A 71,322-nucleotide genomic window follows, 5' to 3' on the forward strand; every position below is an offset into this window, starting at 1 on the left:
ACTTGGTTGATTTAGCGAGTTCACATGTATTGCTTGTTTCCATGTGACCAGATGTGTGGAGAGATTTGGGGTCGGCGACCATGGTGCGAAGCCGTGAGAGCGAGGAAGCGGGGAGATGTCCGAGCCGTTGGTGCCAGTCATAGAAGCTGGTGGCGGCAGAGAGGTGTGCGCAGGGTTCCTTGGTTTCAAAAATGTAGAGTCCAGTACTATTTGCGTTAGCGATCCCGATAATTTCCTTGCTGTTCGGTTTGTAGATGGTTAAACCGTCTTCCGTCCCAATTGTTGTGAATCCCTTTTTAGCGATGCAAGACCAAGACATTAGGTTGGTGTTGCCTAATTCGGGGATCAAAAATACATTCTGCAGAGTGATCAGGCCATGTGATCCGTTGATGGTGACGTTGCCAATTCCGGTTATCTGGAGTTTGCGACCTCCTCCAACAGTGACTGTTCCAGTGTGGGGAGTGGGGTCGGTAACCAGCGTTCCGGTCATGTGGTTGGTTGCACCAGGGTCGAAGATCCATGCCTTGTTGTCGGTGGTGGAAGGTCCTGCTATGAAGCCAAAGTAGTCTTCCATGGTAATATCCGAGGTGTCATCTGAGAAGTTGGTGAGGTCGAAGTCAACCGGCATTGTGAATACGTCGGTTTCTTCGAGTGCGGGACGGCCAGAAAGATCGGGGATCCAAGAGAGGTCAAGTTTTGTGTGAAATGCAGTACCGGACGCGACGTTGAGGTTGCCAGATGCAGCGGACTTCTCCTTGTCTCTGAAAGCTTTGAGTTTCCGGCAGTTCTTGTGCGTGTGGCCTTTTGCATATTCTCCATTCTTGGTGCACCAGGGGCATGTGACTTCCCGATTTCCTGTTTCATTGTTACGTGGCCTCCTGACTCTGTTGTTGTTTCCGTGTCCTGGGTTTCCTCGCCTGATTGCATAGCCTTCTCCAGCCGCCTGTCCATCGTTGTTGCGCCGTGAGTCCAGATCCAACAGCTTTACATAAACGTCATCAAAGGTGACATTGGGCTTGGTTTGCAGGTTGTCAACGACTGATTCGAGGGATTCGTGCCGGAGTGAGAGGAGTAGGAAGGATGCTTTTGCTTCCGAGACAGATGCAAGTTGGTGAAGGTGGTAACCGAGTGGGTCTTTGGTCTTGTCCGTAGAGTTACTAGTTCTAGTGAGGAGAGATGACCAAAGAGTGTTGAACTGGGTTAGATGTTCCTTGATACCCTTGTCGGGTGGGTACTGTAGTGTGACGACATTAGCGAGGAGCGAATGGAGGGAGGCGACGGTTTTCCGATCGAATCTGTCCTCGAGTTTAGTCCAGAGGTGATGAGCAGTGTCGGCCGGTGTCAGTGTGAGAATAACTTCGAATTCGATGTTAGATTGAAGGAATACAACCGCAAGGTTGTCCTTTTTGTCCCAGTCGCTGATTTCTTCGGCGTTGTCGGAGGTTTCTTCTTCGTCTTCTTCAGCCTCAGCTACGCTTCCTGATGCTTGTGGTGCCGTGGTGGGTACAGTAGTGGTGGTTGTCAACACGGGACGCTTGCTCGAACCATTGACCAAGTTCCACAGATCGTGAACTTTCAACATGCGGGTAGCAAGGTCCCTCCATACAGTGTAATGGCCTTGACCATCCAGCTTGCATGGGAGTGCGGGAATTTTGATGCTCCTCTCAGACATGATTGAAAGTGAAACGAGAAAGTGTACTTTGTGGTAAAAATGGTGAAGAGTGTATGAGCGTGAGTGGTCTCCGGGCTCATAACCTAGAGAAAGTATGTAGGAGAAGTAAAGTGATTGATCGTATTATTGTTCTAGCTAAGGGGGAATGCCCCGTATTTATACTAATGAAAGGTAGTACAAAAGAAATACAATGAGTCATGGACGTGTGAGTAATAGAATGACTAATAGGAAAGTGAGTCATACGCCGATGACAAATACTATAATGAAATGATGAGAATCTTCCAGAACTATGAAACGTGCCGAGCGCCCTATTTCAAGAGAGGCGTATCCTTTGGGGGGGATCCTGCAGCTTTTCCGTTCCTTTTCCCGCGTTTTCTTTGCGGTCTGGTTTGTTGTCCAGGTGGGGTTACCGCCGATCTGGCGGCGTTGGCGTAGGAGAGGGGCATGGGGTTAGGGGGGGCAGGGTGGGGGGTGGCAGTGGTTGTTCTTAGGATTGGGGGGGGAGCGGGGGGGGCGGGGCAATGCGGAGTTGGGAGTTGATGCTGTCGAGATGGTTGAGGATGCGGGGGTCAGGAGAGCGTTGGTGGCGGCGGACCTCTTCTTGGAGGTCTTCGTGGTCCTGCTGGAGGGAGGCGATATCGCCTATCATGGTCGCGTTTTGTTTGGCGATGCTGCACAGGAGGGTGATGACGAGTCTGGTTTCGTCTGAGGTGTTTGAGTTGGCCAGGATGGCGATGGTGAGGGCGGAGAGGGCAGTATTGTTGGCTACGCCTACAAGATCTTGGTCGAGGTTGCCAATACCAAGGGCGTCCAGGGCCTTGGTCATGTCAGGGGTGGGGCTTGGCATTTTGAAGCCTGAGTTTTTACAGAGTTTTGGTGGGGAATGTTGGTTGCCACGCAAGGTTTTGGGGGTTATTTTCGAAAAATGAGCGTGTCTACAACCTAGCGTGGGCTTGAATTATACGTATGCGCTATATATAGTTGAGGAGGCTGCTTTCATTCTGTAGGAAGAATCTTGTGGCTCAACTTATTGCAGCTTGGGCTCCTCGGAATTTGAGCGCTTAATTCTGGCATACGTGAATACACTCCGGGTGGAAAGTTGACGCCTGCGCGCGGTGTTATCCCTTCGTTCGTGCCCGGTTCCCACACCGTTGATTTCCAAATATTAACTGCTACACGGCCGGAGTAGATCGATATCCCCTAGGAGTGGAAATATCTATCGAAAAGAGTTCACCAACTGTGGCTTCGAGCTCAAAGAGGTTCGCATAGCACGGGCTAGATAGAACAAGTCAAACACCCCCTAATAGCGCTAGCGTTTATGGCCAAAACGAGCGAAGGGATGTGGGGTGGCTTAGATGCTCGTGGACTTGACTTACAATTCGCGGAACCAGTTTTTAGGTACTCGAGGTAGCTAGTGGACGGGGGAACAGCGGCGGGCAGCGCAGAAGTCTATCAATCCGGTAATAAGGGACTTTGGAATATCGACTCCTCATATTAATAATACTATGGTTTTGAATTCATTACCCACCTGCTCCCGCTAACTACTATTGTGTAAGGAAACAAGCACTTGCCAACCTGCCAATACCCCCTGCGCTGTTTTTATGCCAACCTCACTCTATCGGTCTTTCAACATGCAAGATTCAGAAGCTAACTAGAGCCATCGACATGCGGTGCAGGATTGATCCACTTAATTGTCTTATCAATGAAATTGATCCAAGCTGAAGTGCTAGCTCCCTGGAGATCATACCGCAGCGCCATCATGGGAACTGGTTATCGTGACTACCAGTGACACGATCGTGGGCTGGATACAAAAGGGATCAGTTCTGCCTCGGCCGCGCGGAATTCATACCGTAACCTTTGGTTATAATTCAACAGCCAGCGCCATATCGCCCGAGGATAGTATACAAGTACTCGTACCCATAAAACGGTGGAATCCAAACATGTTAATCGCCACCACCACGTGTCGGATATCTACATTTCAATACTACCATTATATCCCGTAACAAGGGATTAAGGGATAATATTCCTCGGTTGTGACTAAAGATGGAGACCAGCGACTAATTTTCTTCCTCGATCACAGGATATCACCCGGAATTCGGAAATGGTCCTGCTCATTTTGGGCTTCCGAGCATCGGAACAAAACAGTCCTAATTTATCTCTAGCTTGTAGTAGGGGCTCTACTACCGCTGATACCAACACCCCTACGCGCATATAAGGCCTATCCACTCAGTCATCATGAAAGAAACCAAGTCTCGGCCCCAATTGAGTCCCAACACTAACCCTACTTGGACTTTTATCGCCTTCGATCCCCCACACACGTTCCTCCCCTCCCCCATATCAGCTGTCCCAAGCTGTAGCGACAACTCCGCAGGCACTTTTCACACACCTCTGTGCCAATATTGAGGAAGACGACCAAGAGACCAGGGTTTCTCAATATACGAATGCACGAAACGAGAGTTGAGGATTAAGATAAAGGCTCTCTAGCCTCGAGTCTGTGGTGCGCCGCGTTTATCAACCTAGCAGAGAACAAACACTAAGCGATGAAAGTCGCCGGTTGTATTCTATCTGGGGGGCAGTCTCAAAAGACTACAAACTCGGTATCCTATTCGCGTATGTGCCTGCATCGTGTGGCAGGAAAGGGTGCCGGTGAAGGGGCAGGGACAAGACAGCGACAGGTCCACAGGGACAGCCAGTCCGATAACCATGCCAAGGTACCGTGTGGGACAGCTGCGCATCGTGAGAAGCACACGACACAACCTACATGTATAGTCTAGAGTATACCGAATGCCAATAAAGCCACAAACCTACTATTACGAACTGGTTTTGGTGATCCGAATTTCAATTTCACAAGAAAATGACGGGACGTTATCTGCTATATATACCGAAGAATCTACTTTATCGAACGAGAAATTTTGGGATATGCAGCCTCGGTATAGCGGAGGGAGACTGTACATAGAGTGCGAACATGCACCGCTCAACTGGCAGGACGCACCTCTCCAACTTTCTTATATGGCCATAGTCTATTGCCCACTTGAGTCAGCTTCATGCTAGTGCGCGCAGGGGGCGTTAGACCTGCATCTCGGCAAAGCTTGGGTCGGGATAGATTTCAGCCCCTCCTCGCTCGTCCATGTCCGGACCGAAAGGCGAAAGAAAAACCCCGGCATACATCGACTTTGGCGCCGCATTCCTCTGGGTGTATGCCGCGGTGACAACAATCTATTGGGCAGACGGCCCTAACTACTTCTGGCAAATACCAATCACGATGACGCTGGTAGAAAGGTGGGTGTTCCCTCGTTATGTTTTAAACGAGTGTTTATTGGGGAGAGGCGTGACGACTAAGAGTTCCGGTCTAGCTTTCTGTTTGTGGCGACAACAAGCATTGCAGTGGCGGCGGTACAGAGAGAGGGGAGGATGGAGAGGAAAATGGAGAAGAGGAGGGCAAAGAGGGCGGCGGGGGGGAGGTGAGCGCCGGACGTTATTGTGCCTGGCATGGCGGAGGCGCCGGTCTAGGTGCGGTGCGGTGTGGTGTGGCTTGGTGAGCCTTGCGTGGGTTGGCTTGTTGTAATGGGAAATACAATGTATCTGTGTCTATTCTAACTGCCTCTACCTATACATACATGTATGGTCTTTGTGGTGCCCTGAAACATGTACATCGATATCTGGCTTGATCGCCTTTCATAAACCAGGTTTCTTAGGAGTGGCCTTGTAATATCGTCCTTTCCGCATGAAGAGAACGATTACGGACGGCGTAAAGACCCTCTACACCTGAAGCACCTACCCCAAGGAAACCACGAAGCTCACCAGGTGAAGGGCGTTTACAGCATAGATATTCAGTAACCCTCCCTAGTAGAGTTCGCCTGAGCTAGGGCTAGGGTTACCTTCAATATGTTGAACCCCTTCTAAGCCAGACCTCAATGTGCGAAGGTAATTATATGGGAAATGTAACTGCAAATACTTGTGATATATAGGTAACGCCATGATTCAGTAGCAGCTCGAGACATCACGCGAATGCAGAATTAATTCCCAAATATGGTTTTTTCATTTGCGTTCTTGACTAGTACTACCAATTAACCCGCGGTACAAAATGTGGCGGTGATCACTTAGTACCTCCGGTGTCAAGCCGGAGAGGACACAGACAAAAAAAAGAACAGGAAACGTCAAAGTCACTCCAACTTGTAGTAGTTCTAGTGCCACCGGGCTGGCGGAAATGTTTTCTCAGTGCTGATTTTCCCCTGGGTCAGCAGTATTTCGTGTATAGATACTCAGGAGGACAACTTGCGTTCTTGGGGTACTCGACGCAAATACCACTTGACCACATCATGCAGAACAAGCCATCGCAGCAGGGCCCGCCCCAGAGGCCGCAAGACTGTCCAATACGTCTGCAGACCATCGACTCAGTTTCTGCGTGGGGGGCGGTTAGAGCTGCTTAACTACCAACTAAGCGGAACGAGGAGAATATATAGGGCTAACCAATCTGTTGCTCGTCCATGAACACATTGACTCTAGTGGTTTGGATAGCATTGATGCTGCTAGCGGCGGCGATGGTTGAAACGATGTAGAGGAATTTCATTTTGAGATGCAGTGGTGAGATCTAGGCCTATGAGGTATGCGCTCAAATGTAGTTGTTTGGGGAAAATTTTGATAAGAGCTGGCTCTATATATCAACGCTAGGATAACACAAAACCACAAATAGCTCAACCAAGATCTATCTCCACGATATCACTACTACCTTTTAGAATGGCCACAGGGCGAATACTCTGCATCACCCCCAGAGATACCACTGACTAGAAACATCATCGATATGTCACGAAATGGATATGATACATAAAAGAATGGAGCATTCGGGACCCCATCCCTTCTCTCCTCTGTAAGAGCCACATTCAATGCTCGCTATATTTGATACTTGCCAGACGTATTCATTCTCCTCCGCAATTTAAGCTTCCGGCCATAGCAAGGTACCTGACGCGACTCCAATCAGATAGAAATTTGAGGTGCCGGATCAAACTCCCTAGTAAGTAGATTAGCACAAGCACAAGTGCTGCTTAATTTCAGCTTAGCGGCATAATATATATATGCAGAGCTTCTATTTACACTTTCATCTTTCATTCAATTTCGTTATCGAAGCTCTATTGATTATCGATCCCGAATCCGCGATCTTATCCCTACCCTTTCGAGACGATCTCGGGACTATTATTAATTGTCTCGTCGTGTCAGATGAGAGCGGCGGTCTCGACCTGTCTTGCCCACCACAAAACCAACTTTAGAAGACCGAATGAATTCCATAGTTGTGAGCTCTAATAAGGAGCTTGTATGATAATACTCTATTGAGATCTTAAGTACCTATTCCTGGTATTGTTACTCAGATTTTAGTTTAGTTGTTGCCTGGCAGCTAGTGGGTACAGAATCAAGGGAGAACTATAGTATATGTATGGCTTTGTCCCTACAGGTAATACATTTATCTATGCCATTAGCTCGCAGATCTTGGTAGATCCCAAGCCAGTCTCAAGATCATGGATGCAAAGATATATAATTAATGTTATTGAACTACGTGTCTCGAGATGAGAGTTCAAGACAGCCCGTATGGTTGAGAACGCTATTTCAATCCAACTGATATGATATAAACAGGTGAGACTAGTATTCATAATTAATTTGTGGGTAGAGATTGTGGTGCCTCACAAAGTCTCTGGGGCCCGGGGGCCTGTGCAGGTTTTATTACGAATATTCTCTAATAATTTAAACGTTGGTACTGCTAACTATACTTATGCATGTCTCAGCTCGGTACTATATAACAATTCAGATCGCGGTAGCCACAGCGTACGGCATACGATCGATCCTAGAGCGATCTAGCTAATGCTTCACTGGGAACCAGCAACCTGAGTTCCGGATGAAGATCCGGATAAACTGGCACTTTACAATATTCAATTGATGAAGTGGGACGGATGGGGTGGGATAGAGACTAAACCGGGGGTGTTCTATTTGCCTCAGCTGACCAGATATGGAACCGTGTTCGGAGATCTATAGGAGAAATACACGTACCCATAAGCCATATTCCAGAGATGCATGCAACGGTAGATTTACTTGCAGAATCCGACCTAAGGAGAGAACGTTCAAAGATTGGCACAAACCATACCGCCAATTCAATTAAGCTTTAGGCATTGAGAAACGAATAGCGGAAAACCACATCGCGTGGTGTACAACTCATATGTATTATGCTCCCATGTAGCACTGATCGAGGGAATCGCGGATAGATCAGTATTGATGGTAATAAGTTAGATCTGTCGCACGAACCCCTTTTCTGCCGCTTCCCGCGTATCGCAGAGCTTAATTGTTTTATCCCAATTTATCAACTATTCTCGGTCTTTGCTTCCATCCGGTGCTTTTTTAAATAAATTGCGCACGATATTCAAGCTCACTGAATTTCGTTCTCAATATCCCAGGCCCAGGTCCTTTTCCTAGAAGCTCTTTTGATTTGTAGCCTTTGTATCCTACCTATTCATGATTAAAACGGCTCAGTTCCACGGAACGCCACAAAGTACAATCCTCCAGTTACTACACAAACTTGAAGAGCATTTGTCACATTCAGACCTTCCGATCCTACCATCACTAGTATCTCGTGCCTTGATCTAGAGCGAGTTATAACTGGAAAACATCGACAGGCAGACCCTCCAAAAACCACGTTTAATTATGATAATGGAGAGTCTCTGTATACTTGGCTGAAGATTTAGTAGCGAGAGGAACACCGTACCTGGATAAGTAGGTACAAGTACTATTCCGGCTAGATATTGTATCTCAACTTCATGGAACATCACTCACCTTTACCATGCCAAGCCGCAGTTTATATACAACCGTACCGCTTTCACCCATAAGAATGACCGACCCACCAAGCACATACACGCAGCGCTTGGGCTAGCCAACGTACATGGCTCGCACAATGCAAGGGTACCGGTATATACTGCGCCTATGTGTAGTTATACGGCAATGCCGTACGTGCACCACCCGGCCTTGTAGGTCGTCGTAGTAAATTTAAAGGTGACTCGGAAGGACAGGAGTATCAAGGTACCGGATACCTAATTACAGTACGGTGGCCAGTCGGTCAGATCACCTGAAAGCGTCGTAGAGACCTTAGCGTTATTTGTAAACCGACGTCACACATCAATATAGGGCTTTTACGGCATATTAAATAACCCCCACATACCTCGTAGAGTTTGCCTGGATATATGGTACATAGGGTTACTTTGAGGACTTGATACAAGCCTGAAATTTAACTGAGACATGGCATAAGCGGTAAACTTCATCTTAAGGCGCTCGCTGGGAATTTTTCGTTAGCTTCTCCAAGTATTTTTGTCCCTTTATCTTGCTGGTATGTCTCTTGAACTTACTCGATGCCCGTGAAACTGTTTTCTGAGACGAATTTCTGGGATCGCAATATCATTACCATAATCATTAATTCAGGTCAAACAGTTTATAATTGATTACCCCAATACAATACACCATCACCTACAGGCAACCACGGGCGCAATACCATCAGGTTTCAGATCTATAACTAAATGCTTAATTAATTATCATAATAAACATGAACGTTATCTAGCTTTGCGACCTCTTTGTTGAATCACACAACGAATTGTAACCATTTGAACCGGACTCGATTTTGGTGTGCGAGAGTGATAATATGGCACGATATATGCAACTACGACTACTTGTAACAGGCAACGCAATGCTCCAGGAGCAGTAGCTCGAGATCTCAAGCAAGTTAAATGCACAATCAACTCTCAAATATGATTTTCCATTCTTGACTAGTAGTAACTCCGCGGCATAGAAAGTGATAAGTAATCACTAACTCCGGTATCAAACCAGAGGGGACACGTATGGAAGAAAAAAAGAAACTTAGAGTGACTTCGACTTAATGGTCACCGAGCCCGAGGGGTTCGACCACAGATCACCACTCCTCGTGTCAGCATTCCATATACAAATACTCGGGCGGGCAACATACGTTTTTGGCGCAATTCCCGGCAATACCGGCGCCCCAAACAAAACAGAACAAGCCGTCGCAGCAGAATTCGTTGAAGACGTTGCAGGACTTTCCAACCGTCTTGCATGCCGCCTTACTTTCTACGTTGGAGAGACCTGCATTATGTTACTATCTATACCCACTCAAGAGAGGACAGGATGGAGGACAAACCTATTTGGTCGTCGTCAATGATAAGAACTCTAGTGGTTGGAATTGCGCTAATGCTGCTAGCTGCGGCCAGGGCAGAAAGGATGTAGAATAGCTTCATTTTGAGATGCGATATTAAGGGTAAAAAGGTGTTGTGAGCTTAAGAAAGTGTTTGGGTGTAGTTGTCTGAGCAAAAGCGACGGGAAACAGCCGGATTCAAGTTTATATATCAATGCCAGTATAACAGAGCTTCATATATAAACTCTATTGACATCTTAATATTTCTTCAATACTCCCATCTTTAGAGGTGGTCACGGGGTGCATCTATTTGCTACGTGACCCTTCGGAGTTTTACTGACTCTTGCGAAGCTATCTGATCATGGGATAGATACTATGCACAAAGAAATCGAGGGTTTAGGAGCAGATATGAACTCTAAAACAGTTTTTAAAAAAAAGGCTCTTTCCCTCATGTGATTATTCAGATGACAGAGAAGCAAGGGAGTATGTATATCGCGAGGTCGAGATCGAGCACAGACTTCATCTACGTTTCAGCCCAGTAGAGCTATATTAATCCAAAGTTCTCTCCAGCCCAGATCCCAGAAGAGCTCAATTGACTTGGAATTAGTTATGCTCCAGGATTTCTTGCACTTGGCAGATATATATCGTATCATTTCGAATGTACAGCCACTCAGCAAAAGTGTTCATGGTATAGTTTTAATGTCAGTGCGCAGTGTGACGCACCCGTAATACTGATGTTATTAAAGTTGAGATTCAAAACATCTTATTCTTCATTAATTTGGGCGCCATTGGTCACTGGGGAAGTCTTCTCTTAGGGGTTCTTAATGGTCCGCCACAGTTACATATGGAGGAATGTCTCACTCCGAAACCGGAATCACCAACACTTTTGCAGAGTGGCTGTATGTTACCTGGGGAGAGATTCACTACAGGTTGAGTCTCAAATGCTATTAGCAAGCATTTAGCCCTCCAGAAATAAAATACCATGCGGCATCTAAGCATGACGTGATCGTACATACAACCCCGTTGTGTGTAGAACATATACTTATATCGCTCGGATAGAAAGTCGCTTACTCAAAATAACGCCTTAGAACTAGTGGATTTGATCCATGAGGCGAATTTCTGTCGGCCTGCCGTCTCCCGCGCGTCTAAAGTTTATCCGTCAGGTATACTGTGTCATGATGCCGTTGTACGAACATACTTGACAGCTTTCCTTATTTTCCTGTCCCGTTCCTCTTTCGGAAATCGTGTATATAGAGCTTTATATCTACTTATGTATTAATTGTCCCCAAGATTATCACAGCATTTGTTACACAAACTGACACGGAACATTGTGATGTTACAGATAGCGATGCACACAAGGCAAAGGAAGACAAGACTTCTGTTGATCTCATCTCATAATGCCCTGGAATTAAGAGAGCCTTCTAGTTAAAGGGATACAGGCCAGTAGGTATTGCACAAAGTCTCGAGACCTCAGCTGTAGAGATTAAGGGTTTTAACTACACACCAAGAGCTATTTGATTCTATAATATTAATTGCATATGAAGTAATACTCAAGGCCCCATCACTACAACCTTATATTATTCCAGCACACACAAAAGAGCTGTTAAGATGCACGGTTATAACAACTAGGCCATTGTAGGAAGTTTATTGTACTCTTTGCTATAACACATCCCTGCAGTAATATATATACAAGCCTCGTATACTGAAACTTACCTTCACCCAGCTACAGTAATCAAACAGTCAATGAATTAAACAAAAACAAAGTAATCAAACAGCCCCTCCCAGATGACCGAGTGATATATCATGATGAAACCTGGCCCACTGATTACAGGAAGTGATACTAGTAAAGACTTGCTAAGTAAGGATAAATATCCATATCCCTAGCAGCTTGGGCAAGATGATGAGCCGTTCTCAGTTAGTTGAACTACTGCATACCTGTGGCTGCCCAGCCACTGCATGTCTTTCATCCATGGTGGCGTAAAAATGTCTGCGCGTGTTTAATAATCAGTTGGCGGCGACATCCAGTTGGTCGATGTGAGTGCGCGGGGTTCGAAGTACATCTCTCCAACTTCAATAAAGTGTCCTTTTCTTGAATAATAATCTATGAATTAAGTCACTTTTCCTACACGTACCAGTAATTACACGCAAACTAACGTCATTTAAATCATGATCTTGGTCTTCTGGAATACCTCCCTACTCGTATGCTCCACCGGGCTCTTACTGCTCACCAACCCTCCCCCGCGGGGGGGGGGGGGGGGGGGGTGGGAACCGTTGCGAGAAGATCCTGGAGTCTAGGCAATGTAAAAAGCATGCGCACCGTCTAATCAGTCAGCACCCTAAAATACTCACGCACTCTCACCACCCTCGCCCTCACTATCGCACGACACAAGAATCACAAGTCGCAACATTGTCAGTTTCGCGGGCTCAAATAGCTGCTCGAACGAGCGCGTACTTGTTACGGGAACTACGGAGCACTGTTCTAGAGGCGTAGGACAATGAGGAATACGAGTGACGGGTTGTGATGCAAGGACGGTCGGGTAACGAAAGGACAAGCATAGAAAGGTATCGGGTAGTGTGGGAGCACGCGGTGTTACCACACTAGTGTTATACTATTATGACGGCACGCTTACTATTGGGTGTCTCACCCGGAATAGAATAGGAAGCGGGGCTTACGGCTGTAGGCTGTTCTACTTAGGGAAGTAGGTCTAGGATAATAGTATGGTACAGCCCGATGACTGGCAATTGCAAGGTTCATGGTTACGTGTCGGAATTAGAGTGGAGGACAGAACTATGCGGGGGCGCTTTTCTATCTGGGTTATCTTCGGGAGCATTGTCTTATTCTATTATCGTTGTATCAGTTAGTATTAGAAAGCGGGCCTTGGCATAGGTTCCAACATGTATAAATAGGGCTTGATTCTGCGAAGACTTGAGGGTATCATCAACCATCAAGTCAAGGGAATCCGGTTTACAATATCATCAGTTTAAACGCTACAGAATTATCGCTTAGCACTAGCCATTTTCCTTAACACTATATTGTACCTTATCCCTAACTTTACTCTTTACCTATCGCATACACTACCAAAGTCTCGATAAGACAACTACTCGCTTAAACCAATACTCTGAGTATTTTGCTTAGTGGCGGATAGTCACCGTGCTCTCAGTAGAAGAATAAGCGCTTAGTCTATTAGAAAAGACCAAGGTACTATATGCACCCCGAGTGGCAACAGCAGCCATCGATAACTACCTTTGCGCTACATCCTTCATCGTTCAAAGAGGAAGCGCCGAACATCTATACTGCGGATATCTTCACTACACAGGTTTTTTCGCAGAAGCAGGAACTACCGCTACTTTCGAGGAACACGACCCCGAAATCCTCAACTACCCAGAACTCTTCCCAATCAAGATCACTCTCTCCCAACGATCTTTCGGACTTGCTCATCCAGCCCCCTGGTTCATTGCCCAACCCTGGTGCAGAAGGCATCCACAGCTCAAACTCGAGCAACTTAGCAATGTCAAGGGCTCATCATCAACGGTCGGAGGAAGACTACAACATGGAGAGTTCAATCGCCTTGAGAGATCGAGGTATATTAGAAACCCAGGCGAAGAGGCGCCACAGGAAAGAGAGAGATGTGCCGATAGGCTCCCTCTTCGCATCGACGAGGCAGGAAGAATCCTATGGGCAGGCGAGGAGGCGGCAGGTAGACCACCGGGAATTCTCCCCATACGTCACCCCAATCAGAGAGAGATCCTCTACTCAGAGGCCCTCGGTGCCTCGGGTAATGGACGACGACGAGGATACCAACATGGACGTAGAGGAACGGCGGGTGGAGAACCCTTTCGGCGATCTTATTGGGCAAGAAGTCCAGCGACAAGGGGCCCCCGTGGTACAACAGCTCAGCCGCGGGATCGAGGAACTCAGCATGCACGTGCGGGATATCCCCATACTCAGGGAACTCACCCGGCAACAGCAGGAGTATACCAACAAGATCGTCGAGGACCTCCACGCCAAGTTCGCTGGGGACAGAGCCGAGCGCGACAATCAGCTCAACCAGGTCATGGCTCAGCTACGAGCGGAATCCACCGCCGCTACCAGCAACCTCGGTCAAGTCCTTGGGCAGATCGTGGAAGCTACTAGGGCGCATCAAGAAAGGCAGGAGCGACAGGACCAGCACATAAATGCGCTGACCAACTTCGTTCAACAACTCCCGAAAGATGGCCCTGTGCAGATACCCGCGGAGGTTATGGCTGCCCTCGAAAGGATGGAACGGGACAGACAAGCTGCGATGGAAGACCAATTCGCAGGTACAAAGAAGAACCTGGAGGAGATTATTGAGCAGATGCGGGTAGCAGCCAATAGAACGGCAGCAGCCCCCGAAGGCTCAGGAGGCGAAGGCATAGTACCCCCGCCACCTCCACCGAACCCCCCTAGCAATTCCGGAGAGAGACCGGAAGGATCAGGGAGCCAGCCCCCCATACCCCCTCGCTCTGAGGCAAGAGAAAGCCAACGGAGTGAACAGGGAGGCAGGGGAGGCAATGGCAATAACGGCAACGGCGGAAACCGCGCAAGACCTCGAGACCCATCCCCCTCCGACTCATCCAGCTCCTCAGATTCAGAGGACGATCGCCGAGCACGCGAGCGAAAGCAGAGAAGACGGGAAGAGCGAAGGCGCCGTAATAGGCAGCAAGAGGTAGACCTCATGCACCCCCCTCGCGCCACCCTAGGAGATACGCCAAAACAGGCAAAAATCCCCTTCTCCGGAAAAGCCGACGAAGACGTGCGACACTGGATCGACCAAATGGAAGTCTTAATTGAGCTTCAGAGGAAAGTCCGGTGGGACGACCAAACCAAGATCCTGTGGGCATCTTTGGAACTTACCGGAAGTGCGGCAAAATTCTGGCGAAACTTCGTGGAACGACTATCGGTGGACCCCAGCATCGGGACATGGGAAAATTTCAAAAACGAACTACGGATTCAATATGGCAATCGGACCAGTCAAGAACAAGCCAAGCAGAAGATGGATAAGCTCCGTCAAACTGGCATGATCGATGACTACATCAACGAGATGCAGAATCTGGAATGGGACGCGAAGGTCGGGCCCATCGTAATGAAATCCATGATCCTGACAGGAATAAACTCCTCGCTGGAACAACGCCTCTCGAACGCGATCGAGGAACCAGAAGATTTCGCGGAATGGCTAGCATGGGTTAGGAAGGTTGGACGAAAGGATCACGAGGTAAAAGCCCGGAAAGAAATCTTACGTGGCAAGGATATCGTGAAACCTCGGGAGGAAAAATCGGAACGGCGAAAATCGCGCAACCCCGCACCTCGAAAGACTTTCCCCGCGCCAGCACACAACTCCAAGCCCTCGGATGACTTAGGTGTCACCAAGGACGAAAAGGAGAAGTGGCAAAAGGAAGGAAAGTGTTTCCGTTGTGGTAGAGATAACCACTTCGCGAAAGATTGCGTGGCGACGAGTAAGGTCAGGTTAACCGACCTGAAGAGGAAACGGTATCCTTCCGGAGGAAAGGACCACGGAAGGGAGGGTGAAAAGAAGCGGAAATTGGGCCCCCAGAATGAGGCGTTTAGGGCAAGGATTACAACTTTGGAGGATCAAAATTGATTGGGTATTTCTATTTTTCGGTATCTCATGTTACGTTACGGGTTTCTTTCTACTTTGGGTTATGGAAACAAGGGTTTTTATGTATTATGGTTATTTTTATAGGTTGGCCACGAGATTTTCTATATTTGTTTTGTTATACGCGCGGAATTTCAATTCTCTTTACACACACTCTGAGGATGGGGTTACACCCCGAAACGCCTGGTGCGTAAGTGTCGTACCATGATCTTCATCAAACACTCAAACTCTCTATATAAACCCCCTCACCCCGCGCTCAACGAAGAAAAATCATCGAAACCCACACCCAAAACCAATACAAACCTTTTACCAAACCAACATACAAACATGTCTTCCAACACACAAGAAACTCGTCTCGAGATCGAGATCTCTTGGGACCACCCCGCAACTAGCACCAAACATGTCGCAACAGTCAACGCACTCTTGGACAGTGGCACGGAGGACTGGATCATGTCCTGGGACTGCATCCACCGTGCGAAAATACCTACTCAACCTCGACCAAAGCCTCTCATCATCAGACAGGCCGATGGCACCCCTATGCCCAATTCCGGCACCCACATCACTCAACCCCTTACCCTCCGCATCGGCAACCATCTAGACAGGGCTATCACCTGTGAGGTTGGCTCATTTGCAGGAGAAGACCTCGTCATACCACATCGATGGCTCAAGGAGCATCAACCGACCATCCATTGGGGACGCAACAGTGTCAGCTTCCATAGCAACAACTGTATAGTCAATGGATGTTTCGTATCAATCGAGGACATATACGATCAAGACCCAGAAGAGCTGGTCATCAGGCTGTTGAGGGCGTCACCCAAGAAGCAGACGACGATCGAGCAACACCCCTTTTGGGCAAGAGCATCGGTAAACGAGGCTCTCGTTAGTGCTATACCGGTGGAGTTTCAGGAATACGCCGACGTGTTCTCCAAGGAAGGAGCCGCTCGACTACCTGACCACTCTGAATGGGATCATACCATTCCTCTTATGGAAGGAAAGCAGCCTCCGTGGGGACCGATCTACTCGCTCTCCCCACCTGAAGACAAGGCACTCCGAGAATATTTGGACGAAAACTTGCCCTCCGGCAAAGTAGTCCCCTCCACTAGCCCAGCAGCGGCACCCGTCCTGTTCGTTCCGAAAGCTAATGGTAAGCTTCGGTTATGTGTCGACTTTCGTGGTTTGAATGGGATCACAATTAAGAACCGTTATCCACTGCCGCTCATGAACGAGCTGGCCGACGCAACGAAAGGAGCACTCTACTTCACGAAGATAGACCTGAAAAATGGCTATAATCTGATTAGGATTGCTAAGGGCGAAGAATGGAAAACCGCTTTCCGAACGAAATACGGCCTTTTCGAATATAGGGTAATGCCTTTCGGCTTGACCAATGCTCCTGCGTCGTTTCAGGTCATGGTCAATACCATATTCAAGGATCTTCTAGATCAAGGCGTAGTAGTCTACCTGGATGACATCTTAATGTATTCAAAGACTAGAGAAGAGCATACGACTCTTGTACGAGAAGTTTTGGAGCGACTGCGACGACACCATCTATACGGAAACCTCGAGAAAACGGAATGGTATCAACAGGAGGTAGAATTCCTGGGATTCATACTATCAGGAAAAGGGAACCGAGTATCACCCAAGAAGGTTCAGGCGATCGAAGGCTGGTTAGCCCCAACCAAAGTCAAGGAACTTCAGTGCTTCCTCGGATTCGCCAATTTCCTAAGACGGTTCATCCACCGATACTCTAAGGTTTGCAGACCCATGACCGATCTCCTGAAGAAAGGTTCCGTATGGAAATGGGGCAGGGAACAGCAAGATGCGTTCGACGAGCTCAAGAGGAGATTTACGTCTGCTCCAATACTCCGACACTATGACGAACACCGCGAAGCAATCGTGGAAACTGATGCGAGTGACTGGGCTGAGGCCGCAGTACTCTCTCAGGTGTTCGAGGACGGTATTCTATATCCGGTAGCTTACCACTCTCGCAAGTTCAATGAGGCAGAGGTTAACTATGAGATCTACGACAAGGAGATGCTCGCAATAGTTTCTGCCCTCTTGACTTGGAGACATTGGCTGGAAGGGACGGACATCCCTATCCAGATACATTCGGATCACCAAAACCTGCAGTATTTCACAACGACCAAGAAGTTGTCGAGAAGACAAGCCAGATGGGCCGAGAAGATAGCACCTTTTCGCTTCAAGATCCATTACCGACCAGGCGAAAAGAACGGCAAGCCAGATGCACTTACAAGGCGTCCGGAGTTCGCAATGGAAGGGGGAGTAATGCGTGAGCAGCCCGTAAAACAGCTACTCAGCGCAGAACAGTTTGTCAGAAAATCACGGACCAGCGTAGAAACTGGGTCCGAAGTGGTTGGCAACCCCGAAGAGGAATGGAATCAGTTGGATCAGTGGTACGACATACCGAGCGTAGAACTGCCTCAGCCACTACAGGGTTGGTATGAACAGGAAAGACGCTGGGTTCGGAGGACGGTTCCGGATGAACACCTCCCTGACTCAAACCTGGAGATCTTTGGACCACCGGAGGCTGCTATCGTAAAGTTAGAGCCTGCCGCTGAATGGAGTCCCGATTCGAATGACCCCACCCACGATGGTCGATGGGTAGTACCGGGCTACGCGGTCAAGCAGGTCATTGAGGAACATCATGATCGACCCGTAGCGGGGCATCTAGGAAGGGATAAAACCCTCGAGTTGATTGATAGGAACTACTGGTGGCCAGGAATGTCCACGGATGTAGCCAACTTCGTCAAGACTTGCGATGTATGCCAGAGAGCCAAGCAACGTCGGAGACACTTGTCACTCCCTCAACCCCTAGAGTTAGCCACCACACCTTGGACTGATATCTCGATGGATTTCGTAGTAGAAATGCCTAAGGAGAAATCAGGATTCCGCAACGTATTGGTAGTCGTGGACCGTTTTACGAAGATGGCTCACTTCATTCCAATGACGGGAATCAACGCGGAACAAACCGCCAACGCATTCGTCAAAGACATCTGGCGTTTCCACGGACTTCCTAGGAGCATCGTCTCAGACAGAGGAACGCAGTTCGTGTCAGCATTCTGGGCGGCAATTACGGACAGACTGGGGATTCGTAGAAGACTCTCCACCTCATTCCACCCCCAAACCGACGGCCAAACAGAGCGGACCAACCAACACATGGAAGGTTATATTCGGGCATATACGGCAGGAACAGGCAAGAAATGGAAGGACCTGTTACCCATCTGTGAATACGCCTACAACAATGCGAAGCATACGTCGACGGGGCAATCGCCGTTCTACTGCAATTATGGCTTCCACCCTCGAACGGATTGGCCTACGGATGCAGAGATCGAACGATTGGACGCCAACGGGAACAACTACTTGGATGAGATCATCACGGCTCATGAGTTAGCGAGAGACACGCTACAGAAGATCTTCGACAGGATGGCGTCAAAGCCAGGACCGGCAGTACAGCGGTTCACTATCGGTCAGAAAGTCTTGCTGGACACTCGGAACCTAGGAGGATACTCCAAGTGGTCAGACAAGTTCACAGGGCCATTTACAGTTTCAGCAGTGGTGGGCAATCGGGCTTACCGTCTCGAACTTCCGGTAGAATGGAAGGTTCACGACGTCTTTCACGAGATGCTGCTGCGACCCTATCGCGAGGACCCGGATCCCACCAGAAAACAAAATACACGAAAGCGACTGGCAACACCCGAGCCACAGGAGGCATTGGCAGACGAGAATTTCCAGCCAACCTCGAACATACGACCCCATACGCGAAGTCGAGGCCCAGCGATCGATAATGACCGGGCTCATAAACGACAACGGAACAGGCGAGACTAAGCTCGATACCTTTCCCTACTCTAGGACTTTTCCCACAGGGTTTTTTTATCATAGAAGGGTTTTAACGGTCGAGGGCGACGTCTAGGAAGGGGGAGTAGTGTTACGGGAACTACGGAGCACTGTTCTAGAGGCGTAGGACAATGAGGAATACGAGTGACGGGTTGTGATGCAAGGACGGTCGGGTAACGAAAGGACAAGCATAGAAAGGTATCGGGTAGTGTGGGAGCACGCGGTGTTACCACACTAGTGTTATACTATTATGACGGCACGCTTACTATTGGGTGTCTCACCCGGAATAGAATAGGAAGCGGGGCTTACGGCTGTAGGCTGTTCTACTTAGGGAAGTAGGTCTAGGATAATAGTATGGTACAGCCCGATGACTGGCAATTGCAAGGTTCATGGTTACGTGTCGGAATTAGAGTGGAGGACAGAACTATGCGGGGGCGCTTTTCTATCTGGGTTATCTTCGGGAGCATTGTCTTATTCTATTATCGTTGTATCAGTTAGTATTAGAAAGCGGGCCTTGGCATAGGTTCCAACATGTATAAATAGGGCTTGATTCTGCGAAGACTTGAGGGTATCATCAACCATCAAGTCAAGGGAATCCGGTTTACAATATCATCAGTTTAAACGCTACAGAATTATCGCTTAGCACTAGCCATTTTCCTTAACAGTACTCGGGTAATTATCGATCAGTGCTTTAGACTCCGTCACAATCGTCTTGACTAACAGTAATAAATCCTTGGTCAGCAAGAATCCCCTTCCGCTTCCCTGGTAATGGGGCGGTCCAAACCTTCATCCTCAAAACACTGCTCAGTAGCTAGAACAGCAACGGAAATTCACTCACGGTCAGAGGCACCTGGCACAGCGTGTCGCAGCTGAGCAGGCAGACATAACCCTTCGCATCTCTCATCCGTAGTATCTGGTAGTGTAGTCCTGACATTACACTCGTTCAACTAAGGAGACTAGTATGTATATTTGTGAGGAGAGAGTATCCAAAATATGGTGGGAAGAAAAACAGCAATATATTACGGACAGAAATATTGTTTTCATTACGGGCATCTTTGATTAATCTTTTGAATGTGCCACATTATGACAATATGAGAAATCTGACAGATAGACAAACTCTTATACTAGTGACACCAATGGGAGATTACAGTGATAGAAACCTTTAATTGCATGGGGGAGATGATGAGCCTGTGTGTTTTCCAGCTAGGTGGTGTCATGATGATACTTCGAAGCAAGTTGAAACATTTCACAACCAATTTGAAGGGGCACAAGTGTGTCTGGTTTCTACTACGCATGAAAATGTCAAACGCGGGCACGTCAAGCGATCTGGCATCCCAAAATGAGTCGATCATACCGGCTGGTATACTAATACTGCGCACCTGGCCTCTGAAATATGATGTAACAAATAACAAACACACCTGGCCTCGGCAAGTACGAATATGTGCCCCGCATATTCTTCATGCATCATCACTCGTTCACAACTCGTCATTCTGATCACCGAATGTCACTCGGGATCGTGGGTCATTACCTTTCTTAATTCTGAGCTTCCGAGGCCGGAAAACTTGCCGCATGTGCTAGCGCGTGTCTTCTCTACCCAGAATACACATCTCCACCGCCAACGTGACTGCCGCGCTCAAACCCCCACCCCACCCCAACTTCCCCGTCACCTTACACGTTTACTAATACTCCTATCAAAATATAATCAAACTTGCAAACTGGATAACAGCAAACTACTACGAGTGACTCGTCCCGAGGACATAGGGTGTCTATAATACTACAATTGAGTGAAGCATAGGATGACGGGAACTGGCCCGGGTTCCCCCCTGTTGAAACTTATCGAGAAGGCGGTGTTAGGTTCTTGTTGAATCGATGACATTGTCCACTAATACTATACTGGGCTTGGGTAGTTGCATGGGCGCGTTCATCGCGGCTGCGGACATAATAACGTGGTAGACCTAGGATCTGCTCGTACTTTCGCTTTATCTGCCCCTAGTTCCTACCCCATGAAAACCTATGCTATAGTGCTGGCCTCTGCGATCGATACGACGTACCGGTCATGTTTTGCACGATCTTTCCCCCCACCACTCCAGGTCTAGAAAGCTTAATCTCGACAGAATAGCTTTAGAAGCCATAGAGGTGGCTGTGCCAACCTTTCGCCCTATATGAGAGCCACATGTGATGAAGTTCTACGTTGGTTTAGATAATGACGCAAATCTTCAAGTTTTTCTCTGCGGGTTGTGCGGTGACCGATCAACTGAAGCTAAGGTTTACACACCTACACATAAAATACACCTTCCCGCGCTAGACCAGGTACTCTAGCCTTCGGTCCTTTGCCTAACAAAGTACACCTTGCATGACCGCCATTCATAAATACAAGCAAGCGGTGGACAAACGGGCTGTGTTCCCGGGTTCGGGCTGCATTCTGTCAAATATTTCGTTTTTCTGATGCTGTATTACAAAAGCACTAGCTGCGTAAAGATACCCCCCCCCCCCCAGAAAAATTCGGTGTTGATACTGCCACTCGAAAATCGCCAAGATTTCAAGCATCAGTAATCTCCATCAACCTGTTCCATACCCTCAACATCTCATTGGTGTACCAATAATACCCTAGACTTGCTGTATTGCAGTCCAGTATCGCAGCAGCGATCGATTTTTTGTCATCTCCTTTTATAGCCTCCCCCAATTGTCCCTAACATTCATTTCATCTCGCTTCAGAAATACGAATCCAAACCCCACAAGCCGTCTCTGGATGATGTTGCCAATCGCCTCCCACGAAATACCAGCTATAGCAACATCATCGGCAATCCCGCGGAGGATCACGACGAGCAATGCAATCTTCTCACTACCAAGAGCATCCCACTCAGCGGTTGTAATTTTGCCGACGCGCTCATTTATCACGAATTGCGCGGGTTTAGCGGTGGACTTTGGTTCGGGCGATGGTGCTGGTTTCGGGTCGGGGGCGCTAACAGAAGGCATTGGTCCATGGTAGGCTAGGTGAGCGAGAGTTTGAGCGCTCACGCGGGTTATTTCGGCGTTGATTTTGAGTGCTTCCAGTAGCTGTGAGCCTCGATCTTTGGGATCCGAAGAGCTTGAAGGAAGGTTTGGTGCGTTGACAGCTAGGTGGGCAATAGCTTGGGCGTTTACTCGGTTTGCTTCGGCGTTGATCTTGAGCGCTTCGAGTAGCAGCTGTGAGCTGGGGTCTTGGGAAGATATTACAGAGGTATTGGAGGTATTAGACATCTTGGGCGGAGAAAGATGACTGCTGTGCATAGGGACATGCATAAAGAAGACAGGAGGAGTTGAAACCTATGCCGTGATATCGGTTCCTCCTCCGCTTTTCACTATATAGCTCCAGGGTGGGATATTAATAGCTACATATACATACATGTCAAGTAACTGAGCTCAAAGAGGGAAGCTGCGAGCAATACATCGACCACCAACAGAAAGCGAACACGCAACTTAAAATACAGTCAACGATACATATTCTCTTAATTTATAAATAGATCATTCTATGGAATACATGCAACTATAGTATAGATGTATGTAGGTTCGCCTCCTGCTCGTCCTCCTCCAAACCTTCTCCAAGATCCTCGAGAAGATTGTCACCCTCCGCCTTGCATCCGTCGCCAAAGCAGTAGGCCTCATCCACCCCCACCAATGTGGATCGGTAGCCGGCCTCTCCACAGCAGACGCAGTCACCACCCTCCTCCATGAAACCAAAGCCATGCAACACGCCAAGCTGAAGGTCTCCACCCTATTCCTCGACATCAAGGGAGGCTTCGATAATGTTGTCAAGCACACCCTTGCAGCTACCCTCGCAGCCAAAGCCACCCCCCCATACATAATCAACTGGGTCCTATCGTTCCTCTCCGACAGGCATATCACCCTCCTCTACAAGGGTTCTCCAAGAATCCCAACCCCCGTCCAGGTCGGCGTCCCCCAAGGCTCCCCCATCTCACCCCTACTCTTTGTCATATACATGAACATCCTACATCTACACGACCCCTCCCCAGGGCTCACCTTATCCTACGTCGATGACTTCGCAATAACCGTGGGCTCCCCCAGCTACCAACAAAACATCCACATCCTCGAAGAACACTTCAAGGCGATCACAACCATCACGGCCGCCCAGAACACTACCTTCTCGATCCCCAAAACTGAGCTCATGCACTGGCGAACCCCCAAAGACAAAGCACCAGTCTGCACTCTCCCCATCACCCTCGACAATCAGATCTTCCACCCAAGCCACCAAGTCAGATGGGTCGGCTTCTGGCTGTCCCCCAACTTCAACCCTAATACCCATTTCATCCGCCGCCTAGCCTCCGCCCAAGCCAGCTTCGGAATCCTCCAGAGATTCTCCTCGGCCGGCAAGGGCCTCTCCTCATCTAATTGTAGGAAAATCGCCCTACTTGCTATTCGCCCGATGCTCACATACGGGGCGTCCGTCCTCACCCCCACCAGCTCCATCAAGGCCATGAATAAATTCTGGTACTCAGTGCTCAGATGGGCCACCGGCTGCTTCAGAGCAACCAATCGTCGGGTCCTCTGCGCAGAGGCCCACTGCCCCCCCTCATCAACTACATCCACTACCTGAAAACGAAGTTCGCCATCCGCGTTCTACTCGCCCACCCCCTCAACAACCCTGTGACAGGACGCTGCAACCCCTCTTTCCCTACCCTGACACCCGACAGGGTCCCCTCCCACACCCGCCTCCTACGCGGCCGCCCCAACCCACCTAAGAAGTGGAACTCGTCAGCAACAAAAGGAGTAAACTACCTCCCCATTGAACATCTCTGTTCCCTTCTCCGACATCCAATCGCAAGAGGAACCAACCACAAGCTTCTCCCAAAACAAGCAAAAGACCAGATGCTAAGCAACTGGGCCAACGACTTCCCAACCCCCCCCTACTACTCCTACCCTCTCACCACAAGCCCTGAACACTTCATGGACCTACACAAATTCACGGCCACCCGAATCCACCAGATGAGAGCCCAAAAAAGCTACCTAAGAGGCCACAAATCATGGCTCAACCTCCACCTCTCCGACACATGCGACAGATGTGGCGAGGGCCCCGAAACCACCGAACACGCTATCCTCACATGCCGAACAAAAGCAACCCAACGCTCCCAATTCCTCACAGGGATAAACACCCTCGAGGAGATCTGGAATAACCACGCAAACACTCTGGCTCTAGCAGCCTTCATCACCGCCACCAAGACGAATTACCCCAGAAAGGAGCACATCTCCCCACTACTCTCCGGATCGGAGACGTCAAGCTCCCTCAGCTCCCCCCCCTCCACCACCTAGCCACCGCAAACCCCTCCCCACCACCACCATAAGGGGGAACACCGCACACCCAAGACCCTCAAAAGGGCAACAGGTTATTTAAAACCAGCAGGAAGAATTTCTTATGTCGGATATGGACCGCCAAAGTTCGTTATTTCCTAGCCATTAGTTAACCAGTACGAGTACGCAGTAACTTTTCCTTACTTTTCCTTTGTTCATCTGGGGTTGTGATATTTGTTGTTTGCCGGGGAGAGGTATTTTTATGCCATAGTCTTTGACTGCATGCAGAGTTTTGTACCTAGAATCAATTAAAACTACATGATTTAAAAAAAAAAAAAAAAGGTTCGCCTCCTGCGCTGGTAATTAATAAGCGCTTCCAGGAGTATCTAGGCGATACATGTGTAAGGTACCGGGTGTTGAGGGTAAGTGATCAGAATCTGATAAGTGAATGTTACGGTGAATAGGTGTATTTGTCTTATCAGATTCTGATCACTTTTCGCTACACCCTAGTACACACACCGAGAGGAATATGCACTTACGGCTAGCAACCTAAAGTGCAGTAAAGTTGGTGCGGGGTACATGTAGTTGTCACTAGGCTGCCATCGCTTGGTTGCCTGAATTGAATCTTGGTTGCCTAAATTGAATACTATTAATTCGCGTCTCCACCACTAAGTCCTTCGTAACTAGCTCCTTCAGGCCCTAGCTAGACCTTCTCTATCCTGATCTTATACGACCGTTTTAATTTTATCTTCTCTACGCGTAGAAACGAAAGGAAGCTACCTTTATTACCCTTCTCCGACGGTATCAACCCTGAAACCTACAGCCAACCCCCCTACACGAATTCTGCGTCTCGATCTCACGTCTCTTTATTTCTAATTATAATAAACACGCTTTCATTTCTACGAGATGGGTGGCGGTGGCTCTGTAAGGACCTTCATTCATGACCGCCGGCTTCCCTAGGAACCCCATCCGCTAACAAATAGCAGAAACATGAAGACGAGGCGAGACGTCAAAGAGAGGAGAACGCAAAGCTACAGGCCGAGATTCAGAAACTAAAGGAAAAACAGCAGAGGTTGAATGACGAGAAGCGTGACCTTGAATTGAAGAGCACGAAAGCAGAAAAGGCAGAAAAGGAAGCGGAACTACGAAGAATAAACGAAGAGCTGGAGCAGACCAAGAAGAACCAGCAGATGATGGAGGATCTTCGCAAGTCCCAGGAGGAGAAGAGAAGGCTGGAAGAAAAAATTAAGCTGGACAACTTCGCGAGGAAGATCGAAGAGGCCGCGAGATCACGAGTTGAGCAAGAAGTGTGGTTGCGACAGGAGGCCGAGAAGAACCTTGAGGAAGGAATCCCACCAATTAAATACCCTACCGGCGACCAAATCGCGGAAAAGAGAGCAAGTCTTGGATACCAGGAAGGCTTTCTACACATTGCTATCACTGGTTGCTCTGGATCGGGCAAGTCATCGTTGATAAACGCTGTCCGCGGCTTTAAAAACCCCAAAACTGGTTTGGCTGCTTTTACTAGTCTTTCTAATTTTAAAGACGCAATCATCAACACCCTCTCTCCAAATCTTGCCCAAACTGGAACCAGTGAAACAACCACGAAGATCCAACGATACGCCGACCCGCATCACGCACGAAGAAACCTGGCTTGGTATGACGTCCCTGGGGCTGGTACAATCCGTGTGCGAGATTGGCAGTATTTCAACGATCAAGGCTTGTATATCTTCGATATCATCATGATTGCTGTCGGCGACCGTATTACCAAGACGGACATAGACCTTCTATTCCATTGCAAGCGATTCGGCATTCCCACCTTCTTTGTACGATCCAAAGCAGATCAACACATAAGGAATGACATGGCGGAGGACGATGAGGCCGATGAGAATGAAGTTCGTACTGGATATATCGAACTCACCCGCGCCGTGTTCAACAGCATTTTAACCGACGTCGGGCTACCACCACAAAAGATTTATATTGTTAGTAGAGATATTCTTCGATTGCTCAACGACGGCAAAGGATCTAAACCAAAAGTCATTATCGATGAAGAGGAGCTCATTAGAGATATTACCGATACACTTCACAAGTGGTCAGCCCCGGCCCCCGCCGACGCATAGAGTGCAGAAGGAACCTTGGGCTTGGATTCCTATTATTATATTCATTTTCTCTTTCTGTTCTTTTCTTTGGGTGCGCGATGATTGAGATAGCTGAGGCAGGCACGTTTGGGGCCTATTGAGGCAATATTGTGGGATAACGGATGGTGGTAGTTGGTCGAGCTTTGGGAAATCAGACTGCGTTTACATCTTAGGCCAACTGAGTCAGTTCCTTTTATATTTCGTTTTTATTTTTATTTTTACTAGCCGTGGTAGAACCTAGTTTAAGAATTGATCAGTGAACTTTACACCGCTAATTAACGTCATGATATTATACTTGGACAAGATAGAACCCGTTGAACCCGGAGATGAATGTTGCTATTGAATAATCACCTCCGAAAAATCCCATTGACCCTAAGTTCCAGGATTCACCCTAAATGATATGGTAGACAAACCGCTTATTGTAGGAGGTGTCTAGGAAGAAGTATCGATGATAATTGCACTAGAAGGTTCGGAGCGAACCTCCACTCAAGTAGTCTTCTAGCGTATCCTAATGACTACACGTCTCCTCCACCACGACACCCGTAACTTCTATTGTAAACAATATCGCTATCGCCACCTAACGGCTGCCTACACTTATATACAGATATTCCCGACCTTAATAAATACCTCTAAAAATATTACCACCCTATGCATCTAAAGTATTAACCCTTACTTCCGGCCAGCCCCGGAGGACATGAAGACGCCTATATGCTTTCTTCCATCCCTACCCACAAAGACTCCGTACCCATACCGCGCCCCCGTCTTCTTCAACTCCTCCATGCGCACCCGCGGAGTATCACCCCTCACCCCACCACACACCTCCTTTGCATCACTAGCATACAGCAACGACCACATCGCCGCCAAGTTTTCCGGCGCGTGCGCCACAGAATCCGAAGGCCGCGGGCCCCAATAGAGGAGGAGGATAATCGCCGTGGCGTACACAACTATCGCAATGCTAATGATGATCATTGTCGCACTCACCGATACCCGTTGCTGGAGTGCCTTTGTGAGTACTGTTATAGTCTGTGGGTTTGTGGCGAACTGCATCACATCAGACGCGTACAGACGCAGGTTGATCGCGTAGAGGCGTCGGTAGATATCCTCGAAGGCGCCCGGAAGGATGTCGGTGTTGGGGATGTGGGTGATATTTGGGCTTACATCGCGAACGACCTGAGGGTATAGGGTGGTCAGGTGATAGTTGAACCAGTCCAACGGTTGAAGCTGCAAATCATAGGCTTCGTAGGTTCCTTGAGCGGTGGAGCTGATAAACGTCCGCACCAGCTCACCGGACCCATGCGGATAGAACCTTTTTAGTTCCTCCGGGGAGTCAATGGGGACTATGTCTTGAACGTTTGTAATATTCCCCTTCGAGTCGACGGTAGCTGCCAAGCGGACGATTTTCTCCGAGCTCGTGCAGCGGATGATCGCACTATCGAGTTGCGGCAGATAACTCAGAGACATATTCTTTGCGCCATGCTCGCGGTCTGCCGGCTGCTCGGCCCATGCAACAAAGAATGTGTCGGAGCACTGTGGGTTGTAGGCAAAGTAGTCGCCGGCTGGGATCGACCACACCATGGTTTCATTACTTGGGATTACTTCACCGCCGGTACGGTTCTTGATCTGCGGCCAGCAAGAATCCTTGACGGACAGTGTTGCCGAATACGAGGGGCCCGGCTTGGACCAGTATGTGGGACATTTGGTTTTATAGGCTCTGGAATTGACATAGCAGAACGAATCGACATCCGAGCTAGGAACGAGATCACATGAGATTGATGCTCCAATCCCAAGAGTATCTGCCGACGCCGTCTGGAGACCGTTCATAGGTGGGAGCGGAAACGGCAAGATATAAAACTCGGTTGTAGTCCAGTTGGGCTGAGGGATTTCACCGGAAAGATTGCTCGATAGGATGTAATGCATCTCAAGTGCCGGGAGTGAGTCGAAGCCCCGTGTGAACTGGGGCTCGCCATAATAGTTAGGGACGGAGTAGGAGATGGTGGACAGGACATTCATCGGAGAGAACAGCGCAGAAAGGGCAACAGTAAGGATATTGGCGAGAAAGATAGCAATGATGAGGCCTCCAAGCATAAAATCACGGGCAATTACAGAACGTATTATCTGGAGCTGGGGTGGAGAGGTGTCGTAGTCGATAGCGAGAGAGCTCTCACTACTCGAATGCCCGCGATGGAGGGGCCGATACGGGCCCAGCATGCAATGATAGCTGCCGAGCGTGACAAGAATCGGTTCAACCAGGTGCGCTAGAAGCGTCGGGAAATATGCAAAGAGCACCTTGTACCCGAACGTGCCGGGCGAGGAAGGCGACGGGATGCCTAGGAACGGGGTTAGCAGACTCCATGCCGGAAACGATTTATGGGTTATTCCAAGTCTAGGGGGATGATCTTGTAGGCGGGTGTGATATGCTAAAGCATGTCCATATTTCGTCCATTATGTCCATCCCCATCGGGGAATCTTGTGCTCACCTTCTCTAATCTCATCATATACGTAGAGCACAATCATAGTCACCAGCATCAGGAAAAAGAATGTGGCGAAGAGCGCCCCCGTGGTTGTGTTTTCAAGCCACCGCTTGCTCTTCTCAGTGCCCTTGCCCTCAAGTACCTCATCCGGCTCCTCCATCAATATCTTTACCGGAATACCATCCTCGTTTTTGACTTTCAGAACATCAATCCTCGGGCCAACCCCAGGCTCCAGGCCAAGCCGGTACCTAAAGCCACTCCGCACCAACACTCGCGTCACAACGCTCATTGGATTGAACTCCGAACTTTCCAGCTGTTTTGCGAGCTCCGGGCTCCTCTGCAGAATGCCCAGTGCGCTCGCCAAACTATTCGGCTCCCCGTCCAGGACGCAGCGTCGTTCCCAAAGAAGGACGATCATTACGATCGTCAAGGCGATGAGCGCCGCAAATGCGGCCTGTACACCGCGGCACCAATTCTCGTTCATACGAAAGCCCCGCGTCTTCACCTCCCTTGTAATCGTGGCGGGGACGTCCTCTGCAAGTGTATTAAGCCATTCGTCCCTGCACAGCATCGCAAACTGGAGCTTGAGCGCGCGGCGATACATGTCTGCGAGATTCTGAGGATCAAACAGGCCATCCAGAGTCTCGTTGTGCTGAGTGTTAAATGCAAACGCCGGGAACCCTCACGCCGGCTCCCCAAAGTACTTTGGCTGCACGCGCGGGACGTCCACGCTGCCGCCGAAGCGCCGCAGCACTTGACCAAGGTTGTCGGGCTGCGTCGGGGGGAGGTACCCGAACCCCACGAGACTGTAGAAATAGTCCCTATAGGCTGTCAAATTTACATTACCGCCAGTATTGCCAACGTGCAAGTCGCCATAAAAGCTCCCAAGACGCGATCGGTCCACCTGTTCTACGAGAACACGGTCCGCAGTTTGCGACACGTTCAGGATGACTCCAGAGGGCATAAGCACAGTAGCGTTGACGGGCTGCGAGTAGAACCGCGGCCGACAATAGATCACCGTCAAGCCCCGCGAGCCAGACCCAGACACCCGCGTGCTGTTCCAGTCCCGGGGCAGTGCGGACGTCCAGATGTAGAGCCTCGATTCCATAAATTCCTCATACTTGTCGCGGTCGCTGTACTCATAGTACCTGTTGGGCATGACCGCGAGGCTATAGTGTGCCGCGCCGCTGGCAAACATGTCCTGTGAAAGTTTGTAAGCAAAGGTGCTAAAGCCGGGGACCACGTCCTCGAGCCGGCTCATTAAATCTGTGTCATTTGTGTCGGCCACACCAGGCACCCAGAGGACAGCGCCCACAGCGCCGTTGGGGGACGTGAGGTTATAACCGATTGTGCCAACACCCTCCACAACGACCGGCGTCTTTACCGCTGCCTCGCATTCGAGGTCAGCTTCGTAGCGGAAGGATGGGCCTATCCACACCTGGTCGGGTTTGGCAGAGCCGGTGTCATTGCGCTTGGTCACGCTGCTGTTAAAGTCAACCTCAGCCCAGGGCGCCAGCGCGTACTCGGGCTTGGTAAATGGCGGAAGAGAGCCATTCAGCCAGGCATGGCCATAGGCAAGGTATGTATATCGCGGGGAGAACGCAGCGCTCGAGTAGTTGGCGGAGGTATTTCTCCACTGCAGGGCGGCGAATGTCGTGTTGTGTGCTATTTCGTGTGATAGGTCACTGTCGTCGAAAAGGCCAGCCGTCATCGGGATAAGGACAAGGCTGGTGAGGAGAAGTATACATGATCCAGTCAAGACCGAATAGTGACTACATGAGCGGGGCCAAGTTAGCTTTCGCCGATTGATGGCTCTGCCCAAGGTTTCAGAGAAAGGGGGTCAATCAGAACCTAGTGGAACTTTGATATTGAGCAAGGTCACGGGAAATGCATACCGTCGCTTTACCGCCTCGAACGGAACAAACAGTGGGAAGAGATATGGATAGTCCAGCAGCAACGAGTCCTTGGCTGTCGCGCCCTCCTCGCGGCTCATCTGGAACCACGGTTCCATGCGCATAGAATCATGATGCAGGACTGCGACCAGGAAACCAAAGAACAGCGACACGATTGTTGGCAGGTAGTTGTAGACAAAGTTCGTTGCCACCGAGAGATACAAGGAGCCGTCGTCGCCGCTGCTGGAGTCGGGTTTACCGGGGACGCGGCAGCCATCGGGCTGACATGACCGAAGGATGAGCTCGAGAGCAACGATGAACAGAGTGCAGACGAGGGAAAACGTGAGGAGATAGGGAAGACGGAGAGGCCAAGGGCGCCATTGACCCACTACCGCAGTCGGGGTGCGGGGAACGAGAGAATATTTTATTCGAGAGCGCATCCTAAAGTACATAAGGCGTTATATATCTATCGAGGGAATGCCTTTCCTTTAGTATGTAGTCCACCACCGCCTGGGGGATCTGCAGGGCTTTGACATGGACAGCTATCATCGCTAGGGCTCTGGCTCTGGAGGCAGTATTGTCCAATCGATGGCCGCGGAGTAGACTAGGCTGACCATGTAATATGGCACTGGGAATGTTGGCGGTGGGGGTGTTTCAGGGCTGGCTATGGTGGTTCGTTGTTGATTGAGGCTCAAGTAAGCACAAAATCTAGCTTGGCGTAGCCCTACACAAGGCGCGAGTGAGTCCATATGATATCACCCTGTGAACTCAACCGCAACTGAACCCAACCAAGGTATTAAGAGAGCTCTTTCCAAGAAATGAGATGTGCGCCCGCCAACTGCGGGTAGAAAAGTGTCAAGATCTGCTGCCAGTAAAAGACTGTCACCCACTGGTATGGGTCTCTGTCAGTACAATCATATCATATAAATGGCAGTTAGAAGCTTGCTTGATGGGGGGTTCGTCGTTGTGGAGCAGGCGAATCCCGCATCCAAAAATTCCATCCATGTACTGCTTTTATCCTACGGTCGGTAGGGCTTACTCGGATTTAGGAGTTAATTGCACGTGCTATTGTATCTTTTGTATTGCGCCCATTAAGCATGAGTATCCACCATAAATAGGTCAATTTCCATTCAGGTCAATTTCCATTCAGGGCAAAAATACACCTATGAAGCCAAGACAACAGCAAAAAGGAGTAGAAATGAATTAATGGTGCACAAACGCAGCCAGCCAGCAACCGATCCAGGACAGAGCTAGCTAGTCACCCACATATCGGGGGAGCTTCTAGCTCGTAAACTCAGACAAGACTCCAGCACGGTGGTCAAAGAAATAAAACGGTCACGAATAGCCACCACACTGATGCACCAGGGGAGGAGGACCTGGCTACCTACAGGACGAGAACATTTAACAATACAACACAGTGCAACTCGAACATATATATATGAAAACACCAGCATCTCAGGGTTGGGGTTGAACCTCTATACATCAGGCTGTCCCCAGCCAGCCACATGCACTACTTGTGATAACGCCCCCAGCTAGCTAGCTTCAGCGCACAAAAGAAACACTCCAACCAGAGTTTATTCACTATACTAGTTAGTTATAGAACTATGTACCTACCCAATTAATGAATTGCACACATCACGCCCCTCCGCCTCCCCCTCCGTATCACACGACATAGGAATCACCATCCGCGCCGCCGCCGTCAGTTTCGCGGGCTCCAGCAGCTGCTCGAACGTGCGTGTGCTTGGGTAGTTATCGATCAGTTCTTTCGACTCTGTCAACATTGTCTAAACAGACAGACAGTAGCAACCTCTAGTTAGCATCCTATTCCGCTTCCCCGGTGATAGCAGTAGAATAATGGGCAAACAGACCTTCATCCTCAAAACGCTGCTCAGGAGCTGGAACAGCAGTGGCAATTCACTCGCCGTCTGGGGCACCTGGCACAGCGTGTCACAGCTGAGCAGGCAGACATAGCCCTGCGCATAGCTCATCCTCAGCACCTGGCAGTGCAGCCCTGCACACACACACACAATCAGCCACCCATCCATACCCTCAACCCCTCCAAAGTCCCGAATACTCACCCGCACTCACCACCCCCGCCAACCTCAACCTCCCCAACGCCTCCACATCCCCGCCCACCTCTGCCTGCAGACTATACATCATATCATGCAGCGCCTTCGCCACCTTCGCATAGTCATTCAGCCACTTTGTGTTCCTCTCGCTCACAAACGCCCTCGACCCCTCCATGGCCGCATACTCGTACCTCCCGCCGCCGTCCTGCACCAGCCCGTCGAACCGCGCGCCAATCTTCTGCCGCTTCGCCGTGTCGTCGCGGTGCCGGTTCTTGCGGCGCGCCCCCGCGAGGATGGGAAGCTCCCGCCGCCGCGTGTTGAGCCCGCGGATCTCGTCGAGGAGCGTGTCGATGATGATGCCCCAGAGGCGGATGTCGTACCAGCACTCGTCGTTCCTGCCGAGCAGGGGCTGGTCCGGGTTCTCAAACAGCGGGAGTCTACGGGGGATTCAGCGCGCGTCAACCACGACATGCGGCGGCGGTGGGGAATGGGAAACATACAGCATGGTGATGACCATGTGGATCCAGTAGCGGTCATAGTGCTTTTCCCGATCATACTTCTCACCCTCAGGCAAATACTTCGCCTCCGCCAGCCTCTCGCGCAGCCCCGCCGCCGTCCGCACATTCATAAACCCCTTCATAAACTCCACCGCCTCTCCCCCCACCACCGGCCACTCCGGCACCCTCTCCAGGATCGCCCTCCAGTCCGACGGCTCAAACAGCGCCTCCACTTTTTGATTCTTGACGTCGAGCACGAACGAGTGCGCCAGACACTCGCGGTCCGCGGTCTTCAGCTTCCCGTAGAGGATCGTCTCGACGAACGACCCGCTGGGGAGCTGCCACATGTACTGTTCCTCCATCTTGTTGTACATCTGCACGAACGAGGACGGACTCCACGAGCCTGGCTGGGATTCGCCGGCGTCAGAGTCACTCACATCACCCCGCGTCCTCTTTCCCTTGCCCTTCACCTTGCCCTTCACCTTCGTCTTCGCCCCCGCCCTCCCCCCCTTCCCCCTCCGCGCCCGCGGTTCCCCCCCAATACTAACCACCGCCCCCTCCCCGATCGCCACCTGCGAATTACTAATCACCATCCCCGGCGCCCCCGCCTCCGCCCTCCTCTCCCTCGGCACCCCGCCCCTATTCCTCTCCCGCCACTCCCTCGCCCTCTGTCGGTCATCGCCCTACACGCACCGTTACAGCAATCACTACCGGCATTTCCGCCTCGCACACCACGCGCATGCAGGAGCCAGGACGCCAGGCTGGCAAGCAGCCTTAATACAGCGGCGGACCAAGCAGGTCACCGCATACCCCAGCGCCCCCACATCCCTGCCCGACCGACCGTGGACAGGCGGGTTATCTAGCCGACCCCGCCAGGCACACACACGACCGACCGACTGAGAAGGTCCGTCGTCCTGCACAGGCGGGGGAACCAGCACTGGGTGGGCAAGCAGCCTTGATACGCGGCGGACCAAGCAGGTCACCACATACCCCAATGCCGGACCGAGTCACGTACACAGTACAGACCCAGATCAGCGACCCCCATATGCGTCCAGTCAGTGTCCGGGCAAGAACCGGCACGGATGCAAATCCATGCCGTTGACCCCCCGCATGCGCGCCATTCACCTCACTCCCTAGGGGACGGGGGCGCGTAACATACCTGTCTGTAGCTCTTGAGCAGCTCCTGTGCTCTGCGCCACCTGTCGGGGTCGGTTGTGGTGGAGACGGCCTCGAGGTTCTTGGTGTACGAGTCTGTGGCGCGGTCGAAGACGGCGTCGGAGATGTGGGCGTCGGCGAGGGTGTAGTCGAGGTAGTCGGCCACGTCCCAGAGGGAGTGGTGGAAGGCGTCGAGGTATGCGGGGCGCGGGGGCGGCGGGGGTGAGGGCGTGACTGTGTCCGTGACTGTGGCCGAGGCGGGGGGTGGCGGTGGTGGTGGTGGTGGAGGTGGAGGTGGAGGTGGAGGCGGTGGAGGCGGTGGCGGGGGGCGGAAGGGGGAAGTTGTGCTGGTGCCCGTGTCTGTGTTTGTCATGATGGGAGCTGCGGTGTGTGGGCGGAGATGTCGTGATGGTGTTGAGGTTGGTGTTGAGATTGAGGTTGAAATGACGAGGGGTGGGAAGCGAGGGCGATGAATCAACTATTAGTAAGCGATGCGCCAAGCCCCACCGAAGCGAGAACTACTAAGCGAATTGCCAAGTTTAGACTCTTGGCGCCAAGTAATCATTAGCGAGTTCTGTCAATGATTACACTCTCCACTTTTCCGCAGCCACAATTGCAACAGAGCATACTTTTTTAGTTGCCGGATGTTTTATTCTGTCCAACTCGTTTACTCCAAGCCTGGTAGCCCCAGTCGAAGAAATAAATAATAGGCAAGATGCGAAACAACAGCCCTTCGGAACACCTCCTTCGACAAGGGGTAAAACGAACGTTGTTCGGGCACGATAAGAAGATCCAGCAGGCTACATGTTACTACATGCACACCTACTCGTGGGCTACAGGCCTGTTTTCTTTGCGCCTTCCAATTCCAATAACCGTAAACAATCATTGGGAGAGAAGGGGGAACGTACCCCTCCAGCCCCAGCCCCAACAAAACACACGTACACGCAAACAAAACCCCCCTCTCGATAGCGATCCATTACGTACGGAGAGGCCCCTCCCGTCAGGTCATAACATTAATCCCCATCTCCGGCCCCTGCCAACCGGCGTTACTAGTATTGATGATGAGAGGGTAGTAACATATGTTGAAACAGTTTCTATCGAGAAGAGAAGGAGGACGGTGGCTGTATCTGACCGATCTACCAAACGCAGTAAGAGGGGCCATGTCCTTTATTTACAGCACGACAAGAGAAAAACGTTCAATCCGTGTATGACGGCCAAACTCCAGTCACAAAAGGAGCACTTCACAAGGACACGATCGATCGATCAGCACGACACAAACACAGCGAAAAAGACAAAACAAAGCAAAGCTGTCAAAAAAAACAAAAAAAAGAACACATACCTACTAGCCGTAATTTCAGAACCGCATTCTTCATGCCGGTACAAGCATACTTCTCCCACCACCCACGCCCCGGAAACTGACGTTCAAACAGCCCCAAATCGCAACCATGGCCACTATTAATTGGGATCCGGCAGGTTTTTGAGCCACTCAACGCGTACGGACACAACTCCAGCGACGCCACCCCACCCCCTCCCCCCTCGTATTCTGTAACGGGCCTGCCCGGATATCCACGAAACCATACGCCCCAATTAATCTTTACCCAACATCACCAAACCAAACACCCTCCACCAGCCCTGTCTAATCCCAATCCGCACCACCCAAAACACAACTATGGGGGAGCACGGTTAATTCCAGTGCTGCCAGTTCTCCCAGCCCGATTGGTGTGAAGAAACCAACGATTACACCCGAGTAGACTTTCTGCTGCTCTCTAGATCTAACTAATCTGCTCGCGCTTCTTCGCCAAGAATTCTCTCGTGACCGGGGGAATCAAGGTATTTGGCTAGTTAAAACACCGAAATCCCTTACCTCACCGAGTCAGGTGAAAATTCTTGGCAAAGAAGCGCGAGTAGTCAACTCACTCGGCCGCCCTTCCACACGCCTCAAATCGAACCCATGGTTGATCAATTAATGGCAGTAGTACAAAGCCACATTACCTATCCGATTATCTTCACCGCCTGCAGCATCATACCTCCTGACTTTGAAACCAAAATCCCCCCTTCTCCAAGTCTACAAAACAGGGGAAAGTCATCATCTCCCGGTCCATTCTCACGCCTTGACCGCCTCTAATCGATTCGGCGCGAATGACAATACTCATGGTTACAATTCAAAACGCCAACCCCCATCGAGTCTGATTTATTGGTTTCCGCGGGTGGTATGACACTCGGTGGTCTCCACTATCCGAGTCTAATCACTGTATATCACTCTCTCTCGAATGGAGCTGAGTCATCATGCATCACTCGCTGTCACTCGTGGCCGTGCCACTGCCGAGTGAGTCACTGTGTCTCACCACGGACGTTCCTGTTTGTTTGTTTGTTTGTTTAATTCATTGATTGCATGCGACCTTACAGTTATAGTAATATTGTACAAGCCCCTGAACCTCCCATCTGCCACGGATGTTCCTATTCTTTGGGTGCCGTTGTATCCTTCTCTCTCAAGTTAAGGAGAACAACTAACTGCCGCAATGATCTTTCGCATTTATTGCAAATGGTTTAATTGGTTTTCTCTATGTATATAAACCGGGTGGTATGCCGCTATATACAAGTATTGAGTTGTTCTCTACAGCTTGTAGGTGGTAATCACATGGAATGCACCTGCTCGTCTTGATACAAAACTACATCTATTCGCAATAACCCTTCACATTAAAAACACCCACATCTCATCATCCCCAACATTCACCATGGCTGTATGTATATATAAACAAAAGCAACCTCTCCATAGCCCCTCCCTCCCCCGCTCTACACCGCCGTCAACACAACATCATCCAAATACAAATCCTTATTACTCCCCGCCGGCGCCGACCCCGTACACACCACCCTCACCATCAGGGTCACCGTCGTCTGCGCCGCCCCCGCTTTCCACGCTGCCGCCGTCGCCTGCTGCCACGCCGGGGTCCCCGCAGCTTTCGCCGCCACCGCCGTTCCGCCCAACAAATACGTGACCGCGCACGCGGTCGCCGAGACCGGCACCTGCGACCACGCGCTAAAGCTGTACGTGGTCCCCGCGCACACCGTGAGCGTCTGCGTGAGCTCGATGGTGCTGCTCGCGGGCGCGGTGCGCGGGAGACGCAAGAGCATGGAGCGCGTGCCGCTCTTGTAGACGCCGGTGACGAGGGTCATGCTGCCGAGGGCACTGGAGCCGGAGCCGACGCCCCAGGCGGTGGAGGAGGTGTCTTCGAAGCTGGGGTTCTGGACGGGGGTGGGGTAGGCGCAGGCGGGGGCGGCGGTGGTGGTGGGTGCTGGGGCATCAGGCGACGATACAGTCTGCGTGATTGTAACCGCAGGCTCCGTGATTGTCACCGCGGGCTGTGTGATGGTAACTGCGGGCTCTGTTACCGTTACTGCGGCCTCCGTGACTGTTACTGGCGGCTGTGCAGCGCCAGGCACTGTGACTGTGATCGCCGGCTCAGTAACCGTTACTGGCGACTCGGTAACCGTCACTGCAGGTTCCGTCACCGTTACGGCCGCTTGGGTGATGGTCACTACCGGCTCTGTGACTGTTACTGCAGGCTCAGTGAGTGTCACCGCGGGCTGTGTAATTGTTTCTGCAGGCTGTGTCAGTGTCACTGCGGGTTCGGTAATTGTTACCGCCGCCTCTGTGACCGTTACCGGTGGCTGGGTGACCGTCACTGCTGCCTCGGTGATCGTCTCAGCGGGCTGGGTGACAGTAATCGCCGGTTCTGTAACTGTTACTGCAGCCTGTGTAATCGTTACTGTCTCTGTCACTGTCACCGCGGGCTGCGTAATTGTCTCTGCGGCCTGTGTAATTGTTACTGCAGGCTCTGTGACCGTCGCTGCCGCCTGTGTAATTGTTTCCGCCGGCTGAGCCACGGTAACTGCAGGCTCTGTAACCGTCACTGCTGCCTGTGTGATTGTCTCTGCGGGCTGAGTGACGATGATTGCGGGCTCTGTAACCGTCACTGCAGCTTCTGTGATTGTGACCGCCGCCTCTGTAACTGTGGCTGCTGGCTGTGTGATTGTGACCGCTGCTTCCGTAACTGTTACCGCAGCCTGCGTAATCGTTTCCGCAGGCTTTGTGATTGTGACTACTGCGGCCTCGGTAATTGTTACAGCCGCCTCCGTCACCGTCACTGCCATCTCACTCGTGACCGTCACCAGCGCGCCCGGAACGGTGACCGCCTCTGTCACTGTCACTGCCGGCTTTGTGACCGTCACCGCCGAGCCAGTGACCGTAACAGCCGGCTTTGTAACTGTGACCGCAGGCTTCGTAACCGTCGACGCAGGCCCCGTAACCGTAACCGTCACCACGCGCCCCCCGCCCACCGCCGTCACAGTCTTCGTCACCGCAGGCGGCGTAACCGTTTTCGTCACTGCCACTGCTGTCACAGTCGCTGTCTTCACACTCTCCCGCACCGATGTCACTGTGACCGCCGCACAGCTCGCACCGCTGCCGTTGCCAGAGCAAGTAGCGTGTGTCTTCTGGTACAAGTTTCCCCTAGCACCAGTTGTCAGTCAGCCAGCCCACCCATAGACAGCCGGGTTACGGTGCACACAAACCTCCAATCCCCACCACACGCCGTCCGTCCATCCCCGCCACACCCAATCCCACACTCCTCACTCCGTGCCGGCCCCAACCCCCCCACTCTTAAACAACTCATTCCCGCAGTAGCACTCCCTGCGCACCTCTTTATCAGCATCCCACACTTTCACCCGCCAGGGAATATAAGAGGAAAACTCACTGCCCATACTCCACCATCGCGTACTCGAACCCATCACACTTGCCCAAGCACTTCTCCACCGTCATCCCATGGTCATCCACAAAGCTCTTTGCGCGCAGCAACCGCCGCGATGAGTCGCTGTAGCAGCCGAGGTGCTTCCAGGCACATGTTCCGGCGTGGGCGGTGGGCGTGGAGTGGTATGCGGCGGCGGAGACGAAGCTGGGGATGAGGGCGCCTATGAGCAGGGCCGCTGTTGAGAGGGGACGCATTTTAACGAGTAACCTTTTCGCTGGTAGGGACCGTGGATAACGAAGTGTAAAAGATCGTCAGTGAAATGCCCTTGGGGGAGGGAAAGTGCAGATTTATATATATATATATATAACACGCCCCTTAACGACTCAGTTCTCTACTAATTATCCAAAGCAGCCTAGCGTCTCCCCACTAGATGTGCGCCACACACAGATTATCCAGGACCCCTGCCAAGCCAACCCGACGATCAGGGAAAACCTTAGCGAGAGCACCCCTGTCAATGAGCAGTTATGCTTGTTTTGTGGAGATGAGCCATGCGACCTCCTGGCCTAGCTCCGGGCACGCCGGGCTCTGAGACATGTAGCCCGGGCCAACTTGCGGTCCGGGTGGAGTGGGTGGCGAATCTACTTCTCGTGCACGTGTGGTGGATCTGGCTGTCGTCGATCGGAAGTGGGTATGCCGAGAGAAATCCCTTCGGCTATGCTGCTGACAGCCAACAACTGCTCGATTCTCGGCCAGGCATATTGTAAGGCAATAGACTATTCGATACTCTTACAAGCGAGGTGGAATACGTTCGCATCAACGATAGGAGAGGCGAGCAAAACTCGATCACTCTGCTCCTATTTATCTCCCCCTTACCAAGAACACCTATCTCCCTTGCGTTCTGGACACCACACTTGTGACATGGCTCGTTCAGGACAGCATACAGATAACTCCAACCCTAGGAACTGAGACAAACTTGCTTTTTTCTATGTACCAGTGTTTGTGGACGACTTTGGACAGCGCAGGCGCCGCGAGACGTTGTTGCAGGCGCCACTGGACCGATGGTGTACTGGGTGTCGGATATAGATACCTAGCCAACGTAGCCTCTCCACACACTTGACACATGGTGCCATACTCACCACCACAGCCTAGCTTCAAGTCTTCCGCACGTAAACACAAGATGGGGATAGAAACCCGCCATTCTAGGTACGTATCCCATCCTAGATATAAGCGAGCTGGCTAGAAAGAGCCAAACGTACCTCGCTCACTTTGAGAGGGGGGCGTATGTCTTGAGCATGTCCAAGTCATACCCGCGGTTGACAGTGAGCAGTGTACTTGGATCCTCTGCAGTCTGTGGGAAGTCAATAGCGGCATCGATCTAAATAATTACTGGTAGGCTAGTTGTGAATCTAGAAGCACCCCCCTTTTATTCTGGAGGTTTTACATAGCACCCGATACGGATACATACATGTATGTACATGTAAGGACGTTGCGACCTCGCTGCTTGCGTGTACAGCTAGAACCACATAACCCAAACGTTGAAGACACATCTGATCTTCTACTTGGCGGCCTTTCTATCTCTACCAAACGTTTCCCATAGTTCTTCATCTTGGCAATACTCCAGGCCCTTGGTACTCCGTATTGGGTCTAGTGCTGCCACATCTTCAGGGTCTGTATTGTGTCTAATGCTGTCGCGCATCACCAGGTAAAGGAGACATTCGGCAGAGAATCCCAGCCCGGAGGAGAAAGTTCTTAAGCAAATTATCCGGGACGTTTTGTCATAGCTCTATACTCGCTTGTAGTGATGATGTGGGGAGGGGATTGTCCTATCTCCTCGATCGACCAGATTGTGGGGAGTTCCGTTTCGAATTTCATCGATTAATCGTGGCCTCTGGCACTGTTCCATGGACACGTAACATCCCAAACCTCCAATCATTGACCAAGGGGGGTCTACCAAGTCTACCCGAACGTAGCCATAGTCCCGCTGACATCAAGCAGCATCGAAGCCTCCGTCCTTTTAGCGGCGATTCTATCACGGGACCGCATCGCTACATTACCGGATATGTCCATCCCCAGCACCACCGACATTGCTTTACGATCAATATGACATATCCTCAAGAAGATACATCATCATAAGCGTAGTCGTCGCTCAAATAATGAAGATGAAACCCACTGTTAGCTAAGGCACCCCTTTAATCATAGACCATCACTCGGTCACAATATCTCACTCGCTTTACACGGTTCGCTTGATCGACTGCACGCCAAGCCATGAAACGACTGGAAGGCCGACAACGTAATTAAACCAACCACTAATATCTCCCGGAAAAGGTCCAAAACCGGGTCACATGTTCGCGCGCGAAGACAGGAGTTGAATCAAGCAGCAGTGAGAAGGAAATTAGCATTAGCATAAAGTTCATACCCAAGAATACCAGCATAAACCTTTCTCTTTCTGATCTGTCGTTATTAGTTATATATAATCTCTATTCTACTGCGTTTAGTTGGACTTAGGTCTTTCGAGTAGCCCAGCAATGTCTGCATGTAGATCGCACTGCACTGAATACTATTAATAAGTAGGTGACGGTTGTTCATTCTTTTAGTTTTGTTTTCTACAATTATGAACGCGCCCTTTTAGTTGGAGAGATGAATAGGGACCTTTGGGAAGACGAAATGTACAGAGGTGACAGCAGTCAATGGCATGCGGTAGATCAGATGTCCATTGAGCGCTTTTGGTGTCGTAGAGTGCGAATTGAAGTGTGTTCCTGACACAAATATCCTCTATATTAGCGGGTAAGTACCTATAGCGGTAGTGAGATGATAAAAATGACTTGGTCATCGAGGTATAGTGCAATGTGCTCTGACGAGATAGTTTGTAGTCTGCGAAGTAAGGTTTAAGGCCGGAATAGTTTTGAAAGGTTCTCAGATGGATCGCAAGGGCTGCAGGTTGGAGTATTCATAGGTGCGCAGAGGTTGTTACGTATCCGGAATGTTGCCTCTCTCCAGATTGCAAATGGTCGAGGACACCGAAGCTCGAAGACAACTGCTGCCTTCAGGAGGGGGTCATCTGGGAGAGGCCATTCGTGGACTTCAATCTTCATCGTATCCGCCCCTTCAACCTTGGCACACTTTCTGCAATATCTATCGTAACGTGTCCAGCCTTCCCTCCAGCGAGTGAAGTAGTCACATCTCATAGTTCGGATGACGGCTAAGGCATTATGATATTCCGCTTCTCCCTCATCAAACTCGACGATCTTGTTTTTCCGAGCGATAGTGGCATCACTGCTAATATTCTTCTCCAGTTGAAGAAGGTCAACACAAGACTGGAAGTACCAGACAGAGAATGTGTGTTTTGTTATATCTTTTGAGAAGACGGAGGGGCTCGTTAGGAGAGCGGCAGAACGGCGTTGTTTGATGTAATTCTCAATAAAAGAGAGTCGTGAGCGTTGTTGACCCTGGGGAAGGAGAAGGACGCAAAGGAAAGATTCGTTCAGTTCGGGTGAATATTTGGAAAGAAGGGGACATGAATCAACTGCTAGCTTATCTAAAACCATCCATAGCTCCATCACTGTCAAGACCATAATTGAATTTCTCTCGGGGTTCCCTTGATACGCAACCCTTGTCACTTCCATATAGTCTTGGATGCCTCCTCCGAGAGCATTACAAGCTTCGGTTAGGTTCCCAATCGCAAATTCACTCAACCACCTATTGAGGCTTTCCATGACCCATCTCTCAAAGTCTGCCAACATAATATCTTAGGTGGCTCCCGCACCTTTAAGACGTGCCATCTCCGGCATCTTCTATACATCCATCATGTCAATCCGTCTTACTTCTCTGGGGGTAAAAGCCTCTCTCTCAGGTCTGCTGCAATTAATATGTCTAAGTCCTTTAACATATTCCCTGCTATTGCGCATCGTGATGACCGTATCCTTCATGAAGCTTGTGCCGGAGGAAAAGTCTGTCCACCATGAACCCCATAAATCTTGCCTAATGGAGCAATGAGTCTGAAGCCATTCATCATTTAGTTGCTTGTAAGTGTTTTCCACGGCCCTCTCGGCATCGATTAGAATAAGATCAGGTATCTGCTGATCCCGCAGTTTATACACCCCTCTCGCCAACTTGGCATTCATGACAAATAACCGATCCGCTTTGACTCCTCTTTGTGTAGAGAGGACCAGAACCTGTGCCATAAAGAAGATCATAAAAAATTTGTAATCATCTTGCCCAAGCACCACCCAAAGTGCAACCCTCACAACAAGCCACAATGAACTTCTTCTCCATGGTAATATTGTCGCGTTGTCCCACAAAACCTCATCGCCAATTCGTTTCATGAACCTTTCCACATCCACTTCCTGTCCAACTCCCCGAAGTATTCCCGTCAGCAGCTCAGAGACAAACATCGGGTGTGTGCTCTCTCGTTCCTCCTGCAACGTCTCTCCCGCTTTCTGGCCCCTTCCGGAGGCAGCACTAATTTGATGACGTTTCATCATCTCTACGAACTTAGAGAGCCGACTCAGGAATGTGGGATCGACGACTGTTTCCCATGCAACAGCAATGGCTGGGCCTGGATAAGAAATAAGAAGTTTTTCTATCGCTTCGGTGACAGCTGAGGAAGTGGGGGAAGCCTCGAATGAGGTGAATATCAGGGAATTTTCGATACGGCGGAGAATAAGCCCAGCATTTTGTGATTTTATGTGAATGCCGATTGCATCTAAATATCCAATATATTAGGCGCTCTATCACCAATGATACCAAAGGGGAAAAGCGTAGCCTAACCTCGATCTTTCAAGACCTTCACTGCCGTTGCGAAAAGATGGGCCGATACAGAAGTGTTATTTTCAAATATGCAAAACTGTTCAACCAGCTTGTTCACCGCTGACCATACCGAGTTCTTGCTAAAATTACGTGCATAGGAATCAGAGCTTTGGTGCAGAAGCTGCAAGAGCGCATTGTCCCCACCGCCGATGTATTCCTCGGTGTTTTGTGGGAGCTGTGGGGGAAGAAAGACGTGGTTGATAACAAATTCCAGAGATTCATGCTCAATCGCAGCTAAGAATCGTTATAAAATGTAATCATTACGTCGGGAGTTATCCCATGCATATGAAGCTAGTGTAATTCAAGCTAGATAAAAAACGAACCTCTGAATTGTAATTGTGCCATAGCTGCCAGAGGGAGAGTTAAATCCGTAGATATGTATATAAGACAAGTAATTCAAAACTATGAAAGAACCTGGACTGGACGGCGTTACTCTTCTGGGTATCTCGCGTTGGGGAAGAGCATTATGATGAAGTGTGTGTTTACAAATCTTTGTGCTAATATTGAGGTTGCGCCAAGACAATAATAGATCGACAATATTTAGGCAACCCCCCTAACTAGAGTTCCAACCATGTTTTTTTTTTTTTTTTTTTTTTATATCATGTAGTTTTAATTGATTCTAGGTACAAAACTCTGCATGCAGTCTTAGACTATGGCATAAAAGATACCTCTCCCCGACTTAGAAAATGGATTCCACAACCCCAGATGAACAAAGGAAAGCAATGAAAAGAAGCAAAACATTAACAATCTGACTGGTTGACTGCAAAGAAAACCGCTTTGGCGGCCCATGTCCGACATAAGAAATCTTCCTGCTGGTTTCAAATAACCTGTTGCCCCTTGAGGGTCTTTTGTGGGTGCGGAGTGCCCTGATTTGGGTTGGGTTTTGCGGTGGCTAGGCGGTGGAGGGAGGCGAGCTGAGGGCACTGGATGTCTCAGATCCGGATAGGAGGGGGGAGATGTGTTCCTTTCTGGGGAAGTTCGTTTTGGTGGCGGTGATGAAGGCTCCTAGAGCTAGCGTGTTGGTGTGGTCATTCCAGATCTCTTCGAGGGTTTTGATTCCTGGGAGGAGTTGGGCGCGTTGGGTTGCTTTTGCTCGGCAGTGGAGGATGGCATGTTCGGTGGTTTCAGAGGCTTCGCCGCATCTGTCACACTTTTCGGAGAGGTGGAGGTTGAGCCAAGATTTGTGGCCTCTGAGGTAGCTTTTTTGGGTTCTCATTTGGTGGATTCGAGTAGCCGTGAATTTGTGTAAGTCCATGAAGAACTCGGGACTTGTGGTGAGGGGGAAGGAGTAGTAGGGGGGAGTTGGGAAGTCGTGTGCCCAATTGTCTAGCATTTGTTGTTTTGCTAGCTTTGGGAGTAGCTTGTGGTCTGTTCCTCTTGTGACTGGGTTCCGGAGGAGGGAGCAGAGGTGTTCGATGGCGAGGTAGGCCACTCCCTTTGTTGCCGTTGAGTTCCACTTTTTGGGTGGGTTGGGGCGGCCACGGAGGAGGCGTGTGTGAGAGGGGACCCTGTCGGGGGTCAGGGTGGGAAGGAGGGGTGGCAGCGCCCTGTCACTGAGTTGTTGAGAGGGTGGGCAAGTAGGACGCGTATGGCGAACTTTGTTTTCAGGTAGTGGATGTAGTTGATGAGTGGGGGGCAGTGTGCCTCGGCCCAGAGGACGCGTTGGTTGGTTGCCCTGAAGCAGCCGGTGGCCCATCTGAGGACTGAGTTCCAGAATTTGTTCATTGCCTTGATGGAGTTGGTGGGTGTTAGGACGGATGCACCGTATGTGAGCATTGGGCGGATGGCGAGTAGGGCGATTTTCCTACAGTTGGATGAGGAGAGGCCTTTGCCGGGAGAAGAGAATCTCTGGAGGATCCCGAAGCTGGCTTGGGCGGAGGCTAGGCGGCGGATGAAGTGGGTGTTTGGGTTGAAATTTGGGGATAGCCAGAATCCGACCCATCTGACTTGATGGCCTGGGTGGAAGATCTGGTTATCGAGGGTGATGGGGAGGGTGCAGGCTGGCGTCTTGTCTTTGGGGGTGCGCCAGTGCATGAGTTCGGTCTTGGGGATTGAGAAGGTGGTGTTCTGGGCGGCCGTGATGGTCGTGATCGCCCTGAAGTGTTCTTCGAGGATGTGGATGTTCTGTTGGTAACTGGGGGAACCCACAGTTATTGCGAAGTCATCAACGTAAGAGAGGGTGAGTCCCGGGGAGGGATCGTGGAGGTGGAGGATGTTCATATATATGACAAAGAGTAGAGGTGATATGGGGGAGCCTTGAGGAACTCCGACTTGGACAGGGGTTGGGATTCTTGGAGAGCCTTTGTAGAGGAGGGTGATGTGCCTGTCTGAGAGAAACGAGAGGACCCAGTTAATGATGTAGGGGGGGGTGGCTTTGGCTGCGAGGGTGGAGGCAAGGGTATGTTTGACGACATTATCGAAGCCTCCCTTGATGTCGAGGAAGAGGGTGGAGACTTTTAGTTTGGCATGTTGCATGGCTTTGGTCTCGTGGAGGAGCGTGGTGACTGCATCGGCTGTGGAGAGGCCGGCTACTGATCCGCATTGGTGGGGGTGGATGAGACCTACCGCCTTGGCAATGGATGCGAGGCGAAGGGTGACGATCTTCTCGAGTATTTTGGAGAAGGTTTGGAGGAGGACGATTATTCTGTAGGAGGTGGGGAGGGAGTAGTCGGCTTTGTTCGGTTTTTGCCAGGATAACTCCGTTTGCTTTTTTGAGGGAGAGGGGGTGATAGCCGCTTTTTAGGAGAGGGTTGAGGAGCGCAGGGATGATTTTTGGGTTGGCCTTATGGACTCCCTTCCATACTGAGTAAGGGATGGTGTCTGGGCCAGGGGCTGAGAGGTTTGAGGTGGGGAGGAGGGTGGTCCTTACTTCCTCGGGGGTGATGTCTGGGACATGGGCGAAGTTAAGAGGGGGGGGAGAGCCGGTGTCAGGTCTAGGCGGAAAAAATGCTTTGACAAGATTCTGGTTCAGTGATGCGGGGGTGGGGGAGTTTGGGAGGGATGGGACTCTGTCTTCTGATCTTGTTGCCATCTTCTTAAGTTTCCAGACGTCGCTGGTGGCTGCGTTGGACACGAAGGCGTTCCAGTGAGTGCGTTTCGCGTTTTTGATCGCGTTGAAGTAGGCATTTTTTGCCGCTTTGACTTCGAAGGGGGGGCTGAGGCCTCTCCTGAAGTCGCGGTGGACGGAGTGGTAGATTGTGCGGAGTTGGGATATGTTAGGGTTCCACCACGGTTTCGACCATTTGGTGATTGTTCTGGAGGGGGTGTGGTTCTTCAGTGTATCTGTGAGTTTTTGTAGTGATTGTTCAAACCAGGTATCGAGGTTTGTCGAGGGGTCGGGGTTTGGGACTGTGAGGTTTTGGAGCGTGGGTTGGAGGCTTGGCCAGTCTGTAAGTTTCCAGTTGGGGCCAATGATGGGGGTGAAGTCGGTGTTAGGGAGGGCGAGAGTGATGGTGATGGTCCTGTGGTCGGAGCCGGTGGCTTCGGGGAGGGGTTGCCATTTGCTGAATAGGGGGAGGGCTCTTGCATTTGCAAAGGCGAGGTCGATTACTCCATGCCTTTTTCTGGGGTCTGGGGAGTGACGGGTATAGGTGCCTGGGTAGTTCAGGAGTGAGAAGTTGTTGGTTGTGGCAGAGTGGGTGTACGGCCCTGAGAGGCGAAGTTCCCCATCGGAGAAGTTCCTCATGGGGTCTGCTGCAGGGGAGTGGATGTTGAAATCTCCTACTACGATGAGGGGATTGGGGGTGTGGGTGAAGATTTCGGATGGGGTGATCGATATTGAGGAGTTGGACAACTGTCTGTTATAGATGTTGGTTATCGTGAGGGTGGAGTGGGAGTTTTGGGAGGTTGGGAGGAATAAGTTGATTGAAATGAGGTCTCCTCTGTGAGAGGGAGATGCTGTTGCTGAGTTGCGCTCGAGGAGGTGGTTGGCGACGTAGATGCAGGTGGATATTTTATCCTCAGCGCTGGTAGGGGAGGGGGAGTATAGTGTGAATGTGGGGGCGTTGAGGGGTTTTCCTTTGAGTAGGGGGGGTTCTTGGATCGCGATGACGTGGGCCTTCGAGACTGTGAGGGAGGAGAAGAGGGATATGAAGACATTGTTGCTCCCAGCGCAATTATGTTGTATGATGCGTAGAAATGGTGTCGGGGGACTGTTAAGGTCTCCTAACATTTAGGCGTTGTTGAGGTCCATCTCCGTCACCGAGGTCTGGGGAATCTCAGTGACTTCTTCGTCGGGGTGAGTGGATGGGGAGCTGATCGGGGCAAAGATGCGGCCTCCGTCTCTCATGCCGTTATTGGCCGAGTCTTGTCTCTGGAGGGCGAGTTTGTGCGGGCAGGAGGATACGAAGGCTGGGTGAGGGCCTCCGCAGTTAGAGCATTTAGACTGTGAGACATCGCAGCAATCCATTGTTGATAGGTTATATCCTTGGCAGCTGGGGACGGGGCAGCGGTGTTCTGCTTTGGTGTGGGAGAGAGTGCAGTAGGGGCAGGTCGGGAGTTCCTGTTTGCATCCTTTGATGACGTGGCCAAACTTGTAGCAGTGGGAGCATTGGGTTCCTGCTGAGGCTGACCACATGATGGCGCATCGGCGGGGGCGGGAGAAGAGGCGTATGGTTGTACCGATGACGCCGGCTTCGGAGCGGGAGACACTGATAACGATGGTGGAGGAGGTTTTGGCGTTGCGGGATGTATCATCAGCGACGAGGAATCTGCACGATGAGGGGGTGAGTTCCAACCATGTACCACCTCGTTTTATATTAGATCAAGCAAGGATTATGATTGGCTACTAAACCCATTGCTGCAGAGTTCCCTTTCACGGTCAGTCCAAATAGGAATATAAAAATAACCGTGCCGTGTTGAACCCACAAAATGTTTATTCTACTAGTAGTCTAGTATTAAGTAACTTATCGCACATTGGAGACCCACAACCTTAATGCGGGGATAAACATAAGCCACATTCAGCACAGAATAGACACTGAATACGGTTAGTTTTGTATTTGAATCTCGACTAGCCATGTAGGGATACCGACAAGAGGATATATTTGCGAATATGTATAGTTGTAAGCCAGTCGTGATAATCAGACGCGGCGTCGCAATCGCCCGCCCCATCACCCGTCTCATCACGACTACCACCACAGCAACCCCAATGGATCCTTTTGAGAGCTGGTTTCATGTATCGATTGGTAGCGTCGTTGGGTGTCGAAGAGTTGGATTAGTCAGGATATTTCTATTGTTTTCTAGGGGATTCTATTCGGTTGTGTGGTGTGAGTCATTTGGGATTTGTCAGCGTGGGATTTCTTTGGGTATATTAAGGGGGCTCTCCCTAGCTCTGTTCATGTTCTTTTCTTCTCTTCTTTGTACCCTCGCAACACCAAAACTTTCGATCAAACAATACTTTTGGCCTGCATTCCCGATAAAACTTTTACTCGAACACAATCCTGTATGTCAATAGACCGCGTAATCTATTGGTATCTTATCGCACATCTGTTCGTACGCGAAGTTATTCACGCTCTAGTTCCTGAGTTGTGAAATCTCTACCCCCCAACCCTCGCTTAAGGCTCGCGATAACAGCGAAGAAAAACAATCAACCTGGCCTCACCAAACCCACCCAACCCACCAAACACTGCGGGGAGGAAGAGAGCTCTATCAGAAGTCTTCCCCAACCCAACCCGATCCAGAACATCCGTGATGTCCCAGCAAGTCTCCCTGAGCTTCTGGTTTGCAGGAGCCCCCCCACCAGGCACTCCGGCACCTCACCGTTACCCCAACACCCAATCAACTCAAACTCAGTCCACCACGGTAGAACAGACTCAACTCGGTAACGAACCTTTCTCCATATTCGTCGAACACACCCAATACAATTAGCCATACGCACCGAAATATGACTACATCCACCCCAGCATTGTCCCCCAAAAAACCCATGCCAGAATGGACCTCAACTACATCTCATTGGTAATCAGAAACGCCCTCACCGTATCGCTTGAACCCCTCAACCAAACAACCGAACAAACCAATAGGGATCCAAAAGCCACCAACGCAATTCTCCTTACCCAAAACGAATCCCTCAAGCACACCGTCAACACTCTGGCCAAATAAATGTTCGAAATGACAAAAAACCAGGACAGAACAGCCGAAAAACTCCACCGCCTCTGACAGCAACTCACTCACCTCTCCGCGACCAGGCCCAGTGACAGAGCAGTCAGTGAAGCAAAACTGCTGCCATCGCCGCCGTCGCCGCCGCCACCACCACTACCACTACCGCCTCTACCACCGCAACCACCAACAACCTGAATCATGCCCAACAAGCGAAAGGAAAAGGCAAAGAAGCACCAATCCCACCAGCACCAAAATCCTACGCATCCATCGCAGCAGGAACCGCCAACCCCGAGTACACGATGGTTACGAACAGGAGGAAACCCAAACCCAAAGCGGACCCCCTATTCAAACCAGAAGTCACAAAAATCAACAGAGAGATCATCATTGAAACGAACAAGGAATCACCGGTCACCCCATCCGATATCAGAACAAGAATCAACTCCAAAATCGAAAACCCTGACTGCCAGCTTATCGCCGCCAAGAAAACCTCAAAAAACAACATCGTACTGGAAACCAAATTCGGTACACCCGCCTCGAAAGTTTTCGAATATAAACAAGAAATCGAACTAGCCCTGAAAGAACTCAAGGTCCCCTTCGTCGACATCAGAGTGAACTCAAGATGGTCTAAATTCATCGTACAAGGAATCCCAACAACGATCGGAGACAGTTATGAAGCAGGACAGGTCATGGGCTCAGAAGTCAGAAGCAACTATGGAACCACATTCGAAATGGGGCAAATCCCCAGATGGCTTAGTAGACCCGAGGCCAGGGTGGGGAAAACACACTCATCAATGATAATCGCACTCCCAGGACAATATAAAAAAGATAACCTTGGACTAAGATACCTCACCTTATTCGACCGACAATGCAAAACCGACAACTACCTCTCAGCTAGCCTAGACACCCAATGCTTCAAATGCCTAGAATATGGCCATCGACATGAAAGATTCTCTCACCAAACAGAGAGATGTGGACACTGCGCTGAGGACCACCAAACAAAGGAACACCCATCCTCCGAATGCACCGGAGGCCTCAGATGCATCTATACACCCATCCGATGCTACCACTGCAAGGCCCCCCACAAAGCAACAGACTCGAACTGCCCAGAACGAACCAAAGTGCGCATTACAAACAAACTTGCACCAAACACAAACCCGAACCCACTACCAGTACCAATAGTAATCTCAGCAGAAGCCCCCCCACAAGAAGATGCAGCCATGGATAACACCCAATGAGCTACTTCAAAAGAACCACGGCTATCGCACAGCAACTGAACTGTTCGAAAAACGAGCTTACAACAAAGTCAGTAGTGGAGGAAGCAGAACAGGACCACAACATACTTTTTCTTTTGTTATAAGAACCATGGAATAATGAGGACGGACATCCACCAAAATCTCCCCTCTCCTACCTATTCACAACCAGCAACAAGGGCACCAAAGCCGCCAACTATATCAGAAAATACGCCAATTTAAAACCAAAACACCATTACACGCACAATAACTTTATCGTCTCCGTCACGGTAGAGATCCAAAACCAAAAACCACAGATTCTCAACATATATTCACCAGGAAGAAGTGGACCCTTTGCAGAAATATCTCGCCAAATAACCACCATCCAAAACTGCCTCGTCATGGGAGATTTCAACAGCCACCAACTCTGGTACGGACATAGATCCCACGACTACATCAATACGATAAGAGCAGACAAATCTGGATCCAAGAAGCTGAAAAGATGGATTGATCGACAAAAGCTATCCCTTCTCAACGAACCGGGTGAATTTACACACTTCCCCAGAAACAACAACAGACCGACCAGCATTGACCTGATATTAATCAAAGGGCTAACCCTAGACTATGACGTCCGCTGGAACATCGACCGTCATGGCACAGGCTCCAACCACGGGAAAACCATAGTACAGCTACGAATAGAAAAACCTCCACACATACCCAGAAGATTATCGCACCGAACGAACTGGGAAAATCTGGAAGGGAACATTTCAAGCCTCCACTTTCCCCCCGAGGCATGGGAAAGCCAGAACCACACAAAACAATCAGTCGATTTTATACTCGAGCACATAGATAATCTAATAGATCAAGTCACCCCATGGAGCCAAGGACACCTTAGATCCAAGAAGTGGTGGACCCCAGAGCTGAAGAAACTCAAATCAACCCTCAACACACTAGAAAGGAAAACCAGAAACACCCAAAAAGACGAGGACAGGGAATCCCTCAGGAAAACTAGCAGAAAGTGGACCGCAGCTATTCGGAAAGCCAAGGCGGAACAAAGGGAGAAAGAACTCACGGAGGCCAAGGGAAGTGCCATCTGGACACTAATCAATACGGGGAAAAGAAGGGACACCACGATCCAAACCATACAAGGCGAAGAAACGTTTGCGGGAAAGTGCCAAACTTTAAGAGCCCAACTCTTCCCCACAAATTGGACGTCCCCCAACAACCCCCCACTCCAAATCAGACCCCCCTCCTTTGACCTTAGTGACGATTTTAGGGAAGTAACAACAGAAGAAATCACATCCGCAATCAAATCATGCCTAACACACTCGGCTACTGGCCCTGATAACATCCCATACCCTTTCATACAAGCAACAATCAGGGCAAACACCCAACTCTTCCAGGACATGTTCTCAGCAATGCTCCGATATGGAGTCCAACCGGATCAATGGAAAGTAGCAAAATGCATACCAATCCCGAAACCAGGAAGATCCGACTATTCATCGGCCAAAGCCTACCGACCCAACTCCCTGTTACAATGCTTCAGCAAAGTACTGGAAAAGATTGTGGCAACAAGACTTTGCACCGCTGTATCCATCCTGGAAACCCTCAGTAAAGATCAATTCGGAGGAAGACCAACAATTTCAGCGATTGATGCCCTACTTGGCACCCTCACGCCCAGCCATCAAAACCTCCTGATCAAACGAACAACAGAAGCAGCCACCTCAGACAGACCAGCCCTCCTTACAAATAATATACAAGGAGCCTTTAACTGCGTCGACCACCTCCTACTCGCCGAGATTATGACTCAACAAAAATCCCCGATATATCTAACCAAGTAGTGCAAGGAATTCAACACCAACCAAGCACTACAATTCCAATTCAATCACGAACTGGAACCACCACAACCATACACCTCAGGGCTGTCCTAAGGGTCCCCTCTATCCCCAGTATTATTCATGATATACGCCGGGGTAATAACAGACCCCACCAACTCCCCCAAAGAAATCAACACCACCTACATCGATGACGACACACTCGTACAACTCGCGAAGTCCCCTCTCTTCATCACCAAAAGACTTAATAAAAGGATGGCCGAGAGAGTCAAGAAGGCAGCACCTCTCAATATCAAATACGAACAATCGAAATCCGACCTAGTCTTCTTCAAACCCACAACGTCGAACACCCCAACCCCCAAGAACTCGGTAATAATCGCAAAAGAAGAAATCCTCCCCAAGGATAGACTCAAATATGTAGGAGTCTGGCTGGACTCTACCCTCTCCTTCCAGTCACACATCGAAGAAACCATCGCCAAAGGCCTCAAAGCCCTAAGCAGAATTAGTAACATCGCTTACCTCCCCGGATCAACAGTAAAGTCCATTCACCACCTCATTGTACAAGGTTTCCTCCCCACCATCCTATAGGGATCGGAGGCATGGTGGACGGGAGCCGATCACATCCTCCGATCACTATCCCCATTCTACAACGAAACCGCCAGGATAATAACAGGCCTACCCCGTTGGACTAAAACCAAAAGACTGATAAAAGAGGCAGCACTCTCTCCACTTGAACACCTCCTCAACCGCAAACCACCAAAATATGGGACGCGCATCCTCTGCCACCCTGCGGACCACCCACTCAACGAAGGATTCATACAGCTCCTCCCCACCAGAATAAAAGATACCAAAGGCACAGGCCTACATCGGATCGCATCACTCATGCTACCCTTCCAGGAACCAGGCAACCGCAGAGAGTAATGGATCCAGAACGACATCCTTACCAAACGAATGCTGGAAGAATAGAACTCCATCCCGTGCATTAAGTACCACGAACCAGGAACCCTAAAAATCCACCCCAAGTGAGCAAGACTCCCCCGATCCATAGCCAAACTCATATACCGCATACGGTGTCAAGCCACCAGGATAGACAGACATGCAGCATTCACAGAACCCGAACCCTGCCAATGTGGCTCGGAACAGTCTTCCAAGCACACCATGATCGAATGCCCACGATGGACACAACTACGAAGACCACTCATGGACAAGATCCCAGGACCGCCCAAATGGGAAAACTGGCTATTCACCAACCTCAACGTAGACTTGGTTCTACAATTTACAGCAAAAACCAACCCACTCGACTGGTACGAAATGGACGAGGAGTACCCAGAAGAATGATGACCGGTTTCTTTCTTTCTTTCTTTCCTTTTTTGTACCTTCTTATGTCTCTTGCGTTGCATTTTCCTTTTCTCTCCTGTTCTTCCTTTTGTTCTTTCTTATGTCTTCATCAGCAAACCTGCAGACTTCGCCAGACGCCCGAGACGCTCAGGGTGCTCACGGCACTCGGTAGGTAAACTATCTCTCTAGAGATACGGCAACTGCTCCTGGCGCAGCCTGGCACGCATCCTTCCATCCCAGCGCGCACCACCACTCTGACCCTGCCTGGGCACTGAGTGCGAGCGCCCGGCGCTACCCCGATGCTAGTCCCCTCGCCTGAGAGCACCGGTTGGTCAATCCTATATCCTGACGGCCCCTGAAAACACTACGACTGCTCCTGGAGCACTCCTGATGGGTCCTGGACCACTCCGGACTGCTCCTGGAGCACTCAAGACTATGATCCCCTGTCTATTACTAATTACTAACGACAATACCTCCTTGAACTCCCTTACTGGATATAATACAGAATATGAATCGGAACAAATCTCCAGCTATTCCGACGGACTCGGGAGTGTTCTCCCCACGCATTTGCGAGTACACTCCCTACGCACTCGCAAGTGTTCTCCCAAAGCACTTTCTAGTATTCTCCCTAAGCACTCGCGAGTGTTCTAGACATCTTCCTCCCCGCCCCCTTCGCAATCCCCCACTACTGGTAGTTCTTGCTCCTCTTCACTCTCCATCCCGCGAAGTTGGGCATGAATCACCTCGTCCTGGCCGTTGTCAGAACTTGAAGGACCTACTGTAGCACCCCTGAGTGCTCTCCGAGCATCTCGGAATGCGGCACGGTCCGCAGCCAAAGCTTCATTGTCCTCACTAAACCCATCCTCCGGTATCACCTCAATCGTTACACCCTTCTTTTCTCTTATCTATCAAGGTAAGTATTTAGAATAGAACACCCATTGCCGCCATAGTAGTAGCATACCTTTCCTCGAAGATTATCCTTGATTACCTCCAAGGTTGCCTCCTGATCCTGTCTACTCCTACCCTTCCATGTGTTACTCATCCGGTTGAACGTTTCTACTCGAGTGGGGATGTCAGCTCGGCAACCCAGTATAGCTCTGAGAGCATCCGTCACTACTCCCAAAGCACCCGTCATACCAGTGAGGGCATTGGGCGATACTTACTAACAACGCTCTCATTCTGCGACTGGAAATTACCAGGCTTAACATAAGTACCTGTCGACCACGCCCGAATGCCGTTACAGATCGCCGTCGATATCAAGCAAATGAGTGTAGGGGTTATCCGCTCTTGGAATTTGTGGTCCCTAACCCCTCGTATCCTGACGCCATCAAAGTATTTAAAATACAATATATCGACGATTTCCAGGGCAAGGAATCGTAGTCGGTAGCTCTAGTATCTGTTAGTGGCTTTCCCGAGTACTCTCGGAGCATTTCCGGGTGCTTTGTGGGCATTCCGCGTGCTCTCTGGGCATTGATGATACCTCGTAATGCTGCTGGGGGCTCAAGAAACGATCATGCTTCAAAAGATATTGGACTTGAGCCGCCCTTGCCTCATGCCCCACAAGATTTCCAAGCCCGTATATCGTAGAGTCCGCCAGGCACCCTTTCACCTCATGCATCAAGTGGGAACGGACACGGGAATGGAGACTTCTGACCTATCGTTCTCGGTTATGCTTCCAGCGCACTCGTAATCATTCCAGGGGCACTCACCTGTTTAATGACAACTTCATCAAGGTCTACTTTACACCCCACTCGGCGACTTGCAGTCGCCCACATGCTCACTACCAGTATCGAAAGTCTTGCTGCAGGTGGAACGGGCTCATGTAGAAGAGTATGCTCCCCGATTAACACGCTACACTCCTTCTCGACTCTCTGAGCTTGCACTGACAGCACATTTGCACTCCTAGAGTTAGGGACCACAGACCGCTGAGTCAATTGGCTCGAAGGAATGTCGCCAGTGTTCTCAAAGACGTCGTGAGTGCTCTCCGGAATACGACCCTCGCTTTCCCCCGTCAAAGCAGTATCGTTCTCCCTATATGAAGCAAGATAGTCGATTTCGTAGGCTCCTTGCGATCGAATTTGGCTGTCAGGTTTGGCTGAAGGAATTTGAGGGCTTGAAGGAATCCGTGGACTGCTCACAGAGCCCTCGCAAATTCCGCCAATAGGGGGTGAAGAACGATATGGCTGGTAAGTAGGTAACGATTCCCCGTATCGAGAGCGAAGTGAGGAAAGATCGATATGGTGCGTCGAAGAGCTGTATTCATAATAATAAACAGGTTCAGAAGGCCTAGATTGTTTGGGTATTGGCGGTGCTCTCTGGGGTGCGGGGAGTGCTCTCTGAGATGCATTCTGGCCGGATGCCGAAGTGGGTGCTGCTCTAACCTGACCTTGTTTCCGGATTCCCTTTGTGCCCATTCGAGCTCCCCTCTGAACCGTTAGCCTCCGAGTCTATTGAATAAAACCAATGAAATGAGCAGAATAGAGTCAAACTTGTATCACCTCCACTGACACGTCGGAGGAAGCAATTACCTCCGCAACTGCACCAGTTGCTTTCCTCCGAGCATTGCCCAGTGCTTTGGCAGTAGTCGGCGGAGCTGTGCGAGGTCTCTTTCCAACAGTCTGAGACCTCTGGGTGGAGGCTTGAGGTGGATCCTCCGGTTCATCCTCATTCTCCTTAGAACTCTTGGGCTCGTTCTCTGGAGAATCATCATACTCTGAGTGGCTGTTATCAACTATTTCCTCCACCTCTGGTGCCTCTATTGCTTGAGCCTGCTCCTGCGCTTCAACGAGGTCAGTGTGGTCACCGGGGATGTGAATTTCTACCCTTCTAGGACTGCTTCTTCCAATGGGAGTTTCGGAAGAACGGAGAAGGCCTTTACGAGATATTTGGGTGGCGGTAGTCGATTGACTACTCTGAGTGCGGGCTGGCAGTGGAGTCAATGCTCGATAAGGTATCTCAGTCTCGTCAGTCAGTAAATCTTCATGTTCTTCAGGTTGTCTTGAGAGTCGTGGGCGCTTTGGGGCAAGAGGTGCTGAACCGGAGGAGTGCTTGGTGGGAGCCCTTCTGATGGCTAGCAGGAATATGCTCAGTGCTCTAGGAGCACTCGCGGTATCTTTGATTAGAAATCAATTCTTGGCGAGAAAATTTGCGCCGCTAATCAAGAAGAATTTGCACGGCTAATTCTCCTACGGCAGGGATCCGCTCAACCGTATCATTTGTAATCACTCATTTTACTGCACTTTCTGAAGCAATACCGAGTGCTCTGAGAGCAATCTAGGAGTTTGACTCGACTCTGAAATAAAAGCAATGCAATTACGACACGGAATAATCTAATCTAATCTAATCTCATCTAATCTCATCTAATACAACAAAACACATCCATTGATATATGCTCGCAAGACAAAGGTAATCCAAAACATCAAATCGTATAGTACCTCCATCCAGAGAGCACTCCATACTGCTATTCAAAAACCCATTAATTCATATATGCTCGCAAAACAAAGGAAATCCAAAACATAAAATCGTACTGCACCTCCAGCTCAGTACCAGTCGCGAGTGCTCAGAGAGCAATCTGTAAAGCTTTTCAAAGGTTAGTACTGAAAAATCCGCAGGAAGAGTGGTGAGAGACTATACCCAAGGAGACTAATGATGCCCACCACCATCACCACCACCACTACCGCCTCCACCACCTCCAGCTGGCCCACCACCTCCACCACCACCACCGCCTCCAGCTGGTCCACCATCACCACCACCGCCCAGAGGAGGAGGAGGAGGAAGAGGTCCTAGACCACCACCACCTCCTCCACTACCACCACCTCCTCCACCTCCTCCACCTCCTCCACCTCCTCCCCCAGCAGCCGCGAGTGCATCAGCAGCTCTCTTGGTTGCTATCGCGGCAGGCGTTCAGATTATCCCCTGCACGAAGTTTGGGTCAGCAACCCCAACACCCAAAGGATACTTCCTAAGGTATTTGCGGTCTAAATTGTCGATAGCATCCTGCTGTCTATCGCGACGTCTAACAAGAGTCTGAATTAGCCTTTGATTACTAGCATCAGTTCTAGGGAAATATACCCTCAGTCCTTTTGCATTTATGCGATGCCTTCCCTCATTGTAATCCGAATCCTCTGCAGGAAGATCGATCATGCTGTAATCGTCTTCCTCAATGTGAGGGAAAGCGCGGTTCAACGGGGGGGATTCAGCGCCACCTAGATTAGCACCCGCGCCTGCTCTGTGGAGTACCGCCAATATCCTCCGAGGCCTCCCATTGCTGTTCTTCAACCAACCTTCCAGTTCTTCCGAATCGGTAATTTGTACCTCCATCGGCCGAACGGGAGGAACCGCTGCTTGGGGAACATCTTCGAGTGCTCCCCAGATAGTCCTGACTGCTCTGCCGGGTGCGGTGTGCTTCAGGATTATGTTGCACATCTCGGGGAAAGTTATCTTGTTCAAAATTCCGATGAACGAAGTTTCGTTCAGGGGATCGTTCCAGTCATAGGTAGGCCATGGGGCGATAATAAAGAATGCTCCTACAGCATCGGGGTCCACCACGGTGACCATCATGGAAGGTTGCACTAGCTCTGGGGGTACTGCACGCTCTTTGCCTTTGCGAGAGCGTCTTCCGGCTGCCTGAGCACCGCCGTCATCATCATCATCACTATCACCGGCAACCTCTTTGAACTGACAGTCTCCCTGTCCCCTTTATAACCTATCCTTCATACCAACATCTGCGATGAGCCACTGTAGAGCACTCGCCAGTGCTCTACGGGCATCGGAGTCACCCCCAGTCCAAATTGGCAGAAAACCGTTGAGGGAGGGCAAGCTCATCAAGTAAAGGCATAGGGCATTGAACGCAGCCATACCAGACGTGCTTTTATTGACCCAACCCACATTCTGCATTTCCGCCTTCAGGCTGTTGCGGATGAGGGTGTAGACCTTGGGTAGGTTGAGTAAACCCAAAGTCATCTTTGCTTTGCTTGCTTGAGTCATCTTGAAAGGCAAATGCTGTCTCGGGGGTGTCTCTTGAAGGATTGGGGATATCTCTCGAAAACTCGGGGATGTCTCTGGAGTACTCGCGTATGCTTCTTGAACACCCGGGGGTGTTTCAGGTATGTTTCTTCTCTGGCGTACTGCCCACGGTGAGGGGCTTTCTGCTACTAAAGGTCTCGACGGGCTTGCAACAGGAGGGACTGGTAACCGGCGGGGGTGTCGGTATTTGAATGTAGGGGTCTCCGGTGCTGGGGCCCTCTGTGAAGCACTGGCGGGTGCTTGTGGAAGAGTTGAGCGGACTGCACTTGACCTGGGCCGATGTACTGTGGTCTTCGGGGCAACGATTCTTTGGGAGCACTGGCGGATGCTGCTGGGGCAGAACGAACGGGAAGTACGGTTGTCCGTACAGGAGCCTTGGGTGAAGAACTGGTGCGTGCTGAGGAAGGAGTGGAGACTGCTGCTAGTGGGCCTCTTCCTAAGCCTGTTGCTGGGCCTGCTTCTAGGTCCTGCTCGTTAGGCTCGGAATCAGATTGGATTGTTCTCCACTCAGGCGGAAAGAGACCTTCAGTATCCGATGCAGTTATGCTCGAAGTCCGAGATTTAGTCCGGATTGGTGGAGGTACGGGGCTCTGTTTTCGGCTATTGTTGATCGGGGTGAACCCGGAAGGCACTGGCGACTGCTTCGGGAGTGTTTCTGGGATCTTCTCCGGGATAGTCTTGGCAGTTTTGCGGGAGGATTTATGCTTTCGGGACGATTTGTGTTTCTTCCTTTTTCGGTGAGACCTTTTGTTAGCACTAGTATCGTCTTTGTCTTGTTCACGCTGGCGCTTCTTCCGACTCTTGTGAGGTTGATCGGTGTTCTGTGAGCTACCGGTAGTGCTTTGAGGGGTGTTTGGAGCCTAATGTGAATGTGTGGTGAGTATGATTCTGATATTAATTAAATTAAGGGAGATATACCATCTTATATGTGATTGCAAGGTGTGATAGCTTGAAAGCTTGAAGATGGAACTTGAAGAATGCGAATTCAAGACGTAACCTTGATGCCTAGAATTGCCGAGAACTTGAAGTGAGAGGTAGAGTTGAACTTGAAGATAGTTAGGAACTTCTCACGAACTGGAAGGGGAAGAAGGGTGCTCTTATACCGAGTACGAGGACATTTTTTGCTGAGCTTATCACGCTCCAGAGAGCACTCACGAATGCTCTAGGAGTACACTCGGGTGATCATACCCAATGTTTGCTTCAATATATGATGTAGATAATCCAAATGCACTAGGCGCACTCGGGAATGCTCTGACGGTACCAAGGGTGACGTCAATAACATTCTGGTGTTGGGTTGGTGTTTGTGTTCTTGTTGGGGTTGGTGTTCTGTTCTCGAGCAAGCTGACTCTGAGAGAATGTACTATCTTTTGAGCTCGTAGTTGATATTAGTGTTGAATTTGGCGCTGAGAACCTTCTCTCGATCTGAAGAGCATCCACGAGTATTCTCTGAGCACTCGCGAATGCTCAGAGGGATAGAATTTAGCATCACTAGCCGCCTGATTGTGGTGGTTGGTGTTTCTTCCTGCTGGTGTTTGTGTTTGTATTAGGTTGGAGATGTATGACGTCAAACTCGTATTGAAACTCCGCCTTGCCGACCGGGGTGCAGGTGCCAGTGAGAGCCTCATTGGATGACAAATCAAATCGTTCGAGCACTCTGCAGGGAAGAGCCTCATTGGATGACAAATCAAATCGTTCGAGCACTCTGCACTACCTACAGGAAAGAGCCTCCTCGGCCGCGGCAGAAAGCAAATTTTGGAATGCTTTGCCAGCATCATGACATTTCGATGAAATCGTCTTGCCCATTTTGCACCGAGAGGTATAGCTCCTCCGCGAACTTTGATAGACATCTTCGAACGATTCATCTATTCGAAGCAGATGAATGGCTGGAAAACCAATTTTTACTCCTGGAGCGCGATCCACTTGAAGAGACCCCAGATAACACTAAAGACAGCCCAGAAAGCATTCCCGACTGCTATTCAGATACCCATTACGGTTCGGACTCGGATAGTTTGGACCAAGACCCCGGTAATAGTTCAAATCTAGAATCCGAATCATATTTCATGATGGAAGAGGCGGATGGAGATGCAAATAGGCATAAAGCAGTGACAACAATTTATGAAGGTTCTGGGGAGCGTCTCTACCGCTCGGAGGACTACGACGAATGCTCACAGAACCTTCTCCGATCCCCGTGGCAACTATTCTGTTCAGCATACGAGTTTAGAATGGCGAGTTATTTCATACTGTCGAAACCCTCACAGGGAAACATCGATAGTTTCTTTCTACACGCCCCGGTAAGCAGTGGCGAGTGCTCCTACAGGACTGGGCGAGGTTTTATCAAGAGGTTGGAGGAAATGAACGATCTATTGGGCAAAGCGAGCTGGCATCATTCGGAGGTGGATATTGGGGGGAGAAAATCTCTTACTATTAACGGGATCCAATGGTAATTGTGCGATATCTTCTGGGCCAACGAGCCTTTCGGGAGTCATTAGTGTATTCGCCGGTGGTAGAGCATAATGAGTTTGGCGAGCGAATGTACGGGGAAATGCATATGGGAGATTGGTGGTGGGAGATACAGGTCTGTACTCGGCCTCGCACTGGCCAGTGCTCTAGAGACAGTCGCTAATGCTTTCTGGACAGAACACTTTACCGGAGGGGTCGACTGTGGTACCAATTATATGCGCGTCGGATGGCACACATTTGACAAATTTCAGTGGGGACAAGAAAGCCTGGCCAATCTATCTTACCATCGAGAACATCAAGTCGTCAGTGCGGACCAAGCCCACTGGGCATTCGTTTATTCTCCTAGGGCTGCTGCCAGTTCCACCTAAGCTCGTGAAGAATTCACTCGCTAATTCCGCTTTACGACGTCAGAGTCAAATGGCGCTGCATCGCGCCCTGGGGGAGATCTTTCAAAGCATCCGGGAGTGCTCTCAGGAAGGCGAGCTAATCGCATGCGCCGACGGATAGGAACGTCTATGCTTTCCGGTGTTGTCGGGTTGGATCGCTGATCAACCTGAGCATTCAAACTTACAAAATATTAGTACTAACTCTTGTCCAAGATGCGAGGTGGAATTCCACAGTCTTGGGAGCACTCATCGGAGCCCTATACGCAATCACGAGGATTACCGGGAGAGGGTAAAGCTATTCGAGGAGAACCCAGGAAACCTTGGACCTGTGGAATACCTTGTTGCGAGATCCGTGAAAACACTCTTCAATGCTTTCTGGGGTATGCTGAGGGTTAACCCATACGATCTCAACAAACCGGACATTCTATACAATATCTATCTAGGGATGTTGAAGCATATGATAGAGTGGGTGCAGGGTTTCTTGAAGAAGCATCATCGATTGGAGGAATTTGACAAGGCTTGGGCCTCGATTGCACCTTACCCTGCACTTGCAGTACCGAACAAGGCATATCGTGCTACAACACAATGGCAAGGGAAAGAGATGCGAAATCTGGGGCGGGTTGTTCTTGGAGCACTCGGGGCTGCTCTGAGAAACCCGGGGGTGGCTGTCAGGGGTGATTTTGCAAAAGCATTGAAATGTTTACGAGCTTAATAGACTTCCACTTAATGGCGCGGTATGGGAGTCATACGACAAGCACATTGGATTATATGGGGAGCTATCTGGAGGATTTCTATAAACACAAAGATATCTTTTTAGAATTCCGGGCATACAAGAGGACGTTAAGGGATGCGAGAGATCAGACAAAAGCATTGAGCCTGAGCGGCGCAGGCTCCCAGAGCACTCAGCGATGATTAGAGGAGATTCGTGAGATCCGGGAAAGGTCTCACTTCAACTTCATCAAATTGCAAGTGTTAACGCACTATCGGGAACATGTCGGGCGCCTTGGGAGCATTCCTCAGTACTCCACCGAGATCAGCGAGCTCGCCCATGTGCGACAGGTAAAAGAGGCATACAGAGCATCGAACAAGGTCGATGCTGTGACGCAGATACTGGACTATGGGGGGCGACGATTGGCGTTAGAGATTCGGATTCTGAATCTGAAACACATCGTTGGGGGTTCTGAGAGCATTGACGACATTCTTTGGAGCCATCGAGATAACCTAAAGAAGTTACTTGAGATTTTCAAAATCGAAGATCGTAGACAAACGCCAAATGAACGACCGATAGTAGAAGGCCGGCTGCCTCTAAAGCGTCTTTGCAACCCCTCCACGAAATCGGAAAGACTTTTCAATATTTCATATGCACTGCAAATAAGCCATATCATGTTGTACCGCCTGATAAAAGAGTATGCGGAGGATGCGGGATGCTCCCAAAGCTTCGCCGGGAGCTCTGAGAGTATTTTAGAGCGCCGGGTAGAGATGTTCACATGTTTGCAGGTTCCGATACCAATCTTCCAAAGACCTGAGGTGTACGGGGTCCACAACATTAGGTGTACTGGAAACGCGTCTTTTAGGAAGTGGAAAATAAGAAAGGATTGGGCATGGGTATCGGTAGGTTCCTCAGAGCAGTGGGGAGTGTTTCGGGGACGCTTACCAGGACGAGTGGAGGCTCTGTTCAAGGTACGGGATAGCACAGGGCGCGCACATAGACCATGTGTAGTTGAGCTGCTTGAGGCGAAGGATCGTGGTATCGCTGATAGCTCACATGGGCTTCTGAAAGTCTGTAGGAGGAGGAGGAAGAGGATGTGGGTCGTGAATATTCGGAGTATATTGGGAATGGCCCATTTGTTTGAGGTGGAGGCTGGCAATTGGCTGGTAAATGCTAGGATAGACTTGCGTACGTGGAATGAATTTAGTTGAATGCTGTGAGAGCAGTCGTGAGTGCTCTAATTTGAACGCTCCCAAGGCAGTCGTGAGTGCTATATAGAGAATGCCTTGAGGGCATTCGTGAGTGCCTTGAGGGCATTCGTGAGTACTCTAGGAAAGTTAGCTACAATTGGACTCTCTAATTCAAAATTCGTGTTGTTCTGCTAAGCATGCGGATTGGAAGAGGGAGGTAAGTTTTGGCCGCTCAGTATCTGAGTCTGGCTATCCTGCAAGCTCGCCCCAGGATGAGGCGGTAGACAGGCATTGGTCTTCCGACCAGTAACGTCATCCTGCACCTTTTTTCAGCGCATGTTGCTGCTTAGGCATGGACATTGAGCTTTTCAGACGAGCCGTACCTTGGCCTCAACCTCAAAGCTTATGCCTTTCACGAATCGACAGATACATACACGTTCGTCAAAGGTTTAGTAGTCATCACCAGTATACACGACACTGCTCGTATCAGTATCCCGCGACTGTCCGTACAGCGGCGTGAAGGATACCCACGTGAGATATCATTGAAGGGACTGGTGGTGCCTACCTAGCCTTTCACGAAAGCGTATCAATTCAAAGGGGTCTAAGTGAGGGGTTGCCTCACCTCGGGTGGTATTACTACGGATGCTTTGGTAGCTCTATGAGCATTGGAGAGTGCTCTGAAAGCATTTGCGGGAGCATTCGGGGTGCCGCCAGACGTGAGTCAATTCGTTTGGTGGGGCATGGCGATGGGGGCATTGCCGAGTGCTCTCTAGACGCGGGTACTATCCCCTGGCGGGGCCTGGCGAAGAGTACATTAGCGAGTGGTCTCCCAACGCGAGTAGCACTCGCCCTGACAGAACCTGGCGATGGGAGCACTGTCGAGTACTCTCTAGACGCGGGTGATATCCGCTAGCTGAGCCTAGCGAATAGGACATTAGCGAATGCTCTCCGAACGTGAGGACTATCTCCTGCAAATCAAGGTGAAGAAGGAATTGCCCAATGATCTCCGACGTGAGTAAATTCATTTAGCTGAGACGGGCAAAGAGAGCATTGGCGAGTGCTTTTTGAAGGTGGGTGATATCCACTGACGGAGCGGAGAGAGCGTTGGCGATTGCCCTTGGAGGCGAGTAATATTCGTCGAAGGGGTTTGGCGAAGGACGCATTGACAGGTGCTCTCTGGACGCAGGTGATATCCACGATCGGTGCCTGGCGAAGAGGGCGTTGGTGAGTGCTCTCCAGGCGTGAAAAGTAGAGCCTGGCGGCGCCTGGCGAAAAGGGCATTAGCGAGTGCTCTCCAGGCATGAGGTGTTAAGCCTGGCGCTGCCTGTCGAGGAAAGCATTGGCAAGTGCTCTCCAGACGTAATCAATATAGCCTGGGGGAGCCTGGCGGGAGCACTATCATCTGGCGGCGTCGGACGCACCAGGCGCTCAGGGTGCAGGCTCCGCGCCAGGACGTGGGCTCTGCGCCCTGGGAAATAGTGGAGCTTGCTGATGTTGATGGCGGGGGTTTCGGCGTGCGATAAGTCCTGTACTTCAAAGCAATATAAAATATCTATCTATCTATCTTCATTTTTGTATACAGTAAGAAACGCTTGGTCTAACCTGGCCTACCATACCAGGTTGAGCCCTTACTATACCTACGCCGGTGAACACTATATAACACTGACACTGCCTCTCTCCCCTTCGCAGAAACCCTCCTACCTTTGCCTACACTAAGTCGACAACTACTACTGTCGCCCGTTGTACCCTGCGGATGATTCGTTATCGCCGACCCTTGAGAGCTGGTTTTTTGTATAGTTGTTAAATAGTAGATAAATGTAACGGGGGTCTATGGACGTAGGGACTAGGGTGCCAAGGAATACAACCGAGGCGAGAACGTGGCAATAGGTATTCAAGGCTATGGGCTATGGAGTGGCTCTACCTAGTATGACAACTAGTTGAACCCTATGACGAGACGTAGAACAAAAGTAATATTCGTGGAGTAGATACAAGAGGTTCCGTGAGAAGAAGAGGAAAGGAAGGAAAACATCAAAAGGCACGAGACAACGCCCCCTTATATATCCAACTCCTAGTCCATTAATGACTAATGCCCCGCATAATGGAAACCGAAAGAACATAACAGAAACCCCATTACAAATCATAGTTCAACCGCGCAATACCTCCTCTTCCCAATCCAATCTATCACCTTAGCCGAAATGCAATATTGCCGTTACAGATTACGCCCCCCTCTAAGGCCTACCTCCTGGTAGGCTTAGGTTTCCGTGGATAGCGTTCATGGAACCGTCGAATGATATCGGGTGAATGCTCAAGGTCCGATAGCGGCTGCCAAGAGGCATCATCGTATCCAGTATATCGTACCAGGTACTCAAAGCCACCCCTTCGTTTCCTAGAGTCCACAATATCCTCGACTTCCCATTCTTCCTCCCCTTCGATCTCAACCGGAGGTGGTGGTGACTGTTGTTGTCCAGGTAATGGGTTACCCGCTTCAGGTGACAACAATGAAACGTGGAATACTGGATGGATCTTCATAGAGCGGGGAAGTTCCAGCTCATAAGCATAGGGGTTGACGATTCGTTTGATGCTATAAGGACCAATCCGTTTCCAATCAAACTTCTTGGAGGGTCGCTTTGTTAAAATATGGCGGGTCGACAAGAAAACTTTATCTCCTAGATAATAACGAGGGGCAGGAGCACGATTTAGGTTAGCCGACTCCTCTTGTATCTTTTGCGCTCGAAACATTTTGCTCTTCAGAAACTCCACCGTGTCCTTCATCTCTTTTGCAATGCTCTTGGCTTGATCTTCCGCTGTCATTTTACCATGTTCCAAGGGACCAAAAGTCATCCTGGGATTTCTTCCTGAGTTGGCATAGAAAGGAGAGACTTTTGTTGTTTCCGAAACATGGTTATTTGTTGCGAACTCAGCCATTGCCAACAGCCGGGCCCAATCATCTTGCTGGTAGGAGACATAGCTTCGGAGATATTGTTCCATTATGGCATTGATCCTTTCCGTTTGTCCATCAGTTTGGGGGTGAAATGCGGTGGAGAATCGTGGAGATATTTCCAGGCGTTTGCAAAGTGACTTCCAAAATTCCGCAACAAATTGTGTTCCTCTGTCGGACACAACCATATCAGGTAGTCCATGTAGTTTTCAAACGTTATCGATATATAGCCTTGCTACTTCCTTCGAGTCCACCTCTTTAGTTGTTGGTATTAGGTGTCGCATTTTGGTTAGTCTATCAACCACAACCAGGATCGCATTATAACCATCACTCGCAGGGAGGTCGGTAACAAAATCCATCGAGACATCTGTCCATGGTCCATCGGGTATTGGCATTGGGCGAAGTACTCCATAGGGCGCATGGTGTGGTGCCTTGCTACGGGCACACACATTACAATTTCTAACATATCGATCGACATACTTTCGCATTTGTGGCCAATAATACTCCCGACTTAAGAGTTCCAATGTCTTTGCTCTACCCGGATGGCCTGCTGATGGTTTGTCATGATGTTCTTTTAGGAGTCTCAGCCGGAGGTCACTATCATTTGGTACGTAGAGTACACCTCGATAAAGTAGCCGACCCTTGTTGTCTTCCGTACATTCGGCAAGTGAAATTTTATTTGAATGTCGAACGTCGCTCCGGAGCATAGCAAGAATCTCGTTTGGGAAACTATCAACTTGGTAAGCTTTTGAAAATAACTCCTCCACAGTAGACATTCCTTCAGCGGATTCATTTGATAAAGAACCCGCGAACAAACTTAGCTTTGTATCCAAATTTTTTCGCTTCAGAACCACTTGGCTCTGATGCGTCAACCTTTCATCCCACTCTTTAGGTAGGTCACCTGACCTTCTAGTTAATGCATCGGGTTTTGCTCCTTGTTTTCCCGGTCGAAATTGTATGATGAAATCAAAACGTGAAAGAAATTCAGACCAACGGGCTTGTCGACGATTTAATAATTTTGTCGTCATAAAATATTCCAGGTTTCGATGATCGCTGAAAACCTCAATGGGGAATTGTGCTCCTTCTAGATGATGTCGCCATTCTTCAAAACATCGAACAATCGCTAGGAGTTCTTTGTCATAGATTTCATAGTTACATTCCGCAGGGGAATGTTTCTTGGAAAAGAAAGCGACTGGATGTAAAACTCCTTCATCATCACGTTGTGAAAGGATTCCTGCTGAAACATAATCAGATGCATCGGTTTCCACCACGATCTTTCGATCCGGGTCGAAATGAACTAGTATAGGTGCTGTTGTAAACATCTTTTTTAAGGTTTGAAATGCTTCCTCCCTTTCATCCGTCCATTCGAATTTAACATTTTTCTTTGTTAGGGCTGTAAGTGGGGCAACAATCTTTGAATATCCTAAGATGAACCGTCGATAAAAGTTTGCAAATCCCAAAAATACCTGAACATCATGGAGATTCATCGGTATGGACCATTCTAAAACATCAATAACTTTCTTCGGATCCATTCGATTACCATTCGGAGTGAGGATCAGGCCCAGGTATTTTGTTTCTTGAACCCTGAATTCGCATTTTTCGGGTTTGAGATGAACATGATTTTCATCAAGTACTTTTAGAACCTTTCGAATATGATCCTTATGTTCTATAAGAGACTCGGAGTAGATAAGGATATCATCTAAATAAGCTGTCACGAATTGATCCAAATAGGGACGTAGGATATCATTGATCCAATGTTGGAACGTAGCAGGAGCATTCGCTAATCCAAAGCGCATCACCGTATATTCAAAATGTCCGTATCGAGTCCGGAATGCCGTTTTCCATTCAGCTCCTTCCGCTATTCTGATTTGATTGTATCCCCAACGTAAATCTAACTTGGTGTAGTATTTTGCTCTTGACAATTTGGCCAAAGTTTCTTTCAATAACGGTAATGGATAACGATTCTTAATCGTAATTGCATTGAGGCCCCGATAGTCGACACATAAACGAAGAGTTCCATCGGCTTTCTTGACGAATAGGATAGGTGCCCCCGCTGGTGATTCACTATGACGGATAATTCCCTTAGGTAGGTTCTCTTGAAGGTAGTCCCAAAGTGCCTTCAACTCTGTTTGGGATAAAGCATATATTGGTCCCCATGGTGGTTGTTTGCCTTCTTCTAATACTATCTTCATATCATGGAACGGTCGATGTGGCGGAAGCGCTGAAGCATCATACTCTTCAAACATGTGGACATAGCAGTGGAACTCCTTCGGTATTATTTGTTTAATATCGATAGTAGGTTTCTCGATTGCTGAGACAGTAACGGTATGAGTTTCCGGTAAGGGAGTCGATATACCATGAACTGTAATTGCGGTTCCACTGAGCGAGCAATATTGACAGCAGCTTCGAGAGTCGAAAATAAGCAAATTTTCCTTTGGTCGAATTGTAACATCATGACGTCGCATCCAAGGTATCCCCATCACGATCGGCTAATGTCCCAACTTGGTCACAAAACATGACGCAATTTCTCGATGGCCATGAATGTCTAGCGAGACATCCACAATATGGGTAATCTTTCCTGACTTGATAGGTCTGCCGTCTATAACGTCTACATGCCGGGGTATTTTGAGTGGGGTCATGGTAAGATTGTTGTGGCGTGCAAAAGATTCATCGATGAAAGCATATCCTGATGCTCCGGTATCAATAAGGGCGTAGGTGGGTACGAAAGTATTTTTATTCTGTGAAATTGAACAAGTTACTACAAATTGGTTCCCATCCATTTCCTCCTCAGATACCGAAAACCCAGAAATATGCATCCTAGAAAAATCCTTAAATGGTCCCTGGGCTAAGCCACTTAGTGCAGGGACAAATCTTTTGCCGACTCGTTATCGCTTCCGTCAATTTCCTCCACCCTCAACGCCGCTCCCCTCATCACTGGTCTCCTTGTTTGATTTCCAGTTGCCCTTGCTTGGGGACAATCCCTAACCATGTGTCCGACTCCTCCGCAATAGAAACATCGGCCCTCAGCTAAGCGGGCATTTCTTTCGGTGGGGGTGGGGCGACGACGTCCCCCGGACAGATCCATCGGTACATCACCTCCCGGGCGGAATGAGGGGTGGTTCTCAGGGGCAGGTGCATTGACAGCTGGGGCGGCAGCGCGAGGAATAGGGGCAGGATTCCCTGGTGGGGGGCGAGGGGTCGGAGCAGCAGTAGCATTTCAAGGCTTTTTATTTCCTCGCTTAGCTTCTGCCGCTCGTCGTCGATTATCTAACCGTTGCAAAAGTGTCGCACAGGCATCCACTGTTACAGGAGTTTCGTGATGTATCATCGATTCATCGAGTTCCGCATTAATACCCTCCATCAAAGCCTCAATCCTAGAGACTTCATCCATTCCTGACTCGGCAGCATACTGTTGGAATTCGGCAAAATAGTCAGCAAAGGTTCGATTTCGCTGGCGGATATTCCTAAGGTTCCTCCTAGCCGTACGCATTCGATCAGGATCCCCAAAAGCAGTATCTAAGATTTAATAAAACCGTAACATGGAAGGCAAAGCGATGCCTTCTTCTCCGACATATTGTAAGAACTGATTGGCGGCGACACCCTCCAATCGGCTGAATGCATAGGATAACTTGGACTGTAGGGTGGGAAAGCGGTCGGCATTTCCCAATAGCTTGATGTTACAGGAATTACGGAACACTGTTCTAAAGGCTTAGGACAGTGA

The 71,322-nt window shown here is 49.9% G+C and overlaps 9 protein-coding genes across 9 annotated transcripts; 1 reads left to right on the top strand and 8 right to left on the bottom strand.

The window, feature by feature from the left end:
* Positions 1–2,159: 2,159 nt before the first annotated feature.
* On the bottom strand, positions 2,160–2,519 carry LAJ45_03017 (uncharacterized protein; the record flags this gene model as incomplete). The annotated part of the gene is made up of 1 exon (XM_046112607.1): positions 2,160–2,519. The coding sequence occupies one exon, from the start codon at positions 2,517–2,519 to the stop codon at positions 2,160–2,162; it is 360 nt and encodes a 119-aa protein (XP_045974096.1).
* Positions 2,520–5,909: 3,390 nt separating this feature from the next.
* LAJ45_03018 (uncharacterized protein) lies at positions 5,910–6,242 on the bottom strand (the record flags this gene model as incomplete). The annotated part of the gene is made up of 2 exons (XM_046112608.1): positions 5,910–6,073; positions 6,143–6,242. The coding sequence occupies 2 exons, from the start codon at positions 6,240–6,242 to the stop codon at positions 5,910–5,912; spliced, it is 264 nt and encodes an 87-aa protein (XP_045974097.1).
* A 15,758-nt stretch (positions 6,243–22,000) lies between these two features.
* LAJ45_03019 (uncharacterized protein) lies at positions 22,001–22,573 on the bottom strand (the record flags this gene model as incomplete). Its single annotated transcript, XM_046112609.1, has 1 exon — positions 22,001–22,573. The coding sequence occupies one exon, from the start codon at positions 22,571–22,573 to the stop codon at positions 22,001–22,003; it is 573 nt and encodes a 190-aa protein (XP_045974098.1).
* A 2,952-nt stretch (positions 22,574–25,525) lies between these two features.
* On the top strand, positions 25,526–26,739 carry LAJ45_03020 (uncharacterized protein; the record flags this gene model as incomplete). The annotated part of the gene is made up of 2 exons (XM_046112610.1): positions 25,526–25,543; positions 25,606–26,739. 2 exons carry the CDS (start codon positions 25,526–25,528, stop codon positions 26,737–26,739), a joined length of 1,152 nt encoding a protein of 383 aa, XP_045974099.1.
* Positions 26,740–27,426: 687 nt separating this feature from the next.
* LAJ45_03021 (uncharacterized protein) lies at positions 27,427–29,832 on the bottom strand (the record flags this gene model as incomplete). The annotated part of the gene is made up of 2 exons (XM_046112611.1): positions 27,427–29,084; positions 29,235–29,832. 2 exons carry the CDS (start codon positions 29,830–29,832, stop codon positions 27,427–27,429), a joined length of 2,256 nt encoding a protein of 751 aa, XP_045974100.1.
* A 78-nt stretch (positions 29,833–29,910) lies between these two features.
* LAJ45_03022 (uncharacterized protein) lies at positions 29,911–31,560 on the bottom strand (the record flags this gene model as incomplete). Its single annotated transcript, XM_046112612.1, has 2 exons — positions 29,911–31,000; positions 31,124–31,560. 2 exons carry the CDS (start codon positions 31,558–31,560, stop codon positions 29,911–29,913), a joined length of 1,527 nt encoding a protein of 508 aa, XP_045974101.1.
* An 810-nt stretch (positions 31,561–32,370) lies between these two features.
* LAJ45_03023 (uncharacterized protein) lies at positions 32,371–35,214 on the bottom strand (the record flags this gene model as incomplete). Its single annotated transcript, XM_046112613.1, has 8 exons — positions 32,371–32,504; positions 32,594–32,595; positions 32,735–32,904; positions 32,989–33,131; positions 33,199–33,626; positions 33,690–34,369; positions 34,478–34,600; positions 34,846–35,214. 8 exons carry the CDS (start codon positions 35,212–35,214, stop codon positions 32,371–32,373), a joined length of 2,049 nt encoding a protein of 682 aa, XP_045974102.1.
* Positions 35,215–37,634: 2,420 nt separating this feature from the next.
* On the bottom strand, positions 37,635–39,843 carry LAJ45_03024 (uncharacterized protein; the record flags this gene model as incomplete). Its single annotated transcript, XM_046112614.1, has 2 exons — positions 37,635–39,351; positions 39,596–39,843. 2 exons carry the CDS (start codon positions 39,841–39,843, stop codon positions 37,635–37,637), a joined length of 1,965 nt encoding a protein of 654 aa, XP_045974103.1.
* Positions 39,844–43,380: 3,537 nt separating this feature from the next.
* Positions 43,381–44,740, bottom strand: LAJ45_03025 (uncharacterized protein; the record flags this gene model as incomplete). The annotated part of the gene is made up of 3 exons (XM_046112615.1): positions 43,381–44,291; positions 44,357–44,629; positions 44,719–44,740. 3 exons carry the CDS (start codon positions 44,738–44,740, stop codon positions 43,381–43,383), a joined length of 1,206 nt encoding a protein of 401 aa, XP_045974104.1.
* Positions 44,741–71,322: the final 26,582 nt, after the last annotated feature.

This window comes from Morchella importuna (assembly GCF_003444635.1).
Source record: "Morchella importuna strain M04M26 chromosome Unknown Morimp01GS006, whole genome shotgun sequence".
NCBI lineage: Eukaryota > Fungi > Ascomycota > Pezizomycetes > Pezizales > Morchellaceae > Morchella > Morchella importuna.